This window comes from Vanellus vanellus, assembly GCF_965231255.1.
Source record: "Vanellus vanellus genome assembly, chromosome: 3".
Lineage (NCBI taxonomy): Eukaryota > Metazoa > Chordata > Aves > Charadriiformes > Charadriidae > Vanellus > Vanellus vanellus.
Window position 1 is genome coordinate 117,549,248 of NC_138907.1, and position 72,089 is coordinate 117,621,336.

Here is a 72,089-nt window from a genome sequence, read left to right on the forward strand (position 1 = left end):
AAAACATGTTAGGAAGGAGACAGTTTGTTTGCCTGAGTGTGACTTTCTTGGCAGCAGGATTTCTCCCTAATTTATAACCATTATGTAAACTTCTGACTTCCAGATTCACACTGTGAAAATATTCAAGATGAACTAATCAGGGTGGAAATCTGAAATTGTTTCTGCATGGTTTATATCCCCCATCTGGCAGCGCAGAACAAACAATACGACCCTGATGGTGTTTACATGAGTTACCTTGTTGGAGGAAATGATTGTACTTAGAAAATTGTCCTTGCTCGAGAAATTTAACAACTTGTTGGCCTAAACAGGGCTTTATATCTTTTTAATCTCTCTTTCCCCCTCTCTCCCCCCTCCCTTTTTTTTCCCCCCTTGTGGATGTTTGAGGAGGGGGGAGTTATTAACTGTGAATTAGAGCTTTCACACGACATCTGCCTTTTAATTACAAGCCAAACTTAGGTTAAATGTTCAAAAGTTACAGTTGGTCCCTCTGCTTACTTTCTATCAAGAGCTGTACTGGTGATCGTCCTCAGAAATCCCTATTATTATGCTTATTACCTATTAAGACATTCAGTGTGGCTGTTTCCCTCCGCTAAAAACCTTGGCTGCCAGCAGTTTCAAGTGGCTCTGTAAATGTAGTGTGCACATTCAAAAAGCATAAACGTGCCCCGTGATTTTCATTTTGCTGCGCCCTAAGTGGAGTTTCACTATAGCAAAGTTTATTACGGCCAGTGTTCACGGTATTTGATTGGATTTGCAGTTCTGTCACTCGCCAAGGTTTTCTTTTAGGAAGAGTTAGAGAACAGAACAAATATCTTGACAAATGCTACTACTAATAATAAGACAAATTTGGCTCTGGGAACTCTGGAGTTTTCAGCAACTTTAGAAGAGAAGTTTTGTTTCAGTCATTGCCTTGCAGTGCAGAATATTGTACGTGTTTGTAGCAGAGTCTGAATCTGCATCCAGAAGTGTTCCAGAAAAAATATAAACACATAACGTTATACCGTGAGAATTCATAACCCTAAAACGTAATTGTTTTTATAAAATACGGTCATTTAAATTAGAGTTATTACACAAAGTTAACAAGGGGAAGACAATATGTCTTTTTTTTTTTTTAAACCTAAAATAAGTGAGGTCTTGTGTAGTGAACCGTTTAAATTTTTTGGCTCTAGCTTGTATTATTCTGTAGTTTTCAGTTGGCCTTCTAGTGATCACTGTGAATTAATGGGATATGACTGTGTCATGTGAGCTTTCCAAAAAAATGATGGAATTATATTAAATTTATTTTACTATGAATTCCATCTATGTTCTCCCAGAAAAATTCCTGGACACAAATAATTTTAAAAACAACAAAACTGGCTTGTCTTTCAGGCTGAAGTTTAAAATTATTTTCCAAACACTTAAAATCATAATTAAAAAGTGGGTTTTCTTTCATCCTAATGTAAGGAGCCAAGATAACGCATACTTTGCATTAAAATTTTGGCCATTTTTATACCGTTATTTTTTAGTCAAAATCAAATTTATATGCTAAATGATTTACATTAAAGTTGTTTTATGTTTCTTAGCTTGAAGGTTTAAGATGATTTGAAGCAAAACAACATATCCAATATCCCAAAGTGACTCTGCATTAAGACCTGGCTTGTAAATAGAGTATATATTTAATTTGGATTTTTTTCTTTATTTTTTTTTTTTTTAATGAAAGAAATGTTCTCTTTTGGAAGGAGCTGCAGCTATATAAAACAGTAAATGGATCAGATACTTCAGCAAAGCAAAAGTACCATTGGCTCTCAAGGAAACAGAATTAGGGTGAAATTATATAAAGAAAAAACGGGAGATTTTAGACATGTGAAAGAAAAGCTTATATCCTGAACACAGTGTAGTGTTAGAGAGATCCTAAGGGTGTTTGAATATGACAGAGCTTTAGCAACTGGGAGACGTGCAAGAACGTTGTGAACATTTCAAAAAACATATCCAGTTAATTTAAAAGATTGAATTACGTATTACTCAATAGAATGCAAGGAAATAAAAAGAAAAGATTTCTTTTTGGAAGTACTTTTTGCCTTGTTTATCGGTCTAACGTGGAGAATGCAGATTTTTCTTTTTAATCACAAAATTATTTTTTTCTGACAGCTGAACAGCAATTAATTGTGAAGGTTTTAAGGGCTATTTTAAAGTGTATAGTTACTAAACAGATTTTAAATTTGTTGACATGAATGCTCTTATCATTACTTACAGGAAACATAAATTCTAGGGGAAAAGAAAACTTGGGGAATGTTGAGTAATAACTAAAATAATATGGTAGAATGAGTGTTAATTTCAAATCCTTTACATGATGAAAAAAAAAAAAAAAGAAAAAAGTGAAGGTAAACTGCTGTTTAACAGCTTCCCACTGTTATATAAACTTTCAAACAACCATGAAATGTAGGTCTCTGGACATCACTTAAAAGAACCACAAATAAACAGAGGGTCGTACCACACTTCTGTTCCCTAATGTGTAACTAAAAGGTTTAGCTAAGAACAGAAAGTGTCTAAACCTCCTTTTTGTTTATCTACCGCCTTGTGTACCATAAACACAAATAAGCAAAGCGGGGCTGGAGTGGGGAGGTAGGATGCTGGTGGGCTGTGAATAAGGCACAGAGGAGGTAAAAAGCCTGTTAACGTCTCCGGAGGGTCATCTTACCTTTGTGCGTGCAGCGGGCCGGGACATTTATGTAGCAAAGAATCACCTACTTAAAAAATAAGGATGCTGCACTTAACACTCCTGCGCCAGAACATCTCTGGGGACTTGTATATCTTTCATGGAAGTTTGCTGAAGTGTAACGGTTTAGCAATTACTGGGGACTTAGTATAATGGTGTCCTTTTAACGGAGTAAAACGCAAGCAGAGTTATTATACCTAATGCACCTTCAGGCTGCAAGACTGCATCCTCTTCGGACTTACTGTGATCATGACCAGAAATTTGTAGTGGTCCTAAATCATACAAAATTCCTCTGAGATTGAGGGCGGCCCCATATTAAGCCAGAATTTCCTCCTGGGAGGAAGCGTCGGTACCTGCGCTGGTACTGGGGCTGCGTGGGCCAACCCAGGGAGGAAGGTCTGCTCCTGGGGAGACACACAGCTCTTGGTGATGGCGCAAACCCCCTACCAGCAAAAAATCATCAGCAGGTCTTAGTTATACTGGTGTAAACTAAGAGTTATGCAAGTTATCCAGAAGTATACCTGGGCAGAAGGATTTTTTTTTGCTCCGAAGATAATACCTGCAATACTTTTATCCCTTGACACCAAAACAATATAAAGGAAACAATACAATTTAAACCTGCAGAGGTAATTTTCTTTGTGTCTTACTCCAAAACTATCCCACCTTTCCCACCCTCCTGCCCAGGAAAAAAAAAAAAAAAGATAAAATCTTTTCTTTTGGGGATTCCATTCTTTGTTTTGATTTAACAAATGAAGTGTTTAGGCACCACGGTGACAAGCAGCAGCATAAATCCGATAGGCCACTGAATGTAGCATGTTTAGGAGAAAAGTGGGGCCTCTGGTTCAGACACGGTAATTAATATCTATTGGGGAATAGGCTTCCTTGAAGTATTCATTATGTGAAATCAGGTACTTACATGTGCAGCAATTAAGTTGATATATATGTGTGTATTATTTATTTATTTGTGTAATGTGTGTGTGATAAATTACGAGTACGTGGACATCTTTTAAAACCTGTTACTAATCTCCGTGTTGGTCATGTAACCTAAGAAGGAATGAAGACGTAAGCTGTAGCGATGATGGTTATACAATACCGCAACGAGAGCAGAACATAATACGAATGTCACTACAGCACAGAGCCGCACGAAAGGATTTTGACTGCTTGCAGATTTCATTCGGATGATAAAACAAGGTGTTTGTGTGCGTAGCAAGGACTAATCAAAGGATCCGTTTTCTCGTTTTGTTCCCGTCTACAGGAACGTTTCATGGCAGGAATTCACTGGTAGCGTTTCTAGAGCGATGTGGTAGGCGGGAGACTATGTAAAGGGTTACAGGCTGTAGAATGAAGTCAATAGCATGCGAGCTACCCAATAATAATGCAAATTGCAGAAGGAATATGTGCAGGAACAGAAAGGAAAAAAAATATTCCCCATCTGGGCAGTTATTGAACATTTTGGACCATGGAACACGCAAAATGGGGTGGAGCAGAGATTTTCCTGGCTTGCCTTCCACATCAATCAGTTTGTTGGGAATTGTGCACAGCAAACACAGTTGTGCCACTCTGAAAAAGACAATGGATCAGAGAAACAGCAACAACATATTTCCAAAATGACTGGTGGTTCTGGGGTCTCATTGGACATACTTTGAAGCTGTCACACTTTCAGGAAGCGCTGAAGCCCTATTCTCTGAAACTCAGGCCCTCTCAGTCAACTGAGGGCAAAACACATTGTGTTAGGAAGGCTCCGAGTGAGGGACATGAAAATCCTCATCCAAGATAATTGCGTTCAGGGGATTTCTGCCACTGGAGTAAACAACTGTGGGAATTCAAATTCACTGTTCTTATTATTGATGTAAGTGATTTTCAACCAAAATGAAGAAATAACACATTATTGTGAAACAGCAAAAAATTTTAAATTATAGATGTCCTCTACAATGGAAAGTATTTCAGGGAATGTGCTGAGCCCACACCTTTGCTGTACGAAGTACTAACACATAAAGCCACTTTTCAAGTCATGCACATATTTCTCATATAACATATACAGGTTAGGCAATATTGGCATTTTATCACCGAAACATCTATGTGTTGTCTGTTGAATGGGATGTGAAAGGCTTAGGGCCCAAAATGGTGCTTTTCACTTCTCAGATGCCCTAAAAAATTTTTTGTGGGTTCTTAAAAGTATAATGGGCTTTCACTTCCTTGAAATTCAAGCTATTTTTCTGATTAAAAAAAAACAAAAAACAAACACAACAGTGTGAGAAAGTTCACGTGTCATTTAGAAGAAAGAGAGAAGAACATCTTTGTCCAGGATTAGCACTAAAGGTTGCTGAATTTTTTAGTAGGAGATTTTTTCAAGGAAAAATCACTTTCATCAACATTTTTTAATTGTTCAAAAAGAAGCCAGGAAATAAATAATATTTCTAGATACCAAAGTTTATTTTCAAAACAAAAACCCCTAATTGTCTGTTTTTGTTTTTCTTTTTTTTTTTTTTTTGAAAATGAAAGCAGTCAAAACCTAGTTTTATGTTCAATTGGAAAACTGAGAAAAAGGGAGAAGTAGTTTCTCTTTCAAAAATGCTGTCACTACATTTAATTGTCACTGGAAGCTAAAGGCTTTAAGTACTAGAATATTTTTCTTTTTCTTTTCCTTTCTTCTTATATACTTTTTTTTTGTTGTTTTTATATCTGCCTTTACAAGGCTGTAAATTGTGATTAATCTACCAACCTATCACCAGGATTGAATTACATTTTGTACTGTGCTGCAAGATTAATTAATCTAATAGTTTTATGTAAGTGCAGCCTCACTGTGGCATTTTGAGCCTCCTCACACATGGTGGTTTTGAGACTACGAGCTGAATCCCAAACCTTTCAGGTTCGTGTTCTGGGCAAGGCTGACAAAGTGCCAGCTCTGGCTGCTGTGGACTCTGTGTGCTTAGCTCCGCCAGACGTGATTCAGATTAGTCGAGCACAAGATGGACAAGCACACGTGTTCTTTCCACACCCATCCTCTCAACGCCGTGTTTGCAAGAATGCCCCATTCCTGAGAAATTTCTTTCTCAAATATCTTCCTGTGTGAGTACCCGAAATAGAGTTCCCAGCTAGCTGTCTTCTCCTCGTGGTCCAGACACCTTCAGTTCTCCTTTGAGCTCTGAGAATGGCTGGACCAAAAGCAACAACAGCTCTTGTGGTCTATAATATCCCTGCCGTTGTTTGATGCCACAGAACGCAAAGGAGCTTAGAATGGTAGAAGAACTTGTGAAAGGTTCTTCCCCATCAACTCAGAGACACAGAAGTAGGAAGGAATTGAGCCACGAGTATACTTTTATCTTCATATTCCTATGCAAGCAATGAAAAAATTGCTTGCAATTGCAAAAATCATCATACTGGAAACAGAAGAATAAAGTTCTTTACTCAGGGAAGGAATGAAATGCCTCTTTCCATGCAGGAACATGCACATACACATCTGACCTTACTTTTTGTCAGACAGACACGGATTTTCTCCATGTTCCGATATGCATTTCCACAAGAACATAACTGGTTTTGTACATATTCTGTTCTGTATTTTATAACATTGCTGTTGGCTTCCTGCCCATGGCAGATGTATTTTTGAACTGCTGGTTTGGGCTGAGCAATTTCTTTTCCCTTTTTTTTTTTTTTTCTTTTCTTCTTCTGATTTGCCTAGAATGCACTTTTACTCAGCTAGAAATCGTGGCCTTGTTTTTTCCACAGCCCTGAAACTCGTGAAGTAAAGAGCAAAGTCATGAAATGAAGACAAAAGCAGAGCTTCTAGATCAGGCTGGTAGATTCCTTCACCCCCTCTGCATACATTCTTCTTGAAACTCAAGAGCTACCCAAGACATGGGGAGCTGGATCATGAAGTTATCCTAATCCAACTTGGAAGGAATCCTAATTTTTCTTAAAGCTAAATTAGCTCCCTAGCAGTGTCACAGGGAGACCACTGTCACCTAAAGCAGTGGGATTTCATTGCCCAGGTTATCTCAGCTGCATCAGTCAACAACTTTACAATTTTGACATTTGGGAGAAACAGTTGTAAGATTTTAATGAGAGCAGACACTTACCACCCCCAAGTAGCTCAATAGGCTAAAAATATCTCTTGTTTTGGTATTTCTAGGTTCCCTGAGGTTAGTGATATGTTTAATTTTCTGTCTGTTTGAATACAGGAACTCCTTTGATGGGTTTTTGACAGTGGAGAGTTTTGTTAACAGCAAGGTTCAAATCAAGTAACCTACCCACTCAGACCCTTTCTTTAGCTGCCCTCAACAGTATATTGCTTCATTTTTGTTCATAAAATAAGAGATAACAAAGATTGCAGAGTTCTGACAGGTTCTCTATTCTTATTTATTTTCAAAACAGGACCATTCCCCACCACATTTTTCTAGTAATTTATTTTGCCTCAATAAAAGAATAAAAAAGAAAAGATGCATTGAAGAACACTCTACAGCTCTTGCTGTGGTGAAGTTCTCTTTCTGAGGTTCTCCACTTGAATTTTCTCACATTCCGTCCTTACTGATCATGACCTTATGCCTTTTGCTTACTAAAGTGTTCAGGATCCCATAACTGAACTACAGTGGGTTGAGTGTGGTTAAGTTTATGGTGGAGTACAGGGCCTTTCTTGCTTGTTCCATGTTAGGACTTGTAGTGGCAGTAGCCACCCTCCTGAAGAAGTAATCGGTCCTGAGACCAGCCACTTTTGGGAAGTAACTGTAGGAGATCTGCATAACAACTTTTTTCTAGTAGGTTACATGTTGAATGGTCTAGAGAAAGGGTTACATGGAGAAGGAAAACTGCTGTGCAGATATTAAATTTGCTTCCCTTGCATGAGATGCATCTCAACTTCTGTATGGAAAATGCATAGTCCAAAAATTTTTTGCTCATTCCTGCCTGGGGAACTCCAGACCCACATTTGCTACAAAAAGTCCAGCGGAATAACTTTATGGGTTAGTTAAAACGTCTGTGTTTCCTTTGGCGAAACAATAAAGCTTACTTCTTCAGTGGAATAAGGTTCCAGGTGCATGCCTTCAGCATTGGTCTACAGCTACAGTTTCTCTTGGGGAAGGTTGAACAACAGAGGTGGGTGGAGACCAGCCCTCAAAGACACACTAACCTGAGAGGAAATACGGAAATGGCTAGAGGGAGGACAACTTTTTATTAGTCCTTATTGTGGTTGTAGGGATGCTTTAGAAATATCTGCTGTGCTCAGCATTGCCAGTGAGGTAGGCAGAGGAGTCCAGCATGGGCATATGGCGTGTGTACCCAGAGAAGAATTAGTGCTGAGCAGGGAAGACCTGGAAAGCAAAGGCGTCAGTAGTCCCTGAACTGAAATCAAGGTTGAACAGCCTGACGAATGCCATCATGGCTTTGCTGCTTGCTTTCCCCAGCACTGCCCTATGCAGTGTGCGTGTACCTCGCAGGGGTTTCTGCTCTGCTTTCACAGCCAATGTGTGAACTAGAGAGAGGGTCTGCATGTGGTTTGGAAACTCTCGGAGGCATCTTGAGTTGAAATGAGGTACCTAAAATAATTAAGCAGCACTGAAGGATATTTGTGAAGAAGCCATATGATGACTACAGATCAGCTATTATTTACAGTCAGGGATACATGCACAAAGTCTTGGTATTCCCAGTGTTACCATTATCTCCCAGTCAGTTACAAAATATGAAGCTTAATTGGGCGGAAAACCCTTCTGGGCATTTCTGTTACTGTTATCTTTCATGGATTTCCTTTCTCTTGGTGGGATCTCTAGGATGAGGCATCCAGAAATACAGCGTTCCTGCCCTGAGGTGGCTTAATTGTACAGGCTGGGTTTATACCAACAGAGCAAACAGCGCCAGTGCCTGCTCTCTGGCCGTGGGGCCAGCTGGCATTAGCTCGACACTTACGTATTATTAAGTTTTCTTTGTTTCCAAAACGGGGACTATTTCAAACTGCCTGTACCCAGTGGTCATTCTCCCATACTAATTTCTGCACTGTGCCAGGGAGTTGTTTGGGAAATGCTAGGTGATTTGAACAAAACCATGCCAGGGGCCATTCTTACAATTTAACCATGTAAGCGATCAAGTTGCAGTGCCCAGAGTATTCCCTGGCACTGGTTAATTTATTAGCATAGGTATAGTCATAGAAAGGAACTATTGTGTCCATAACTGGCAATATGATGCCTTCTTGCTTGCAAGCCAGAACTTATTTTTGGCAGCCAAATTACTCCACAAACTCATGTCTGTTCTGCTCCTGCGTATTAGAATCACATTTGAGATAAAGATTAAAACAAGAGGGCAAATTAACAGGCTGTTTATTCCTCTTCAGTGTTCACAAATTCTGGGTAAGAAATTAGAGGCTGCCCGTCCCATTATTTGAGGTTTGATTTATGTTCTGAAGTTTAGCTGATCTGCACTACTTCATTTTTCATTTTAAAATAGACCCGAGGACCCTGACCCTCTTAAAAAGAAAGAGCATTAGCTTTGTGGTATTGCTGTACAAAAAGTAAACAGCCAGTTTTATGAGGAAAATGTCTTCGGGATGCATAACTCTCGCATGCCAAAGCCTGACTGTGGGATGCAGTGTGTGACAAAGACGCAAAATGAGGGACACACAAAAACTATTCATCCAGTAAATTTAAAATGCGGTGGGACCCAGTCCTGTAGTATAAATAAGTCTTGCTGTAACCTCAAAATTATGATTCTTTATTTCTGATGTAAATGGTTGTCAACAATAAAAGTGTGGTACAGCCACATTTGTGTGGAATGCAGGAATCTAAAACTGGATGTTGGAAAGGAATGTCTAAATATATGTTATATACCTATTTAGTTCTTGTTATTGTTCATGAAAGTCTTAGTTTAGAAATGACAACTGATTCTTTTACTTACTGTATCACATATTTTGGACTGACTCCTCATTAATATAAACTGGATATCAACCTGAAATCAACCTGCCAAAGTGCAAATGAGGGACATGTGGGGCTGTTTTGATTTCCACCAGCTGAGGGTTTGGTGGACTTCTTTCTTTTTTCTTTTTTCTTTTATCTCTTCTTCTTTTTTCTTTCTTCTTTTTTCTTTTTTCTTCTTTTCTTTTTTCTTTTTCCTTTTTTGTCTTTTCTTTCTTCTCTTTTCTTTCTTCTTTTCTCTCTTTTCTTTTTTCTTCTCTTTTTAATACAAGAAGATGACTTCAATTCTCATCAGCAAGATGCAAATAAAAATGGTAATCAAAACATTACTTTATGCAAAGCTTATTTAACAGTGTTTACTCAATGCGATGAATACTACTGTACTTAGCTGCTTGACTAAAGCAAACCAATCAACTGGAATACTAATTTATGTGTTTGAAACCTTGCTGTAAATTGGAACTTGTAAGGAAGTGCTAAAGCAGCCTCTGCTGTGAGACAAGAGTGAAAGTGTGGTTAGTCATGTAGCTAACAAGCAATTTCTGTTGCTTTCTTTACTAAGTATATGGATTAAAATCCATTAGATGTGATAGTGATGACCTGCTTCTAATCCAGACAGAATTTATAGTCGAGTAACACCTTTGACTTCAGTGAAAAAATTCCTGGATTAAGCTGATGCAAATGAGAAAAGAATCAGGCCCCAAATGCTGTGGCTCTAATGAAACCCTTCTCCCTGATCCTGTCTCTGACCTCCCATACTTTATCTTCCAAAGATCAGCTTTGTGGTGTTAATTATGGGGTAAGTAAGCAGTTACTTCCTAGAGCAAATCAGCAAAAGTCCAGGTTTGCTCTAGAGGTCCCAAAGATCAGAGCTCTGTGTTTCTTCAGGTTTCAATTTACCAGGCTCAAAACACTTAAAAGCACAAGGAGGAGAGGCTGGGGAGTGATCGGTTTACAAGTGACCTGGGAGTTCACAGTCTCCATCCCGTGAAATTACAGCCCATATAATAGGTCTTGGGCAGACAAAACCGCAACAAATTAACTCTAGCATCTTTGTTTGGAGGAGAAAAACACCTCTGCTTTATCAGCAATTCCCAGGTTGTCCTTCACTGTAGTGCCAATTTCTTTTTTTTCCAGGAGGAACGTTTTGGACATGACACACGCTTCGCTGTTCTGCCAAGCAGGCGTACAGCGTTTAGCAGTAGTAGGACCAGGTTTGAGTCAAAACTGATACCCCAGCCCTTCAAAAGCTCATGTGCGCCAAGGACATCTCTCGCATGTGTACATTCAGTTACACTGAATCTCATCACTCGCTGGCTGTTACCACTCAAATGAGTACCTAAGCAAGTTTTCATGCTCACAAAATTCTTCTGTGACCAGTATGAATTGAATGGCATGTAGAAGTGTTTGAAAGGCTTAGTATATAGTGAGCAGCGTGTTTTATCATCACATGCCATCCAACGTGCTTGATGCCATCTTTTAGGTGGGTCTGGGCATGTATACATGTCTATATTCTGTTGACCTCCACCAAAACCATGAACATAATGAGTGACTGTATCTAGTGGAAATTAACAAAGACAGATCAGAAACATTGGTCTGTAACAATAAGAATGTGCTTAAAGAGGAGTGAGTGTTATCTGCAAAAGTGGCAAAATTTTTGTTAAGATGTTGTGAGAAAATATTTTCCCAAGTCATGTTCAATTTTTCTACCACTCCGTGAAAGGTTATTTTTTTTTTTTTTTGCAAATGTCAAGACTGAAAAAAAAACCTTAGAGATTTCATTGTGAAAGCTGCCAACTTTGCAAAACCAGGAAATTTTAATTCCAGGGTTGGAAAATTTACTCTTACTTCCAGCACTGAAACCCATCACTCCTTTTAAAAAAACTTGTATTTGTAGCTAGGGTGTACTGCAGCAGTCCTGAAGTTAGACTGCAAGCCTGGATTCGTGGTGGTTAAATTCATCTGTGCAAGAAGAATACATTCAGTGGTGTATATAATCTGCAGCAAAGAATTTAAACAAAGACCCTGGAGATGGAAGCACATTGCCTTCCTGAGATTAGCAGTTATTTCTAGGCCCTCACCTCCTTGTCCAATTTCCTTGGCAGGGGTCCAGAGGATAACTTCTGTCCATATAAAAATACTGTATAAATAACATAAGGAATATGTTTTGGTGGGGTTCTGTGCTTAAGACGAAATGTTGCCTGATCCTTCTGTGTATTTGGGGAATTAAAAAGAAAATAGCTTCTATTTAGAAAATCATTAGGGCCCAAAAGGACCCAGAGGGGTATAAATGTTGCTGCAGTTGTGTTCTCCAGAGGTACACTGGTCTGCAAAAGCAGGGAGGTGAGCAGAAAACAGAGGTGCACAAAGGAGAAATAAGCTGCCCTTTATACGCAGGCACTGAGGTCCAGAAATATCTAAGAAATACTGACCACTACCGTGTAGGTGCAGTGCACGTGTTTAGCTCAAACCAACCCATTATTACAACTGTATGATACTTTGCACTCCAGACGTTTGGGCAGAATAGCTGGACAGTCACTTATGTGGTTTTCATGACTTCTCAGTATCTGCACGTGTGGAGACTGAAGAGTATGCATGTTCCCAAAAGTCCCACAGCCACTGGGGGAGTGCTTAAGGTTGTGCTTGGGCATGCACAGCAACCGGATGCAAAGCTGTGCAGAGGGCTTCTGAAAAGGCAGCCCTTGCTTGCCTATGGGAGATGTTTAGAGCTGAGGTAGGAGAGGGAAACTTCGGGAAGGAAACTAGGACAGGTGATCTGATATGATAGTTATGCAGTGCCTGGGCCAGTTCGGGATAGGGCATGGATGGCAGAGGTTACTTGTGGGCAGAGAGGAAGCATGGAGCAAGATTGCTTGGGAAATCGAACAGCGATCAGGCCGGCAGGTGACACGTACGCTGTGTTGGAGACAAACGGAACAAAGCCAGAAAACTTTACATATAACAGGATCAGAATAACGGTAGACTCCATGGTGGAACAACACAAGGAGAAGGTTATGTTCTCACTCTGCAATATTTGCAACATAGTCTTAATCCTATGGACTAGTTGCTACTGTGTGGGGCTCAGCTGGCAGGCAATAGCGAATAGCCCTCCCACCACCTGAGCACAGCACTGCAGACCTGCCTCATGCTCCTTGGTGCCTCAAGAGGCCATTTCTGCAAACAACTTACTGGTGCCCAGCTGCTGGGAAATGGTCCGAAGTACTTTCTCAAACTGTCCTTATTCATTTCAGCCGGCAAAAGAGACCTGAGCATCATATGCTGTCTCACCTTGGACCTTAGCAGCCCAAAGAACTTAAAAACCTGCCATCGAGGGAATTGCAACCTTGTTTTAGGGTTGTAAATTTTTGCACTGTCAGTAAGTTAGAGTTCAGATCCAGAATGCTGACCTGAGCTTGACATGCAATATAAATGTAAATGAGTTTATTACATCCTGAAGTCTGTTGTTGTTGTGGATCCAGACTGCAGACTCTTTAGCTGTATCCTGAGGTTTCATCTTTACCAGCAAGGCACAGACACTAAAACTCCATTATCTGTAATGTTAAATGGTGCCTTGCCTGATTTTGACTCAAGATATCTGGCACTCTCCCTGATGATTCCCAGGTGTGGTTTGGGGATGATGTATGGGATGAAGATATTCCCAGTGTTGTATCTGAATGTGGCCACCTTATTTTAGAGGTGAAGAGAGTTTAGTACTGTGGAGATAACCATATCAAGTTATGCTAGCTTCAGGGCCACTACGTCGTTTATTTTACTAGCATAGATGCAGTCTCGGAGATGATCCGACGAGCTACCATTCCTACCTGGCCTAGACCCCCACCTGATGGAGGGGCTGTCTTGTCACTTGGGAGAAAATAGAAAGCATCTCTGTGGAAAGGGTGCAAGGAGTGTTTCTGTACATACCCGCCCTAAGGCAAACCCTACACTGCAAATGTACAGAATATCTATATATGATGAGAATGCTGGCATGGAAAAATCTAGACTGAGTTACTGCCTAGTAGCTGCTCAAGACAGATTCTCTGCAGCATCCCAAAAGCTGATTGCAAGTGCGGGTGTGTATTAAATGCTATTTCCTAGTAGGTTGCACAGCACATGCTCTTGGTGTAACACTTTTCCTTGTAAAATCCTGAAAAGGCTGAGCTGTGGAAATTCACCAAGGAGCCTGAAGAGAAAGAGTGAATGATGGTGAGTACATCATACTCCATTATAAAATGTCATATTTCTGCCTAGTATGGCCTGCAGTTATCAGCTTTGGATACTCTGGTGGTTATTGCTAGAAACTCACCTCTCAAATCATTAAAATTGGTGTTGCCTAAATTATCTTTTCAGTATCTCACTCCAGTCACAGCAATATATAGAGCTGAAAGAGACAACCTGGATCATTGAGTCTGGTCCTGGGAAACAGCATCGTACAGTCCCCTTTATAAAACTGCAAGACCCTTCTCAACAGTAGGCAGGTTTCAGTTTTCATCCTTGCCAGGATAACACTGTTTCAAATCTTTGTTCCTCTGTTGGTTCCAAAATTCCCACCTCCAGACTGCATTTATTCCCAGCAAGTTTCCACCCATTCATTCCATCATCCTTAGCTCTTCTGTTTGCTGCTAATCTCCCTAAATTGTTTGCAATCCACAGACATATCCCTTCACAACAGCATCATTTCCACATGCTCTTTGAAGTCTTTCAGCTGCCTCTGATTCTGTTCTGAATCCAAAACAAAGTGCTGGTGCATACATTCAAGACCCTTTCTCGGTTACCTCCTCTTGGCTTATCCACAATATTTTGGTTCTTACAGTTAACTAGTGCAATCAATGAATACCACTGCCTTTTTCTCAAACGAGTGTTATATCTTTACGCACCACTGGCCCTAATAAGAAGGAAGAACAGATACCTGAAGCCACAAGTTGGCTTCTCAGTCGAATAACCAACATCTCTCAGAAGAGACATGCATCTCTGTGGGTTAGAAATTTAATAAGCTGTACCAGCCCAGGAAGAAGTCACCAAAGAGAATGCAGTGCAGCCTGTCCTTTCAAAAATGCTGGCAGCAAAAGAACAAAAATAATCTCTGCCTTCTTCAGAGAAATGATTATAATCAGAAAAACAGACAGAGAATGAAGTCTTCTGCTACTGGTACAGTTTATTCTCTAACACCTCTGATTCTGTGCAAGAGCTTGACTCATAACCAGCACAGAAAATCTACTCAAATCTGAATGTGCACTTAGGCTGAGTATTGACACTGCAAAGACAAGCCCACTTTTTTTTTTTTTTTTTTTTTAAAATACCACCATGGCTTCAGTTGTCATCAGTTTTAACAGATCAATGCTATAATTATTTATGCAATGAGTTTGGAGAGTTTTCTAGCCGCTTGGCAGCTCTTCTCAACCTGTCCTTGCTTGCAGTGTAGTCATGACATTCTTTGTCACAAACATGCAGAAAACAAAGCTAAGGCATCCTTTGTAAAATGTTCTTGCATCAATTTAGTGGTTTTAGTTTTTATTTAAAATACATGAACACTCGCATTTTGCTGCAGAAAAAAAATCTTAGATGTCTTTATTTTGACATGCAAATATTTGAAATAAAAACGTTTCAATGCAGCTGTCAGATACTTACTAAAAATATTAGTTCAGGTTACACATATTTAGAGCACTGAAAACATGGGATATGAGAACTGAGTTGAGAAAGAACATTTTAATTGTAAACTAGTGGTATAGAAATTTTAAACAATAGTAATGAGACCCAGGATATAGACATCTTGAATTCTGCAACCCCTATTAAACAAAGTACAGCCAGACGCAACAGTTAAAAATACGTAACCACACAAGTTCCCCATTTGCCCTCTTTTATTTGCTCTGTGTTTTCAATTTGTAATGACAATTTTGTATCAGAACAATAAACCGAGAGGATCATCTTTCTTTTGCCAGCTGTGACCCAAATGACTCGATTTGACTGTCCCATGAATGGAAACTGACAAATGAGACTTCAAAAGACTTCCCATTGCCAAGTTTAACAAAATTCTGCTATCTTTTAACCAAATATTTATGTATTACATGACTGTGTTTTATTATATTTATGTATTACATGGCTGTGTCCTATTAAATTTAAGTCTCCTCTGATCAGCGATACTCTCTTTCAGTGTCGTTTGTAATATTTGGTTTCAATTAATATACGTGGAACTGAAAGAAACGCACAAAACCTTGTTTATTTTCTAGCAGTTGATGGTAACTGATTAAATCATTGCACATGGCATGCTCTCCATCCCCTGTTTACTGTACAAAGCAGCTGGCAGGCCGCACCTGTCAGCCGAAGAGGGAACCTCATAAAGCTGCCAGTAAAACAGCGTAGCTGAATACACATCTGCTAATAAATTCTTTTCATCATATCCTAATCAAACAGCATACGTAGTTTATGGCCCTGCTAATAAAGGGTTTGAAATATCTGCTTGTGGGCTTGATTTTATCAATGCCAACCCGTATGACCAGTTTTTATTTACTCCTCTGCTCAGTGGAAAAGTGTGTGGTGAAACGGCTGAAGGACAGGAAAAGGGGAATAAAAGTTGGTCGTTAACATAGACAAAAAAGTAACCCCGTTCTTTTATTAATCTTCCTTGTCCATTTACAGGACTGCTTCACTGCTCTGCTTGCCGGCCATTCTGTTCCCGACTCCAACCACTGTGCGCAAATACTTCCCAAGTGGTTCAGATGGGCAATTTTCTAATAGCATCTACTGGAACACATAGAGTGTGATTCACGACTTGAATTTCGAGCTGGTCATGTCCAACTGCCTGTTGGATGACTGGAGCTTAAAATATGAGGCAAATAATGACGGAGGATACTTTTTAGCTAGGGTATAAAAAAAAAAAAAAAGGATGCAACCTGATTTGGCTGAAGATGTCTCTGCTCATTCCGGGCTCAGTTGGACTAGATGATTTCTAAAGGTCCCTTCCAACCCAAGTATTCTGCGATTCTATGATTCTATGAACACGGTACTGGCTTGAAGACTTGATGTTGAATAACATAATGTCTTTTCACGGGACTATCCACTGATAGTAATCAAGAATAGCTATAACTAAAACAACGATATTTAAAGTTGAAATGATCACTTGTGAGAGAGATTTTGCTGTTCAGATTGGAATAGATCTTGTCCAGGATGACTCTTCTTCTGACTGATCTTCCTTCTGGAACAATGCTCTTTCCTCTACATAAACCAGCGTTGCTTTAATGTGTCAGCACGGTTTGTCACGTAACATACTCTTCCTCCTTGATATTTCAGTTAGGTACATAGAATAAGTATACTGCACAGGCTCTCTGTGGAGTTGCTGACCCCCCCGCATTAATTTCTGGAGTGCTGTAGTCCTCAGTAGCTGGAAAAAACTTTTCCTTTCCAGTCCCAAAGACTCTAGCAAGTGTCCAGCACAGTTGTTTTTTTCCTCTGGTTGTTTAGGCTGTCTTACGTCTCAGCAAAGTGTTTCATCAAAAGATAATATCTTTCACACTGCTCTGGCAAAATGTCACCCTTACCATAGCTCCATGCCTTTTCAGGTTTTCTAAAGATGTATAGTACCATTTTGTAGCCGTCTTGCATTTCTAGATCATTAACTACAGGCTAACTACTATCGTTAACTACTGTAAACTACAGTTTTAGCCTTACTCTTTAACTCTTGTGCTACTATACCATTGCGTTGTATGGGAACAGTACTACATTTATGTATTCAAACTGAAGTCCATCTTCAGTATCTTCTTAATAGGATTATTAAGAATTATTAATCTTTCTCTCTCAAAGACCTCCCAAAACGCGTTGTGAGTTTTGAAGTCAGGATCTGGATGCAAGTGCAACTTCTGCATCACTTTGCTGCTCCAGGACCCCCTGCCCACAGCTCCTTCTGACTATAGCCCGCTCATACCTGACATCTAATTCATTTGTTACCTGTTATTTGGCACCAGTGAGTTGCACAACATGACTATGCCAAGCCTAGCTTACTTTCTTTTCCTAGGTGTCCACCACGGTCCTTCTAGTCTGCATATCTCCCTTCACTTATGTGGAATGGGGATCCATGTGAATGACAATAAGTGGAAATTCCTCAGTATTCTTCAGGATATCCTTTGCTCATTTAGTCACACAAATATTTTGAAAAATTTTGCATATGAAAGACGATCACACAGATGATTCAACTATAACTGTAAATTTTTTGCACCACCTTCATTCAATGTCTTTTTGGGTTTTTTTCCCTCCTTTTTTTTTGTTTCTTTCTCTTTATGCTACATTGTCATCAGCAGGAAGTTTCACTCACCTTGCTTCATTGTTTTCATGTCTCTGGACTGTCGATAATCCATAGGACTGTTATCTTCTGTGTATCTAGCTCCAAAAAGCCTAAAGAGGAAGGAAAGAAAAACAAAGTCAAGACACTGGCAATGTCACATCACTTCCTCTCTGAATTAGAACACACCATTTTCCTGCCTTTGGAAAAAACTTTGCATAGAGAAAAAAATCGGGAAATTCAAAATTCATAAATGTTATTGCTATTTCAAAGGAAAAGACACCATCACCCCCCCACCCCCCCCCCCCCCCCCGGTATTACATCTTGACTGCGCATATTTTAAATACAATTTCTACATGAAGGATTTTGAAATATTTTAAAAATAAAGTTATTTAGTATCTTCAATATCTGTTCATCCTTCAAAACCTGGAGTGCTTTACATGTCTGGGCTATTAACAATCCCATTTACCATTATATTAAGACTGACAGAGGATGTCAGTGGAGAGTTAGTTTCTGTAGCCTCAGCAAATTTCCCCCCAAAATCAACCTGTATCAATAAGAATAATTCAGTTGCTCATAATTGTGCTTTGTAGATCCTAAGAAATATTTTTACTTTATCTGTGGTGTTTATAACACAATTTTTATTTTCACAGTTCTTTGAGCAAGGAAAGTGCTATTTCCTGAGGTAATTGGCAGTGCTGTGGAAGGACACATGGCTGAGGCACCTGATAGAAGAGAGCTGCCGTGAATAGAAAAAAGATGGATTTTGGCACAGAAGCAGCTGACTTAGCCAGAGAGACCTAGAAATATCCTTGAAGAAATGTAACTGCCCCATGGCTCTCTCTCTTCCCCATTACCTTTCTCCCAATGCTGTTTCTTAAGCTCAGGCAGATGTTTAATGTACGATTTCCCTGCTCTGTTTGGAAAACCAAAGCTGCGGGAAAAGTGTCCAGCTGCCAGTTTAGAAGTCAAGACTAAATCTAGGATGTGGGAGGTGTCCTGCATTCCTGGCTCTGAGAAAGAGAATTGTATCAATTCCTCAGCTGAGTGTCCCATTCAGGCAGATGTGCATCCCATAATCATCTCTCACGTTCAAAGTAGGCTGTCCCTTCACCTTTTGGTAGCTGATATTAGATATGCTTTGTAGATACCTACAGGGTGAAGCTTGACTAACTGTGGAATGATTACTAAAAATGTCATGATCAATAATACAGCATTGGTCACACATTAAGGAAAGGTATAAAATCAAAAGGCTCCGAGGGTAAAAAACAGCCGCAGTTGGTATGTGAAGAATCTGCTACATCTGTGATTCCCTGTACAATATTGCTTGCAAAGCAACACGGGGAGTGGAGTGGGGTGGAGACGCCAAGGCCAAACCCTGTGATAATCCAGAAAACATGGGAACGAGATGGCACCACGGAAGAAAAACAGTGCGAAGAATGGAGCAGAGTGGAGACACCGCGGCTAAAACTCTGTGATAAACTGGGAACTTGGGGACCAAATGGAGCCCTCAAAGGTCTTATGGAACTGGTAAACTGCCCACTTGTTACCCTGAGCCAACAATCTGTCATTTTTTTTGATGAAACGCTGTCCTTTAGTGAACTTTGCTCATTATACTGTCATTATAATACCAAAACACACCTCCATCCCAAAAGCTACCCGCCTCCAAGGTGATACCACTCCTCCTTGAGTCTGTGCCCTGAATTTTTCGTAAAGTATACCTTTCAATGCGAGGCGAGAAAATTTTACACCAATCATAATGAAAGTATTTATGACTAGAGTCACTCAAACTCCACCTTGAAGATAAAAAATAGTATAAAAATAGCCCAAGAAAAGGGGGATGTGAGGGAAGACACCATCGTGGACTTCTGGGACCAGTCGACGGGCTGAGCCTCTTTCTCCCCCCCCATAAGGACGCTTGTGGGTAAGATTTGAACACTTGGCTATAGTGAGTGCTTCCCCGGGAAACTTAGAAACCTCTCTATAGAGTGGTTTTATAACTTAGCGCTTTTGTAACCGAGCTCTATTGCTAGCACCTTTAGTATTCGCACGTGCTTTGCAGACAGTCGCTATCACCAGCAATCCAAAAGAACACGTGTGTCTGTTGTTTAAATAAACTTCACTGTGTAGGCAGTGAGTCCTTTGGGTTTCTCATTGAATGCGACCGAAGTGAGGCTGTGTTAGTTCATGAGCACGACTGGGCTGAAGGTGCAGTCCGCTATTAGTGTATCCAGAACCGTAACAGTTTAATATATTAAACGTGCCTGGGCTGATAGTGGTGAATTGGGCATCACTCAGAATTTAAACCCAGCCGCACCTGGCCTCCCACCTCGGTGAGGAGTGTTAGAACGCAAAGGGGTTTATTTTCTGCCAAAACTACTTTGCCCCTTAACGCAACACTAACGAGACAGTTTCCCAGCAAAGTTTGAAAATAAACTGTCAAGCCTTTTGCTGTAGCCTCAGCATGACCTCTAAGCAGTTCGTGACATGTAGAACGTGCTCATGGCTGAGGGGAACTTGAACATACTGACTGGCAGAGACCTAGGTATTTATAGAGAAGATGACATCTGAGAAACAATTCTGGGAATGACTCTACCTAGATGGTACAGTAGGTGTCTAAAGAGGCAGACAGGTGCTGAACCAATCTTGAACGCATGGTTCCTCTGAAAGCCACAAATTAAGACTGAATTCAGGGATTGTAACATTGGTGATTTCCAATCAGCAACCTAAGGATTTCCACACAGGTTATAAGCAGTCAACGAAGAACTGAAGAAAATATTGAGTAGGGATTTTTTGGACAGAACAAGAAGGAATAAGATTCGGCAATAATCCCTCTGAATGGGGAAAAGTTCTACTGGATAGCTATAGCTTATTTCTTTTATACACCCTTGTAGAATCATAAAACAGATCCCAGGATGCCTAGATTATCCAGGAGAAATTCTCATTTTAGTGCTACATTTTGGTGCAGAGACCATTTCTGGGCAGCAAAACATTGTAAAAAAAGACTCAATGGATACGGGATTGAAGCAGACCTTTTTAATTATTTAGGTTGTCACATAAAACGGCCAGTGGCCACTATTTAGAATGTTTTTAAATTTCATTACCAGGGTCTGTACAATGCATTAATCTCAAAAGTGGGAATATAATCCCTCCTGGGCCTGTATTTGGCTGTAATACTTTAAGCAGATATCTGTAATTTTGTAATCAAAGCCAAACCAAGATGAACTCTGACCAGAGGTATTCTGAGGTGGTTTCTATTTGCAACTTCTGAAAAGAGGCTTTCTGCCACAGCACTCATTTTACTTTTCAGCTTGTGGAAGAATCAACAGATAAAAGGCAAAGACTGCCAAAGAAATGGGGTAAATATATTTACTGAGTAAATATTGTATTTTTAAATGAAATGTGTCATACTTAGTTTTAGCACACGAAACAAAACTGGCAGAACTGGACAGGGATCCTTTGATTTAACTGTGGATTTTTTTCACTTTTACAAGCACAGAATGTGGTTTTGTGTCAGTCAGGATTTTTAGATGGATATAACAAGCTATTCTTTGCAGTAGTGGGAAACACGGAAAAAAACCCCATTTTTATCTTTAACAATCTGGGATGAAAAATTATAATATTCTAGCAGGTGAGTCCGGGAAGAACAGAAGAAGTGATTTTATCTCTCAATTTGACCCAAGAAAAGATCAAGTAGACCAAAACCATTCCTGGCATGTTTGTCTAACCCGTTCTTACAACCTGTCAGCAAGAGAAACTGCACCAGTTGCCAGGCGAGCTATTCCAGGGCTCAACTCTCCTTACTGTCAGAAAGTTCTTTCCACTGTCTAACCTAATTCTCCCTTCCTGCAATTTAAACATACTGTTTTTCTTCCTGTCCTCAGGGGATATGGAGAACAGACTATTCTGTTCCTCTTTGCAGCAACCTTTTAATTGCTTCACGCCACAGTCCTCCTCCCTAGGCTGTCTATATCGTGTATTGGGTCACATCCAGGATCCATTCTGGAGCTGAGCAATTAGGTGTCTCCTCAAACAACCTGTGGTTCATTTTTTAGATAGGCCAAGGGCTTCTCCAGTGAATCACTCAGCACGCAACATCTCTTTCTTTCCACTAAACCCGGCTCTTCAGCTTATACTCACCCCATCGGACCTTGGTCCTTTCTGTGTCCTCACACTCTGTCCTTCTGCCCAAAATCTGTACCTGTATCGTCACTGTGTAGAAAAGTATAAATGTGACAATTGTAAAGCAGCCTCTCCGTATCTAAAGCAAGCTGAAAATGTATTCCCTCTTAAAGACTACCAAAAGCTTCAGGCCTAAAGATAGACCACTTGGGGGCAGGAGGAGATCTAGGCCTTGTGGTAGGGTCTGTCAGGCTACCCCAGTCTGAGGTGAGAAAGGGCATGCGAGGGAAGGAGAGGACTGTGAGAATATCCCCAGCTGCTGCCAGGGATGCGGCAGGGCAGCCACAGCTGTGAGCCTCAAGTGGGAAGAGCGCGGTAGACAACCTTTGGGCAGATCATGAGAGGCCAGTGAATTCGTTTGTGCAGAAGTCCATGGGGTAAGTAGCAAGCCAGGCTTTACTCCAAGCGCTGCCGTGTGTGGACACAATCAGTTCCCATTACAAGGAGGGAACAAAAACATAAGCCAATTGTTAGAAATTAGTAACGGAATAGAGAAATTAAAAAAGAGAGTGTGATGTGCTACTGTATAAATTCACAAAAACTAGAAAAGTTGCGCGCAATACTGCAGTCACCCAAATACAACAGCAGGACTGAAAAAGATTCAGACAAAGGGAGAGGTATGGAAGGGCTTCTTTGTGAAGAATGACTAAAGAAATAGGGGGTCTCAGGTCTGGGAAAGCAGTGACTGAGGGGAATATGGGAAAGGGCTATATAGCCTCAAGTGAAGTTAAGGCCATAAGGATTGATTGTTTAGCTGGAGCTAGAAGAAGAGGGGGACAAAACCAAGTAAGAAGCTCATTCGCTTGGGGTGCAGTTAAGCAGTGGAGTCCCTTGGCATAGGATGCTGTATGTGCCAAAATTCAAGAGGAGAAACAGACAAATTCAAGAAAGAGAAATCCACTAAACTCAGGAATTCCCTTAATGACGAGTAGTTGGAGGTAGGTGCAGTTTTACTAGCTGCTTACTCTGTTCTTATGTTCTTGTCTTGGCATCTGCTTTTCATATCTGTCTTTGGGCTACGTGGTCTTTTTGTTGGATGTAGTACAACCAGTCCAATGTAGGAACGCGACGGATGTGAGCCATTCTGGGTCAGCTGACCTTTCACAGAAGATCAGAAAGAGATCAGAAGGGCTATAGGGACGCTGCCACGAGGTTCCTGCTCCAACCTTTGGCCCTTCCTACCACCCACCCAATCCTTCCATCCTGCAGCCCTCAACCTCACCAGCTGTGCCGTCAGCAGCACACTGCTGCTAGCGGTTGACATGTTGTGCTGCTATTTCTTCTTGCTCAGTAAAAGCAGTATTCATCTGTAGGTTCCTCCATGCTTTTGACTAGCAAGTTTTTGTGGTCCCTCATCATTTTCAGAGGTATTCTTAGGATTTCTCATGCCTGAAAAAAGGTGTTTTCTTGCATCTTCCTAAGAACAGAGGACAGGATTTCCTTATCGCTGTGTTATTTCTTGTACACAAAGACTAAACCTAAGCAGTTAGTAGAATGGTGCAGGGCCTGCTTTTAGGACCTGAGGGTAGATGGCACAGCATGGCTCACATCCATACATCTAATCTCTTTCCCTGTGAAACAGGTTAGCCACATCCAAAGTGTCTATTGGGAACTATTCCTGACCTATATAGTCACCTTGAAGTGTGCTCAGCTGCTGCCTGAGGGAATGCTAGTTGGCATAGACCAAAGGTGTGTTAACAATTTAACCATATGGACAATTGCAAGCCGGAGCTTGGGCCTTCTCTGTGGCACTACCGTGGCAGTATTTTAAAGTTGGAACTGGGTTTCAGAAAATAAAAGTGTTCTTAAGTCTGATAATGATCACCAGGGAGTGCTCTATACTTATGAGAAAACTGCAGAGATTTCCCATTATGGACAATTTGGTCACTCCAGTGAGAATTTTCACCTTGACCGAGGCTAGTCAAAAGTTCACATCTGTTCTGTATAGGACCCTAGTTCATGTTCAATCTTGTACCGTAAGGCCATCTTCTAGTAATGTAAGGATTTAGCTACTGCTTGGTCCGTTCTCCACCTCATCCTTCTTTCAGGGGAAAAAAATGTATCTGCTCAGTAAGACTTCAATTATGGCTTTATACTTTAGTGTAATTTTTTTATGCCTTTGCTGATTTATATAAATAATAGAAATGGCAGCACAGAGAACTGTATTTTGAACTCCAAGAAGATGGTAAAGTGTGTGCTAGCTCATTAATTAAATAGTTAACTAATGAATTTCCAAGTCTCCATGTGCCTATTTTACAATTGTAATCTGAGCAATCTTAAAAATGTGATCTAAATAAAAGACATGCTGAGATTTTTTTTTTTCTGATCATCTTGTAGCAAGGAGTTCCACAAATGGAGTGATTTTTAGGGAGAAAAGATTTCTATTATTATTTTAAGTGTATTAATCTTTTCACTATCTTCAGTAAGGATAAATTAATGTTCGAAGTTACATATATCTATAACATTAATTATTGCACACAGTTAACATATAATGTCCAAGCAGAATCCTGCCTTTTTTAGATGCTCCACAAGTGCTTCTTTTAAGTTCTTAAACATTTTCATTGCTTGTATAATGTTCTCATTTAAGTAATTAGTCTATCTAGAAGAGGCATTCTACACTTTAAAATATATATAGCCGAAATGTACTTTGGTATTAAAAGGTTTCTTAACAAAAATAAAGATTTCAGTAATAACTGTTTAATGAGAAAGTTTGGTCCAAGCATCATACATGTTAGCTGTTCTTAAATCACTGCAGAAAAGGGTTTGGACTGCAGCTTTTCCTTTCAATTTAAGTTGGTGAGCAACCAAATTATAATCAGCATCAATAAAGCATACAGGCTAGAACAGTAAAAAATAATGCTAAAACAAAATAGTTCATGTCAGTTGAAACAGGGAGATAGATTCCCAGGTGGCTCGTAAAGAAAAGGAAAATAGCCATAATGAACAGTACATTGAATCCAATCCTCTAGTCCTTCCCGAGGCAAATCTTCCCTTGACTTCAAGCCACGTTGTTTGTGTAAAAAGTTGACCAGGGCTCTGGTGTGGGAGATCTTGCTTATTTCCAAACACAAAAACCCTCAAACTTCACAAGCCCTTTAACTCTGTGTGTGTTCGTGTGCCTGCTCCCAGTGACTGAGGCTTGTTGTCCATTAAGAGCTGTGACTTATTTCATTCTCAAGTTTTCTTCTGTTGTTGGGAATATTTATTCTGCCTTGTTTTAATGCAGAGTTCAAAGCAGACAGGAAAACATCCCCAAATTCAGAATCACAGCGAGATCCTATTTCACGCTGGATATCATTTTGTTCTGTGTCCTCCCACTGGGCTGGATTACTGGGTGGCGATGAAAAGTTGGGCCCTTAGCGAATAAAGACATTCAACTCCTCATCTTTAATTCCCTTTTGAAAATCTCTTTTCAAAACATAGGGAAAGCATAAAGTTTTTATTATTAAGTTTTCAAATATGTTTGAGCCTGAAACAGATGGAAGGCAACATCTAAGTAAATGTGTGTAAACAGCTACGCATTAGGCACAGAAGAAATATTGTAAACCTCACCTAACGCTAGCAGAAATCCAGGTATTGCCTCTCCGGCTGAACTAGATTGACTGCTCAGAAACGTTTGTCAGAATGCCTTCCTGACACTCAGACACAAACCCCGGGAAGGGTTCATCTGGCTGAATGCAGGCATTTTCAGTGGAATTCTCTACATCAGAGCTGGTTATTCAAATTCCCTTTATAGCCTCTTTTTTTTCCCTTTATAGCATCTCCTTTACAGTAGAGAGAAACAGGCAGATTTCAGGATTAATCGCATACTAATGTGGGTTTCTAAAATGGGTGGGATGAATCCAGTCCCCAAAGTGTCTGTTGACTCTAAAGCAATCTTGGGCTTCCCTGAGGTTCAGATGTCTACGCTGGGGGCAACTGCAGTTAAGTGAGTTGTATCCTACATGAAATGTTTAAGTTCAGAAGGAATGATTGGGCAATTTAATATATTAAATCGAGTAAAAATCTCTGACTAAAGAATAGCTTTTGTTTGGCTAAAGCACATCTTTCTGAAACACAGCCAATATTAGTATGAAGAGGAGAATTCGCTACTTTCCTTTGTAGTTGCTTTTTTCTCACTAATCTCCCTTACTGCTGACAAATGTGCCTCATTTCCAAACTAAACTTGTCTGGTTTAAGCTTGTACCCACTGATTTTCTTTAGTTTTTTTTTTTCTTTGGTTTAAAGGTCCTTTCAGTGTTCAGTGTTTTTCGTAATGAATGTACACACGTACATAATCAAGCCACCCTTAAATCTACTATAATCTAAACAGATTGAGTATTTCCAGTGCCCCACTGTAAGGCATTTTCTCCATCCTGAAATGATTTTTAAGGTCCTTTCTGTATCCTTTCCAATTTTTCAACTATTTTTTCCCCCAAATATGGACACCAGATGTGTATGCAATATTCTAGTATCAATCTCATCAATATTGCATACAGAGGTAAAATCATCACCCTGCTTGTGTTTGTTACTCGGTTTATACAATAAAAGGTTCATGTATGGTGGTTTGGTTTTTTTTTTTTACAGAATTACATGAGGAACTTCTGCTCTGTTGTTTTTCTCTGAAGATCAGAACAGCTGCAGAAGTTCAGCTGTATTAAACTGGTAAGTTGAAATTGTCTCACCTGACTATATAAGTCAGCTAATTTTGCGTATCACTATATGCTCTACCACCATTCACAACTGTCTTCTGCCAATATTTTAAGAATATTTTACATTGGGTGTGGTCACCTGTCAGGAAATCCTTGAGAGCTGACACTAGAGGTGTAAGTGTGCCCCGCGGCTGGTTTCCTTCGGGAACTATCAGTCAGTTCTTAATCATATCAATTTATTACTTTATCAGCTTTACCATTATTTTGGTTGGGATTGATATCCATTAATTTGCCTAATTTAACCTTTTTGGATATTGGCAGAGCATTTGTACTCTTATAGTCTTCTGGAATTTCTCCAGTATTTCAAGAGTTATTAAAAAATAACATTAGAGATTCAGCTGCCTCCTCGGGAAGCTGCTGAGAACCCTTGGGTTCAAGCTATCTGGCCTACTGATTTAAAAAAATATTAACAGGTTTTGTCTAAAATATTTCTTGGTAACTGGTAACTTGGTAACATCTTAATTATCCTCACATGCAGTGATTAAATGATCCTGTTTTTCAGTATTAAAAGGCAATATTTACTGAACATTTATCTTTGTTCTCTACCATTATTAACAGATTTTACATTCTTATGTAATGACAAAATTATATCACTTCTAACCTATTTTTCTCTTTTCAATAAAAATTTTAAAAGTTCTTTCTCTTTTTTCCCAAAGACAGCAATTATTTTCCCATGCTTTTAGTTTCTCATATATTCCTTGTCTTTTGTTCAGAGTTTCTCATTCATAGTGCTAACTAAATTTGCCATTTCTGTCTATTTTCACGTGTTATACGTTGCTTTTATATTCCCAGTTTCCACAAAACGAGGTCGGGCTTTTAGCCAAAGTTTGTTCTTTCTTGATTGTGAAATCGTGGGGGTTTAGCCATCTAATAAACTCCTCTGAAAGAATGCCTAAGTTTCATTCAAAGTTCTCTGCTTACATTTCACTTTCCAGGAATTTTGCTCACAACATTCCTTACCTTTTGGAAATTATGTCTTTTTAAAGGACAAACTATGTGAGTAACTGGGAATTTTCTTTGTTTATCTTCTTAGAAGAGGGTGGATCATGGTTGCTTGTCTCCAGGCTGCCGCCATCCTTTCGTCTTAGAGAGACCATCTTTGGTCTAGAGAGTAATTCACCTGTATCTAACATTAAAAAGTGGTATTTAACAAAGAACAAAATGGTCATAGGTAACACCTTCTGATGAATGACTATGTATTTAAAGATTCTGGTATTTTATTGCTGTTTGGACTGAACTTCTGACTTTCTTCTTCCAAGCTGAAGCTTCCACATAGCAAGAAAAAGAATTTATTTTGTTGGGATGTGCAAGGTATTTTAGAAACAACAACTAAAATGATTGGGTTTTTTTGCCACCTGTATTTTAATAGATCCTGTCCTGAAGAGATATTGCACAAACCGAACTGTTTTGTTCATTTAACCACATATATTTAGGCATACAGAATTATAACAATCCTTTATGCCTGATAAAGTGATAAGCTCTCTTAAAAACAACTAGAGCTGCAGTGAACTCTGGAAAACAAGCCCCCTAAAGCTTGTAAGTTTTATTGCCATTTTCCAGGTGGGCTCATAAGGAAAAGGGGGGCCTTAAAATGATGGAAATAGCTAAAGCGCACTCAAGGGTAATTCAGAAATTTGAAAGTCAATACAGATGTCATGCTATGGTGAACATACAAGTCAGAAAAACAGTCTTGCATCTCTTTGAAATATGAAATGTTTACTTTCAGTAGGTACATCTTGGAGGAGACATGTCAAGCAGGGCAAGTGCATAAGAAACAGAGGTAGAGAATGCTAAAGAGGAAAGAAAGTGTATTATTATTCTAAATTCAGGCCAGATTGTGGATCTGCTATCAGTTGTGTAAGACAAGATGTGTTAATAAAAGGCACTTTTTTGATTTATGTAATGAACCAATGATTTTCCCTTCCTCCCCTTCATCTGAGAAGGAAGATAGTGGCTAAGAGAAACTGCTAAGAGGTTATTACAGCAAGATACTCAAGCATTCTCCTGCAGCTGCTAGATAACTTGCTGGGTACTGACTCATGTTTCCACCTCTTCCTGAGTGTGAATTGCTGTGGATAACCAGAATCCAGACAGTGCTTAAAACCCAAACCCCAAGTGTAAGCGTCCCATGTAGGAACTGAAGCCCAGGTGTGCCTTACTGTTCCGTGTGCACTTTATCCACTGGTAGTCCAGAAAACAAACTGGAGAGTGTGCCATCTTCTTTCTGCTGAACTGCTTGTGCAAGCCTTATTTTTATAATGTCTGACTGTGATTAACGTGACATTAACGTCAGGTACTTATTTCCTATTAAAGGTCCCAAAGTTATAGGCAAAGACCCAAGTTGTGGAGAGGTGGGGCAATTTATTCCGGTCTGCATAGGAATTCTGTGGTTGAAGAGAAATTGAGCCTCCCGAGCCCTGATTTCTTCTGTTCAAGTGGTAGTGCACAGGGCAGGTTTTAGCATGCATGTTAATTGTCCTGTCCTGTCCCAATTTTGTGACTAAACATACACAGTTGGGTCCAAAGCTTTCTGGCCATGGCAGGTCCCATAGGCAGATAATCCTAGGACATTTCTGAAGGACTGCACCTACTGTAGGTGCTTGGTAGTTCTGCAAACAGCCTTACTCCCTGCTCAGGAGAGGAGCACACTGGAAAGATGGTGATTTAGATTAGTTTGATGTTTCCAGAGCATAAGCCCCACAAAGCACAGGGCCATCACCATGTGCATATTTGTATACATCTCCTAGGGGAGTCCCTTGCAGAGCAAGAAGAGAGAGGGCTGAAAGATTCTATAAAAATATGCAGAAAACTCAACAAAGAAGAAACAATTTGTAAAAGAAAATATTTAACAACATTTTTCCTGAAGAGTTTCAGTTTTCGTGTACTCTGTTTTATTAAAAGATCTGGAAGAGACTGACCAGGAAGAGAAGATAAACTGCAAAATCTGTTGTAGAGCTTGGGAGGGAGTGGCACAAGAAAGTCGCTGCACTTTGATGTGTTTTTATGGTTCCCTCTAAGAGATTTTTGTGTGTAAATAATGTAGCTGAGATCACCCAGAGTAAAGTAAACCTTTTCCTTCAGATGCTCTGATTTCCTTCAAGAGCTATTTGTGTATGCGTGTGTGTGTGTTCCTGTATAGCTGAGAATAGTCAGTGAACTCAAACACTTTCAAACACATTGAAACAATAGTTGAGAATTATTCCTGAGCCCCCCAGAGTGTTTGGTGCTTTACAAAACAGAGGAAATCCTAACTGCTACTTCTAGAGCATTTTGTCATATTGTCTAAATTACAGAAATGGAGACATCCAGCTGCTTTACGGCCTGGAGTAAAGAGGTACAACTTCGTTATCATCATAGGGATATTCCCCATCTATATCAGATGAAGATCAGATACACAGATGTCACTTTTTAAATTGACAGGTTTTAAATTTGCTCCAGAGTCTTAGTCTGACTTTTTCAACTATAATGAAAGAGGAAAACCACAGATATGATATTCAGAAGAAATGTTATTGCTGTTCCACGATCAAATTGGGCAGGACTGTTTCAGCACGCAGCCTCAGTTGTATCAATGACCGCAAAATTCAGAAGGTATTTGGCGTCTCTCAATGAGTGGCAAAGAGATATTGCTTCGTTGTGATCACTTCAGTTGACCAGACAGCACAGACATTTAAAAGCATCGAGAGTTCTACATAGCTCTTCCCTGACCTCTGTGGAATATTTGACACCACTAAGGGTTTGGCAATAAATAGCCAAGGGGTGATTCTTATGAAATTGTTATGTTCCCCCCAACCCAACCTATCTTTAATGTGAGAGTGAACTGCCATTTCCATTAACATCAGCCACAAACTCTGAGGGTAGACCTGCATATTATATTTCCACAACTGACTTTCCTGAGTCAGCTTCCAAAATAATGCAGTCTACGTTTGTTTGCAATGAGGCTGAGCACTTGCTTGGATTAGTGTTGATTAGGTCTGTTGATCTGAGGTTAGACCACAATTCTTTCACAAATGGTCATCTTCCCCCACCCACAGAGGGCATGTGTTTGAAGAGGGATTTGCTGGGTGGGTAGAGAACCTGCCATTCACTATTCTCAGTCAGAACTGTTTGCCATCATCCCTTCTTCAAGTCAGCGCTGTCAGTTACATTAGTTATTTCTCGAACACTACTTTTATCCAATAAAGAAAAACAAATAAACAAATGAGAAGCATGTTAAGCAATCTCTCTCTGTTCCCTTCAGTAAGGCATAATGGAACAACTGTGTAAATAAAACTGTCATTTTTATAGACCTCAAGCCGACATAGCTCTCAAGTGCACCAGATTCTGTGGGATGTGGTTCCACATTGTAGTGGCTGCAGCCTGTCTTATTGCGTGACCAACACAATGTATGATTTCCTGACCAAAGAAGGAGACACCCAACAGCATTAACACCTGCTCTGTGAAGTAGATGGCACGAGTTTCTAGTCTCTGTCAGTTGTGGTGACTGCTGATTGTATTTCTGTGTACTCCAAAGACTTATTATTGACCAAGGTCTTGCACTGTACCTTAGAACAACATTTTTTCCTTTTTTCCAATATATCATAGGTTTCACAAGCTCATTTGCAGTGGGCAGGGAACTTCCTCACCCAGCGGTAAGGCAGACCATAGCCACTGAATATCTTTGATATCAAGGATAAGTATGGCATGGTTTTGGCTTTGGCTCATCTTCTTTCTAAAGTGGTTATTAAAGGGCAGTTTCTGTCATGTACCACACATAGGACTGAAAAGTTTGAGCTTGGTGCATCAGCAAACATTCATATGAAACAAGTAATGGACAAATTGTCATCTCCTCTAATGACTGACTAACCTATCACAAGTGTATTTGAAATATGATGAAAAATACATGTATGGAGTATTTTTGGTTGGATGTGACAGAGCCTTTTGAAATGTTTGTTTCCTTTCTGACTCAGACAGTATCCTTTGAATATGTTTTATAGGTAAAAGCTATACTGACTTCATTATGGAAGCACTGATAGTCTGCAGCTGGATGCTTTTGGTGAAAAAAACACTAACTGCTTTGGCATGTATTAGCTGGATTGGGAGCTGTGAGATACATTATCCAATCAATCACTTGCATCTGGTCTATTTACATCTTGTCCAACAGTGCTATAGGTGATCTAATAAGCAAAGTATTATCTTTATACTTGTCATTCGCTGCTATTAACAATAATGAATTAATTGATTGATCCCTGATTAGCTGATTTGTGATTACTTTGTGGTAGGCAATGAAGGTAAAAATCAGAACTTAAATGGTTACCACGTCATTTCATGCTTATTTTTGTATTATCATTTGGCAGAATGTTATGTACCGATTTAAAACAGCTGGTCCAAGTGAGTTAAACCAGTTTAATATCCGGAATATATCACCAAGGGGGTTACTTATTAAATTATAGGAAGTGATTTTAGATTTCAATAGTGGTTTATTATTCAAAATTGTTTTGCCTTACAACAAATTGTAGTTTTTGACCTCAGAGTTTGTATCTTTCATTTTAATATTGTGGTAGTTTATTAAAATCATAAATATTAAGATATAAAAGTTTATTTTCCCAAAATTTCAACAGAGACTCATTGGAAACTATTATTCCCAAATGCTTTTTTGATGACAGTAAAATGTACTGTAAGTTAAGTGAAAACTTTTATTCAACAGTTCAGCTACAATGCTATTTCTTTCTGTTACATAAAAAAGACCACACCATTTCATTAGAACCAAATTACCTCTTTCTATCATTCATGCAATGTAAGCTTTGCTGCTATTTTAAAACAGTAGGCCCAGATTCTCACTTCCCAGTTTGTTATCTCCATCAGTTTTGATGTAATTACTCCTGATTTACACTGGTTTGAGTGAGATTACTAACACATTCCAATCTTGCTCAGTCACAAGGAGAAAATATGGTTTCTGGTTTCCTCACAGAACTTGCATAACTTTTTTTCTGAACGTGTCTTTGGACAGATAGAAAGGTAAGGCATAATGCAGACCTGAATGAGTAGACTCTGACAAGGCAAGCTAGAAGGAAAGGTTTTGTCTACACCCGAGATACAAGTAAACTTTTGTGGACCTCATCATTCCTGTATCCAGTCCCATATTTCAGTGTTCACTCTTGGAGAGCAGCTGTAATGTATTCGTTTGCTTTGTGCTGAGTGGACCACAGAACAGTTTCTCAGTGGATCGGGGTAAAAAATATTGAATAGATTTGGCTTAAGTCTTTCTTGACTGCTCTGTGACTTGTTAGTCTCCCTGCACAGGATACAGGATTCATCCGAGTGGCTGGAGATATCTATAACATAGGGGATTTTTTTTTTTCTTTCTCAAGTAGTCACCCTAAGCTCCCTTTTCATCAATGAGAAAAACAGACGTTTCTGGGATATGAGTCAGCTCACAGACGTTTAAAATAGGCCAGATGAATTGTGTTCCAAAATTGCTGACTTATTTTCATGGACGATGAAGGCAATCTATGGTGACTAACTCACATATAGTTATCTACAGTGTCAACATTAAAATTATGTAAGCTGTATCCCACCGCAGGACCATAGTCTATCCCGTTAGGTGGGAAAATTGCAAACTAACTCCTTTCTCAACTGTCAGGATACGATATCAAGACTGAAAGCGATTTAGCACTTTAGCACAGAATTTAATTGAATGCGATAAGCTCGGCCAAGATGCAACCTAAAAGAACCTTTTCCAAAACCCAAACAAATGAAAACAAAACACCTCTAGGACTGAGTTATGACCATGTCACATGGTACTATCATCTCACCAGTTCCCATAAGTTTTAATTGAAGTAGGTTAAAATCTGAATCTTGAAGAGGATCTGTCTATATTGACTGATAAAGCATGGTGCAAGATCCCCAAGTCAGCAGTAACTGAGTTGGCTTCAGACTAGAAAGCAGCACGGGTATTTCAGTGCAGCTGTCTACCTATTTTAATTGGCAGATTAAAAGAACGGAGCTTATTAACTCATACACAGCACCATTTTATCACAGCTATTCTCTTCCCAGAACCTGTGGTGTTCCTTTACGTTGTGCACATGCATGGGCTGCTCAGCAATATATGGCTTGCTCAGCAATATGACTCATGGCACTGTGGGCCACTGCTCAGTGGGCCCACACCGGTAATATGTATGCAGCAGCAGGCCTATCCCAAAAGTCGACCTATAGCATTTGGTGGATGGAGATGTCACATTCCAGAGAGAAAATAACGCAACTATCCTGAGACTGTATAGACAGTAAGGTTGGGTTGTGGCTTCCTCTGCAATGAATAAACACGTAACGTTAAGATGTCGAGTTCCTGGAGACAACTCCAGTCCCTTACTGTAAAAAAAGTTATAGTGATTCATAGTGCATGTTTTGGCACAAAGTGTGATGAGTGATGCAGCTGGACACAAAGTTATCGTTTCTTTTCCAGTGTCCCTCTACCTCCTTGGTGAAGAGATGCAAGCACGTAGATGCATCTTCATACTGACTCTTTTGCGAGTGGAATTTCTCTTCCTTTTTGGTAGACATAGCAAAACTCAGTCTGGCTTTTCCTATTCTGCTTTGAGTACAAGACAGCTCCACTGAGCGCTGTTTTATGTATGCTGAAACTATGATTTTGATGCCTTTCTGGTAAGGGCAGACTGAAGGTTTTTCTTGCCTTTTCAGCCAAGTATCACAGCCATAACTGTGATATTAATAAGGGCAAGAAGTTGGGAGTGATTGTGCATTTTATCTGTGAAGCTGTACAGAGCACAGCAAGTGGAACAGCTCCTTTGCTTATATTTTTAAAAGGTCAGATTCCAGCTCTGTTATTCATGGTTTATACTACTGAACAGAATCATCTTCTGTATGAAATCTGAGAGATATTTGCATATAACATAGCATGCTAGCTGGGGCCCAAACCTCCTTTTGCGTCCACAGACTTTTCTGTTTCAAATGGTTTGTGCTTTAGACTTGGGCTAACTGGCTAGAACTATGGGGATAATATTGGGATTTCTTTTCCAGGTGGAAAAGAGCTAACTGCTCACTCCCAAAGAATGTTAAGGACAAGCCTTAAAAGGCGGGATGTCTTCTAGTACCCACCCATAAGTCCCCAAACTGGCTTGGTACAGGCAAATTCTCTGGTCATTCACCAGGAAAGCATCACAGAGTTGCCCGGTTCACTGCAGAAAGGAGAATGATGGGATGTATGGCCTTAGCTGTCTGTAATAACACTTAAGTAACTACAGTGCTTGGGAGGACACTGTCATTGTTCCTTACACCTTTATGGCTAGAGAAAGATGACCCGTATGCACCAATACTGGTGTCAGTCTCCTATAATTCTGTCATGAAAACATGAGAAACCGTGCACATGAAAACTGTGCGAATTTAGCTAAGAATCCTTTTTTTTTTCTAACAAATAAGAAACTTCTGGCTTTTCTACTTGCTTCAGTGCATTGTTTTAAGCATGATTTCCTTTCTTTTATCCTCATGGTAACCCTCATAAAGTATTTCTATTTCTGCTTGTCCATATCTTCCGATTCCTCAACCTGTGATTCATTGTCTGGGAGATCTGCGGGGAATACTGAGTCAGGTTTTCTTCTCCTTTAAGCCAGGATGACTTGCACTGCTACTGGATGTACTACTAGCACATATGGTAATAACACCTGCTCCAAATTCTGAAGTTCCCTGAGACAGCTCTGGCTTGCACTTTGAACTGCCTCTCAACTAATCCCTTCCTTTAAAGAGGTAGGGAAGAAGACGGCAGTGGTTCTTTGATGTTTTTAAACAGTACCACTGCTAGTTTTTTTCTGGTGATTACAGAAGCAGTCTTTTTTGTAGTGGATACATAGCTTTAAAATATTTTGAGCATGGCTTTGTAGTGAATTTGAGTTCTGGATGTGTATTTCCGTCATCAAACTATCAAATGTAAATGGTCTTTATTGTGATGTTTTTCTTTTTTTCCCCTGATTTTCATAATGTATTAATAAAAAACCTGATCTATGTTATTACCAAAATATAAGTAAATTTGAGAATGTTAGAAGAAAAAGCAGCACAGAACATACAATGAATGTGAGGCAATGTGAAAAATTATCAGATATGTTTTCCATTAGTTAAATGGCAATTACACTTTTATGCGTGAATGTGCATAGATGACAGTAAGAACTTCAAAAGATGATATTTCTGACAGCCAGCACTGCAAACTCAAGCTGAAACATGAGAGACAAGCTTTGTTCTTTCTCCTCACCCTTTCATCATAAGAATTAATAGAAAAGTAATCAGAATATAACTGGCATCTTTGATGACACATGAAGCAGAATGGAATCCATCTTGCTCCCCCATAGATGCATTGTCTTTCTGCTGCTGACAACAGAAAATAGTTTATTTTGGTGAAAGAAGCAGATGTGATCTGAAGATATGGCTGAGGCAGGATAAGTCACATATCAGATTTGTGTTACTATTTTTCTGATGGCAAATGTATTGTGAAAAGTGAGGGTTTTCCCCCTAAAACCAAGAAATTAAATCACCAAAATTTTGGTCTAGCCATTCATTTCAGAATAGTCCAAGTGCTTAAGTCTCTATGTAAAGGAAGCTAAAGAAGATTACAGTATAATTTGTCAATCCTCTTTCACTTTTAATAGCTGTTAAAATTGCAAAAAGCATCTATCTTTTGTTATGTATTGTATTTGGAAATTTACAACATGAGAGTCTCAAGCCATACATACTGCAAATGACTGAAAAAAATACTACAGAATCTAATAAGCAGAAGAAAACCATCCATACAGGTATTCCCAGAACAGTCTTATTGGCTGTGGATGGCTTTCACAGGGAACAACATGGCAGAAACCTCACAGGAAAAAAAAAAAAGAGAATTATATGGAATCTGGAAGTTTTTCCCAAGTTAGAAATTGTCAAAACATCAGGCAGAGGGTTCGACCAAATAATCATGGAAACAGATCATAGAATTGTAGAATCGTAGAATGGTTTTGGTTGGAAAAGACCTTGAAGATCATCGAGTTCCAACCCTCCTGCCATAGGCAGGGACACCTCCCACTAGACCAGGTTGCCCAAGGCCACGTACAACCTGGCCTTGAACACCTCCAGGGATGGGGCCTCAACAACCTCTCTGGGCAACCTGTTCCAGTGCCTTACCACCCTCAAAGGGAAAAACTTCTTCCTAATGTTCAATCTGAACCTGCCCTCTTCCAGTTTAAAGCCATTCCCCCTCATCCTATCGCTACATGCCCTAGTAAAAAGTCCTTCCCCAGCTCTCCTGTAGGCCCCCTTGAGGTACTGGAAGGCCGCAATAAGATCTCCCCGGAGCCTTCTCTTCTCCAGGCTGAGATGATGATATCTTCATATAAAAAGTAAGAGTGACACCTGCTTCTTTGCTATATAACTTCTGCAAAGAGGAATGCAACTGGACGGGCACATTGGCTGCAGTCTGTGTGACAAAAGCCATTTCATCCATCATCAGATTGCGAAGCAGGGCAAAAAGTAGGAACCCTTGCTGTCTAAAGAGCCAGCTGAGATCTGAAACAGATTCATAGCCGTTGAAGAGCAGCCACAGATGGAATCACATCTCACATGCTTACCAGTGAGAGCAGCCTGATAATTTTGTGCAGGCTTTCCCATCCTCCCTACTACTTGGCTTGCAAGATGCAGTGAACTCTTTCTCCTTGTCAAGTGTGCAATTGCCTCCTTTGCAAAGGACATGAAATAAAGCATTGCTATGTTGTTTGAACTTCTTAAAGTAGTAAAAAGATAGCAAACTTCACAATAACTAAGGTTGGGCGTTCTGGCCTTGATTCAACTGTGCACTTAAATATGTGCTCAAGATCATCTCCATTAAGCAAAGCACTTAAGCACATTCTTAATTTTTAACATATGTATAAGTGCTTTTCTGAGTAACGATAGATTTAAGCACATGCTTGTGTGTCATACTGGATTGGGGCTAAAATCAGCACATATTAGTTCTTTCCAACAAATCAAAGCATCTGTTTCAAAAATAACAATGGGTCCTTCATAGCAAACAGCTGTCCTCATCTAGAAAGTGTTTCAACCTAAGGCATGACTTGATGACTTGATGTGCATAATAAGAGAGATACTATTTAAGATGGACTCAAGTTTGCAGAAAATGTATCGGTTCTTTCTGAAGATGAAAGCTGACAAAAAGAGCTGCTACATCTTCTTTTGTGTCTGTAAATCTTTCTTCATAATAAGAATAGAAATATATGGTGCACGCTTAGGGAGAAAAAGAGGAAAATTTCACAGTTTGGATTTCACATCTCTTCAGTGCTGTATTTAGAACAGCTAGAATTTCAGTTTGCTAAAACGTTTCCAAAACTATGGCTATTTTCATTTTTCCATGGGCAAAGTTTTTCATATTTTTAGTGTTAATTCACTTTAATAAATAGGCACCCTTTAAAAAGCTGTAAAATAGAGAGAATAAGACTTGTAATGCAAATCATCTAGGGATTAAGGACTAATAATATAACACTACTCATCCCAAAGGATCTCTAAACACTGGAATGACTTTATAAAAAGATATCAGTCCTCAATCACTCACTCTTTCCCTTTTGGGGTAAACCACAGTAATGATTTATCAAGGCATAGCATTACATTTAAGAACAGAAGGAGAAGGATATTGTCTTTGACTACAACAAAAGAGAGAATTTTACGTACTGTAGACAGAATAATTACCCAAATTGGAATTGGCCAGGGCAGAGGAAAAAAATGGAGAAGGTGAACAGAAGGTCAAAACGAAGAGATGGGTGACTTCTAGAGAGCCATCTGTCACCTAAAGGGGAGGGGAGGAGGGGAGAGAGAGGCAGAGAAGAATTATGATTCTCTGTGGAAATCAAAGCAAAAGTATGCATTCCTGCCTTCAACATTGTTGTTTGGTAATATAAGGTTGTGGGGAGCTTGACAGAGAGCCAGAAATAAGTTTCTTTTACCCAGAGAGACAAGACAGATATATCTGGGAAAGAGGCTTGGGAGCCCTGTAACATGCTGAACTTGAGCCAAATATTATTGGAAAGGACCTGGGAGAAAAGAGAAACTCCAGGCACTGCACTGGCTTTCTTTGTTGGAAAGATCAGATCTTTTTGTATGTGATCTGAGATGTTATTATATGTGTGCGTGTGGGGGGGTGGGGGATGGAGAGGGTGGGGAAGGGGTGTATTTTACTCTTGCAGGAGCAGCACTTTACCAGAAGTAAGTTCGTCTGGCTCTTTGGCTACCTCCAGACTTTGGGGTCAGCATAAATTGCTCTGTAAGCAGTTCTGGCCATCCGTTTGTTTGGCGTCTCAGAGCACGATGGCATCACAACGTCGATTGAAGACTATTGCTGCTACTGAATGATTATTTACTATCCATAATCATGTCTGGTTTTGAAATCTCTTTCATCCTACCTAAAGGGGTATTGCAGAGCAAAGATAATTCTGTTGAAATACAAAGATCACAGTTATAATGTGAGAAGGTTAAGCAGAAGGACTGCTCTGGACAGAAAGTTGTGAGTTAAAGTCTCTACTAAGGTCCCCAGGCACGATTCCGAAAGCAAAAGGCCTGTAACAATTATTCTGTGGATTCAGTGGTACTGCACAAACCAAAAAGGGAGAGGTGGAAAATCTGAGTGTTATGCAAATTGCATATCTTGCAATCATGGCTATGTAGATCATCTATGAGTTCCTATTTACTGAAGATGGACCATTTCTCACTCTAAGTAGAGTAGTAATTTGGAAATCTAAGTTTTACAAATTCTTTCATTCCAAAATATGCTTTCATTTCAATCCGGTTCAAAGCAGCCATAACAAAAATGGTTCGAGCCAGTTGAAATGTTGTGTTTTGATAACACAGAGATATTTTGCTTCAACTTTTTTATTACATCAGATAACATTCATTTAGAAATGAAAAATCATTTAAAATGAAACATTCCTTTCTGTTTGTAATCCAAATTCTTCCTATTTTTTTTTCTCTACGCATAAATGAACCAGCTAGATAGGCGCAAAACTGAAGTCAGATTTTAATGAAACTTCACATTCTGACACAAAAATGGGACTTTGGTACAAGAAACAGAACATCCCTTTTACTAAGCATGAGTAAACCTTGTTTCCTTCGTGTCCTTGGAAGGACAGAAGGAAAGTAAACCCTACTAGTACTCTGGGGTCTCTGTGCAAGTCTGTGGACATGAGTACTGAAGAAGCTTGCAATTAAATTCTCTATCCTCAGAAGAGTTATTTTACTTCCTTAGCTGACAAGGTCATTTAAACAAAACCAACAAAAAACCGACAGTTTTTTCTTGACTGCTTTAGCCTTAAGCATAAGTAGATGCAAACATATAATAGATGCTCTGGTTATTGTCACCTACTTTTAATTTTCATCACAGGATTGTGTATCTATGACTTCTTTGGCTTCTTTGCTTCTTGTTTTGTGTGCCATCTGTTTTGCACACAGTAGTGATCACGTCTTCTAATCTCTGTCCTTATGCATGCTACTAATTCAAAGTGAACCCCTTTTACTTCCAGTATGGCATTGTGTGTGCGTATTATTGTTTCAGCTGTTTGGCTCCGTTGATGCGCTTCTGAATAAAGGGCTGTTCTTACACCTACCAGCTTTGATGGGGTTTCTCCTGACCTCCAGAATAGCTTTATAAATAGCTATACCTATGCAAGCTTTATAAATAGCTATACCTATCTATCTTACACCTAAAATGCAGGAAAAGAATGTTGCATTAAAGAAATAAAGAGACCACTGCATTGGACAGTTCGGTTGTAAAAATATTTTTAAATTATTTCAGTGAAGATAACTCCTTAATGTGATTATCTTCAAGCTAAAGAAATATTTTTTAAGGCTACAGCTATTCCCACTAAAGCATTTTACAGGCCTCCTATAGACACGTGTATTCAGAAGCTTGACATGCTTATTCTGCAGGATTGTGCAGCATGCCGTGATGCATCCTGGGCGCTTATGTGAGTTTCATTCCCTGCTTGTCTCTGGCATTCTTTTCTCTTTAGGAAAAGGAATGTAAATAAGCCAGCCTCTGTGAAATGATTTTTTTTCAGAGACTGAAAGGTATTTCTCTTGCCAAGTGGTTTCTCCACCACCCCTGTTGCTGTCTGCAGGAGACCCTGTAAAGGAGCACTTTGCTTAAGGCGATCAAATGCGCAGGGCCAAACATTCCTTAGCAAAATGACAGCTAAGAACATACATCCCATACCATAAGTCATACTCAGTTGCTATGCTGACTTTTGTCAGGTTTATTTGCTATACATTATAAAAAATAATTACATCAGCTAGAGCTTAATTTTCATTGTGATAACATTAACCTGGAGGTTTAGACTCATGCCTGCATTGCACACAGAGAAATGATGTCCCTGCCCTTGGTGGGGATGGGAGGAGGTTGGGAGGGGGGGGTTGGAACTACATGATCTTTAAGGTACCTTCCAACTCTAACCAGTCTATGATTCTACGATGTGGTGACAGGGAGAAATCCAGACATACTGAATTTGTACCAAGACTAGTACAAGCCGGCTTTGCAGTTCCCTGACGGTGCATTAACTCTAACACAAATTGACTGGACTGTAGTTACATCTTTGCCAGCTAGGCCTCTAACTGGTAATTTAACAGTGCTAATCTTTTTTCTCTCGTGTGGAGGCCAACTTGCACAGCTTAGCTAGTCCATGCTGTAAAAATCTCTTATTCAAAACAAAGTGGTTATACTAAAACTGACCGTTGTGAATGGTTTGATTCCCAAAGTGTGCTGGGAATTTTTGGGGGAGAATGCTAGGTAAACTGACAAAACCTGTGTCAAAATTTGCCCTAGCAATCAAGAAAATCTAGTTCTGGCACCTGGGTCTGGTCCCTAGCAGTGTTTAACTTGTCACTATAGACATAATCTCAAGGTCTACCTGAGCTCTTTGCTCTTCAATCTACGCTGGCACATTAGAACAATTGCAGCCTGGCAATTAGCATTCCCAAGTCAGCCAGGCATCTTTCTGCATCACGAATTTAGTGATACAACTGCTACTGTTTCAGCAGAGTTCTGCCTGTAATGTGTTAGTTGCTGTATATGTGACAATGAATAGTCTCTGCATTAACACAAAATTGAAATGGAATTCAAAACAAGAAATAGGGAAAAGACTACTAAGGCAAGAAATGAAAACAGTACTGTAAGAAACACCCCATTATTTAGCTGAGATTTCTTATAGAATAAGTTTCAGATGATCAATATTACCAAGATGCCACCTGCCTAGCTCCTGTTAGATGGTAATTTTCATCATGGCAATAATAAACATCTTCAGATCAGTGGGCTGTTTTTCCTATGAGGTTCTACCGAATCGTTTTCTCAAGCATGAGATGCACAAATTGGGTTTGGACAGGAATATAAAGCAGTTTTGGAGGGAGCAGTTGACAAAGGAAATCAGAGTCTCACCTCCTCCTAAGCTGGTGGCAGGTAGGTTGCATGAGTTTACAGTGAGAAAGACTTCAACATAGCTCTGATAGAACATTAGGAAAAAAAACCCCAAGAGAATATCCTACTTTACTGGCGGCTAATGACTTCTTTACAGGCATCTTTATACATAATGATGGCTTTCTCACAAATCAGCAAAGACTAGATGCACAACTAATGTAAACTGGTACTCCCTTGATTTATGTTAGAGAACTGATCCAAAGCTGGTGCACAGAGTCAACCCTTCCCCTGTTAGCTAGATTGCTGATACATTTCAAAAACCTTGCCAAGCTCATCACAGGCCCAGTACAGGAGTAGTGCTTACATGTGCCCCTGTGACCCTTTAGCCCATGAATTCTTGAGCACACTTTCTGAACCTAAGAAGAAAAACTCACATGTAAGAGGTCCCACAAATTTTACGTGAAAAAAATGAGACTTGCCAAGCTTCTTTCTTCTTTCCTTTCAACAGCAATGAGCACCAATGTTCAGCAAGTTCCTAACATGCCTTTCTCACTGAAATGTCCTTGCTTTCTTGGGTTTCTTTGTGCCTCTGGATCTTGCCTGTTTTGCTCCGTATGGCAGGTTGAACTTCCTGGACTAACCCATGGGCTTCCAGTCAGTCTTAACCAAGGCACGAGGCTTGTAAGAAGACACATTTCAACAAGAACTAGCTCAGCTGTAAATAATGAGAGAAACTAGTGAACCGCTCCTTAGCAAGTCAAACAGTTGACAGGAAGATTCACTGGTATTTTAGCGAGGTGCACAACAGACTTTCATAAAAGGCTGCAAAATCCTGACTTATTAAGACAAACCCTGAAAGAGGCTGGGAAGTGGAATGCCCAGATATTTCCCCAGTAAATTCTTCAGCAGACGTACAGATTGTGTTTTGACACAATCTGAACTGTAAGACTTGGAAGTAAACTTGGCACTGCTGTGCAAAAAATGAAATCCTTTTATGTTCACCTAACATTTCACTGTGATATATGGATAAATAGTGTTGTGAGTAAAAAATATTTTTACACATTATTTTTACAACTCTGGAGAAGATTTTTGTCACTTTGGCATTGACATTGACTTCAAAGCAGAGGGAAGAAAACCAATAAGAAATTACATGAATGATATGAGATAAAGATATATAAGGAAATATTTAGAGAGACCTAAAAGATCTGATTTTGGTCTAAAAGCTTGTTTTTTAATAATTCAGTTAATGATTCAGGTAACAGTTTTGGTTATTTACCTCATAAATTGTCATTCATTGAAGACAGGATTTATTCTCTAGACATTCAAAACTAGTCACTATGCCTAAATTAGACATACAGTTCATCTGACAAGTCTTGGATACCTTTATTAGGAAAGATGAATTCCACCATTGAGTTTATTTTCTACACTAAAAACACAATTATGATTTTATTCTATGAATACTGATATTTTATGTTCTACTATTAATATAATACAATTAGTATTATAATTATAGGTAGAACTTTTAATGTTGCAGATTTTTTGAACTCTCGGTTGTAGCATCTCAACATGTTCACAAACATAAGATCAAGAATTTTTAGAGCATTAGTCCTATTTTAATAAGTAATTTGGGTACTTAAGTGACAATTGGACTTTTTTACCTGTGTGCATATATCACATATCTTTTTAAAAGTCTCATTAATTTAGCAAATCCAAAGAATTTAAAAAGGAAAAAAAAAGAAAGTTGTAGAGAAAGTCTTCCCACTGAAAAAAAGTCAAGCCTTTAAACAAAACAAAATGAAATAAATTATAGAAAGAACTTGGCATTTTCCCTGATGGATAACAACAGCAACATTTTTTGTCAGTCAGTATCTCAAGGTTCTGTGCATCAGTTCTTACAAATGCAGACTCTGAGGTACCTAAGATAGCTAAGTAATGTAAGTAGCTGAGTGAGACGAAAAGGCAAAAAACAACAACAAACAAATCTATTTGGCTTTGTTTCAGAAGGAAAGAATTTTTCCTGAATGGCTCATTCCAGAAGCTGAAATATTTGAACTAAACCCTGTTAGCAGTGATTGTGGTTCTAGCATCTTTTCTGCATTTTATTATAAATTCTTTTTGGGAAAGGAAAAGTTTTGTGTATTTTTAAAAGTCAAAACATGGCTTTAAATATTCATATTTTCTGAAAGAAAGCATATTGCTTTTCTATTGAGTCATGCTATGGGAATAGAACCCAGACCATGCTGCTGGGATTCCTACAAGAACTTTCAGTTGCTTGTGCATATTGTATAATCTGAGAATCAAGGGACTCAGCTGCAGTTAATTTTCATTTGCTGTTTGTATATAAATGCTTTTAGTACTTAAACTAAATTCAGATCAATTAAACTAATGTTGTTTGACATAATATTCCTTGTTCCAAAATCAATATCCCTTCATTTGACAGACTTATTCTTGAATTCAGGATGTTTATTATTCTTAAAGCTTACCTATAGACCTGGTTTTTGTCTTTGATGATGTAAACCAGTTCTTCCTTATGTACCATGAGCCAGAGTATAATGGGGTTCAAATTTCTCTGGTAAATATCTTTAATTGTAAGATCATGTCCGTTAACCTCTTACCGGAGTGCTAACTTCCTATCCTTTCCTTTTGTCTTCGCTATTTTCTCTTTGAGACCATATTCTCCCAAAGAAGATACTTTTTTTGTTGTTTTTCTGCTAATGAAGACATCTTTTTCTGAGATTGCAGTATTTGATGATGAAAGGTCCTCCACCAGGTTTTGGAGGACGAAGTCTTCCAATTTAATTTCAATCAACAGATTCCATAAAGGTCCCTGGCCCAAAAATCTTTCTCCAAACTGGTCTTGATAATGTTTATGCCACTGTCTAGAGAGGAAGGAGGAAGGGGAACTGCAGGGAAGCACTAACTCTTTCAGAGTTAATTGTTTACACATCAGGGGGATGCACGACGTTTGTCCCCTGTGTTTCATGGTGATCCAGAGTTGAAGTGAGTCATGGAGCCATGGCAATACTTGCTTTCTACTCCTAGTTTCACAAGCCCGTTCATACATAAGGAAAACTGTTCTGGGGAAATGTTGTACCACCAAGGCTGGGACTCCCTTGTTCTTCAACAAAAAGCATGAATCACAATTTGACCCTCAATTGTGTATTTCTTCAGTCATAGCCATACTAATGGCTGCAAGAGTTTGCCTGAATGATGGCTGGTTAAGGATTGAGTGGAGTCCTTAGGATTTGTCCACCAGGAGTATTTTTCTTGAGCTTTTGTTCTAAGAAGACAGAGCAGGGCTCATGCCCTTCAGATCCTCTTTACCCTCCCACTGCGGTACTTATAAATCTTGTGATTTTGTTATGTCTGGCTGTTGTCCAAAAACAGACCTGTCGAATGAAAGGCAGCTTTGGGATCATTTATCAATGTAACGGTGGGAATAGTGGGCTGAACAGTAGTTTTGTGCTGTTACCAAGTGAAACCACCATGAGCAGTTACCTAATTGGAATAATATGGCACATGTTCCCATAATTGCTCTCCTTTGATAACTTTGCTTAGGTCATGTTTTCTCAGTTAATTATCATTAGAAAAATATCTAATGAAGGTAACAAGGACTAAGGGATGCAAGAAAAAAAAAGGGTATAGGCTGCAATGTGACTTATTTTCAGACACAAATATTTTCTTTACATTAATGCTAATAGAAATGATATAACTTGGCATCAACTGCAAATGTAATCAACAGCTGTGGTTCCCAGGTATTTATTATGACTGTAGGTCAGAGTGGAAGAGGGGTTATTAATGAAACTTAAGCCAAACTGTCTCAATTATGCTGCTGGAGGGCAGAGTACTGACCTTGTCCTCCTCTGCAGCTGCTCGGACTTCTCCAGACAGACGAGAAATGAAATCCTACAGCTTCAGGTAGATCCTCCCCGCCACTCAAGCCTTGCTCCCACTTGAGGAAAAAAATATGAATAAAAAGTGTATTATTCCATGATTAAAACAAGAATGAAGGCAGCATGGCTTCTGATAAATTACATCATTCTTCTGGGAGAGATGTGAGAGAATATTACAGCTCTGGACAACTGCTCCAGAAAAAAAACTTTCCACCCTTCCACACCCTGTTCTGTTCTGTGGAGAATAGTTCAGGTCTTCTGACAGGGAAACATCTTGGTAAGTATTTCCAATGTTTTTCTTGTGTAAAAACCTATAATTTATTCTACATTTTCCTTAAAACTGTATCTTAAACTCAGAGATATGCTGATAAACTTATTAGTATGTATTAGGCTGGTATCTGTCTCACCTTATCTCAGGTGCCTAATAGATAGAGGTCTAAGTCTGACCTGGTGACCTCAGACTCACTTTATAGTCAGAAGAAAAAATGGTCGTTCCCAGATTGCAATCCATCTTATTTGAGCTAAGTACACCAGACAGGTCAGATGAATTGTGTCCTGGATTTGCTTCCACTGAGTATAACAGGAAGCCAGGGTAACTAGCGGAGCTTTAAATGTTGAACTTTCAGATGTCTGCATTAAGGCCAATGAATTGCACCCTGAAGTTATGCACACTAATAAATTAAACAGTAGAAGGGAACAAGCCAAGCCACTTTGTTGCCTACAATGCAAACAAGTTTGGATGGTACCTGCCTGGTTTTGATCCAGGCGAGCTATTGCCGTCCAACCCAGTTCTGGAGTGAGCCGAGGCCAGAGACTGTTGTTAACAGGCAGTTTGGACGTGGCTGCTCAGTGTCTGAGGGCACAAGGATTCCATCAGACGGACACAGGCCTTTCTGTGCTGGTTAGCTGCAGTGCCAGAGCGCCTGTGAGCGCATTGAATTTTCTAGTATGGACATAGTCTTAGTGGCAACAAGAAATAATTCGTATCAAAGCCATTCTAAAGCTACAGAAGTCAAGTCAGGCTTTCCCACAGATTTCAGTGGAAGCAGTCTCTAGACAGGCATACAGATAGAAATCCCTTCCTCCGGCCTCCAAGGGCCTGCAGAAACCAACAGCAATCTCTTTTCAGAAAGTATGAAACACTAATCTTACTGATAGAAAATAATAAAGATGTGAGCAACTGTGTGACAGCATCTAGCCAAAACATTGTGTTTTAAGACTATGATTCTGTTCCCACTGACTTCAAAGCTACAGGATCAGGCCTGAAAAGTTTCTTGAGCTTTTTTTTTGCTGGAATGATAATGGCCAGAAGTGGAGTTATTTTTATTCTTTATGAGAAACAACGAATAAGAGACCATGCTTACTTTTCGCTGGAAATTCTGAAACAACCAGTTCACTTCAGGGGAAAAAAAAAAAAGAAGCCCTCTGCACTGAATTATTCTTTTTCCACTATGGTAATGAACACTTTCAAAGAAGCCTGACTCAGGACAGCCAATGCAGGATAAAGCCAAGCTACTAAAACATCTTTCCTTTCCTTAGACATTTGGGGCCTGTATTCTCTTTGTATATTTTGTCACTGGGAAATAAACCAGCTGTGTTCTTGAAATCCTTGTTTCTCTTTCTTGTTAGGTCAATTCACTTTTATGCATTGTGTTTGGCTGTGCTAATATCTGTGAGTGAACCTGTGCTTTGATTAATAGTATTTCGCCTTTTTTTTTTTTTTTTTTTGTAACTTGCTTATTGGCAGGGTGGTTTTCATTAACCAAGACGGTAACTAGAATCAATTGCATTAACTAAATAAAGCACAGTGTAAAACTGTGGAAAGTTGAAGATAACAATAAGAACTAAAGCCCTTCACACACAAAATTCTCCAGCAGAAATACCTAAAACCAACCTACGCCACCATCACTTTTTCTTCATAAATTATATGAAAAGGCAATACACAACTCTCTGTTGCAACTCTACTTATAGAATACTAGAATAATTCAGGTGGGAAGGGACCTCTAGAGGCTTCTAGTACAACCGCCTGACAAAAGCAGGGTCAGATATGGGGTCAGACCAGGTCTTTATCTAGTCAGGTTTTGATGATTTCCAAGGACAGAGGTTGCACTACCTCTCTTGGCAGCCTGGTCCACTGCTTCACTGTCTTCGTGGGGAAAAGGCATTTCATTATATCTGGTCTGAGTTGCTTTTGTTTCAATTTATCTTTATTGTTCATCCTCCCACCGTGTGCTGCGCTCTTCACAGTGGTGAAGAGCTTGGCTCCATCATCTCTCAGCGCCCATCATCTCTCGGTGCCAACTGCACACTAAATGGGACTGCCCTCCAACACCTCCTCCAGGTCACCGGTAAAATGTTAAACAGGACAGGCACTATGACAGATCCCTGCAGTTACCAGCCTCCAGACAGAATATGACCCATTAACCACTATCCTCTAAGCCCAACCATCAAATCAGATTTTACACATCTAGTTCCCCAAAGCATATCATCCTAGCTTGAATGCTAGGGAGACAGTGCTAAAAGCCCACCTAAAATCCAGGTAAATGACATCCACTGCTCTCACCTCATCCACAAATCTAGTTACTTTTCACAGAAGACAATCAGGCTATCAAGCATGAGTTATTCTTGGTAAACCTGTGCTGATTGTTCCAAACAAACCTTTTCCTCCTTTACATACCCAGTAATATCTTCCAAGAGGACTCACTTGATGATCTTCCTAGGGACCAAAATGAGGGTCATCAGTTTGTAGTTCCTTGGATCATCTTTTTGGGTTTTTCTTTAAAAATACGCACAGCCTTTACTTTCCTCTAGTCTTTCTGGTCCTCTCCTTACCTCCATGACCTTTCAGAGATAGTAGAGAGTGCTCTTGCTATGACATTGGCTGGCATTCTTAGAAACAGCCTATATGATCCCAAAGACTCACGTGCTTTGAGCTCTCTCATGCAGTCTCTGACTTGGTCCTCATCCACTGTTCACACTTCTCTGAGCACTTTCTGTAATCACAGAAACCTGGGAGACCCTCTTGGTGAAGACTGAGGCAAAGAAGGTATTGAGTACCTTATTCTTAACTGTCTGTTGTCACTAAGCCACCTGCCTCATTCAGCAGCAGTTCCTTATTTTCTTCATTCAGCCTTTTACTACTAAAATAACATAAAAAGTTCTTGCTGATTTTTGTGTCCCTTGCAAGCTTCAACTCCAAGTGCGCTTTGGCTTACCTGACACCATTGCTGCATTCCTGGGCAACACTTTGAAATTTTTCCTTTGTAGCACGTCCCTTCTTCCATGCTTCCCCTCCAGAAGATGTCAGGCAGATTAATGTTTCCCATTAGAACCGGAGTTTGTGATCTAGAGACTTGATTTACTTAGAAATTATGGAATTTCACAAAACAAGCTCTGATGGAAAAGTTTTGCCAAGAAATGTCATTGCTAAACCCACAACTAACATGGATATTTAACTATGGTGCTAAGAGCTATGAAAATTACTTATTTACCCTGACATTTTTTGATGGACCCAAAACCACATAAGGTACAGGAATTTTTCAAGATAATTATGAGTCATTTTGCTACAGAGGACTCAGGAAAGTTTTATATTTTATTGATGGTCCATAAAACAGTTCTTAAATGCTGACAGTTTTGGTTGGAACAAACGATAGGATTTTGTTCGGATTCATTGTTAAGGACCAGACTGCAGTACTTACTATGACAGTGAATAGTACCTTCTCAAATGGTCTTGTCTCATTTAAGTCAACATGACTCTTCAAAAAGTAGTGTATAACTCAATATGAGCAAAGTCGTAAATATAGTTTAGAACAAGGCATCTATTTCCCCTTCTATCACTAGAAGGAAGAAAATTAGAAAAGACAAAAGTAGGACATGTTTTGCAGATAAGTCTGGCTCAGCAGCATGATTGTCCTTTTCTCCAGACACCAACACAAATACCTTGCATTTAATCAACGTTTGAATCCTCACATATTTTTCAAGAGCTTTTCAAGAATGTAAAAACACTGTATCCCATCTAAGTCCAAACTTGCGTCATTGAAGGTCTCTCTGAAAATTGGGAATTATCTGGAACAAACTGTTAAGATTTCTAAAGCAATGTCTTTTCCCTGCTTGACAGAAACAATAATATGACACTTTAAATTTCATCAAATGTACTTATGATACTTTTTTTTCTTTTGTAAATGAAAGGGGAAATCTCACAATAGAAATATGGTTACAGCCTCTCTGCAAATTCAGGCTAGTACCATTGTACTTGTTACAACTGGGACATATTTGGATGCTTTTACTATAAGCAAAATAGAAAGAGACTTATAACAAAATTCATGAAAGTGCTAAAGTGTCATTTAAATGTTGCCTACAGTGTTATTCATGTTCTAAGGTCCCAGCATTATATTCCCTGGTTATCTTGTTACTTATACATATTGCCTGTATGCATGCCCAGATGGGTTTAAGTTCCTATTTAGAGAGTTATAGTTTAAGTATTCTGCTGCACAAAAGAAGATTTTTTTCCTGTCTTTTCACAGTCAGTGTTATTATTCCTTGCAGGATTAAATCTGGTTATGGTCTGAGTGCTTTCTAGCACTTTTTTTGATGGTGCCACAGTACTGCACAGAAATATTACTCAGTAGGCAGTGCGGATACAGCCATTCTTGATCTTCACTGACAAGTGCTCTAGACACACTGCCCGAGTCGCAGCAGGCAAAGGCAGGGACTGGGAGAATGAGACCGCACTGTAAGTGAAGATCACTTTCAAGACCAGCTGAGGAATCTGAAGTTGCACAAGTCCATAGGACCTGATGACATTCATCCGCGGGTCCTGAAGGCATTGTGGATTAAGTTGCTTAGCCACTATCCATCATATTTGAGAAGTCATAGCAGTCTGGTGAAGTTTCCACTGACTGGAAAAGGGGAAACATAACACCCATTTTTAAAAAGGGAAAAAGGCCAGTCAGTCTCACCTGTGTACCAAGCAAGATCATGGAGCAGATCCTCCCGGAAACTCTGCTAAGGCAAATGGGAAATAAGGAGGTGATTGGTAACAGCCAACATGGCTACACTAAAGGGAAATCGTGCCTGAAAAATTTTGTGGTCTTCTATGACAGCGTTACAGTGTTGGTAAGGGGAGAGCAACAGATGTCATCTACCCAGCCTTGTGCAAAGCATTTGACACTGTCCCACATGTCACCCATGTCAATTGGAGAGACATGGATTCAACAGATGGACCACTTGGTGGATAAGGAACTGGCTGGACAGTTGCACTCAAAGAGTTGCAGTCAAAAGCTCAATGTGCAAGTGGCAAGCAATGACAAGTGCTGTTCCTCAGGTATCAGTACTGGGACCAGAGCTACTTAACATCTTTGTGGGGGACATTGACAGCAGGATTGAGTGCACCCTCCGCAAGTTTGCCGATGACACCAAGCTGTGTGGTGCAGTCAACACGCTAGAGGGAAAGGATGCCATGCAGGGGGACCTGGATGGAGGACAGGCTGGAGAGGTCGGCCTATGGAAACCTCATGAAGTTTAACCAGGCTGAGTGCAAGGTCCTGTACCTGGGTCGCAGCACTCCCAAGCACAAACACAGGCTCGGTGGAGAATGGATTGAGAGCAGCCCTGAGAAGAAGGACTTGGGGGTGTTCATGGATAAGAAGCTCAACATGAGCCGGCAATATGTGCTCACAGCCCAGAAAGCCAATCACATCCTGGGCTGCAACAGAAGCGTGGCCAGCAGGGCGAGCGAGATGATTCTGCCCCTCTACTCTGCTCTTGTGAGACCCCACCTGGAGACCTGAGTCCAGCTCTGGAGTCCCCAAAATAAGAAGGACATGGACCAGTTGGAGCACGTGCAGAGGAGGGCCACAAAGATGATCAGAGGGCTGGAGCATCTGTGCTATGAAGACAGGCTGAGAGAGTTGGGGTTGTTCAGCCTGGAGAAGAGAAGGCTCCAGGGAGACCTTGTAGTGGCATTCCAGTACTTAAAGGGGGCATACCGGAAAGATGGGGGGGGACCCTTTGTCAGGGAGTGTAGTGATAGGATGAGGGGTAATGGCATCAAACTGGAAGAGGGTTGGGTTAGATTAGATATTAGAAAGAAATTCTGTACTGTGAGGGTGGTGAGGCACTGAAACAGATCACCCAGAGAAGTTGTTCAAGGCCAGGCTGGATGGGGTTTTGAGCAACCTGGTACAGTGGGCACGGCAGGATGGTTGGAACTAGATGATCTTTAAGGTCCCTTCCAATCCAAATCATTCTATGATTCAATGATATTACCTTTAGTCATACAATTCTTTATGTTTACTGATGGAAAAAAGGAGGTATTATTACATAACATTTAATGTTATCAATATTTAATATTAGTATTAAAATTAGTATTTTACGTGGGTCCAAGACTCAGCAATCCTAGGATCATTTACTGAATGTGGCAAAGTATTTCCTTTGTGACTGGAAAAGCCATAATTTTCTTGGTGCTTCTTGTTTTATTCAAAATGTTGAGACAATCTTCCCTTACCCTCTTCTTTTTATTGATTTAGATTGTAAGCTTTTTTTATGAAAGTATTTTTCCTAACTATATATTTATACAGTACTTATGAGCCACTGTAAATAAGTACATACAGAAATGTTTTATGTGGACTACATGAGGTCAGATTCCTCATAGATTTTTTTTGCAAACTTTTGTGCTTTTTTCTCATTTGGCCTTCAGCACTGGGCTAGCATTAATCCTCCCCTCTTCTCCTTCAGTTGAACAACATCTCATCTCCCAAACCAACTTCTCCAAAACTGCCTGTGCATTTTTGGCCCTCCTGCTCTCTTCAAATAACTTATAGATATATTTGTTTCAATTGTAGCATTTGTCCATCTCAAGTCTCTTCTGCTTTGCCTTTATTATGGCTTGTGATTGCTCTGCTCTAGCAAGACAGAGATTTCCTGGTACAGGCATGCTTTGAGATAGAAAAGTCTCTTCAAGGTAAGAAATAAAATCCAATTGTAGTATCAGTATGAATGTGTTTATAACAGAAGAAATGTGATTCAAATTACAATATGCTGGAAAAGCATCCTGTCTGTAGTTCAAAGAAGCAGGCTCTCTTTTGTTTGCTGTTGTCTAATCAGATTATTTTTAGACTTGTGCCACCAAGAAATCCAACTTCAATGAAAAGACTAAAGGGTATTCCTGTCCTTCTGTCTATGCCATTCATATTTTCTGTAGTTTGATGACCAGAGTAGGAGTATCCTTAAAGAGATGCTATATTTTTTTCCCCTTCAAAAAGAAAGGCAGCAAGATCACAGTTATCATCCTTTGTCTTGCTTTAGCAAACTAGAAAAATGGAAAAGCAATTATTTCATAAAACCAAATATGGTTTCACTTCAACAAATGGAGGCATCCACCACTTTTCATTATGCCGGTAGCAAAGCAACTGACATGGTTACTCTGGCAGTAAACCAGAATGAAAAGGGCAGACTGTACCTCAGAAGTCTGAAGAAAAATGCACTGATATCTTGGTTACTTTTCAAAAGAGACAAGGAGGAGCAAATTCTCTTTTATTACCCTTTTAACAATGCTGTCTTTGAATTCTCAGATAGTTGGGCTGCATGGACTTGCATCAGCCTGACTTTAAGTCCCCAGTCTAAAAATGAAAAACAAAAGCCCCTTAAACAGATCTGGAACTTATCCAGGCATCCAGGAGCTGTTTATTTCTTTTGGATGACATAAGCCCTCATTTTTACTTATATCATATTTACTGGTTCTAATCAGTCAAAAAGGCTGGAGAAAAATGGAGGGAAATGACTGCCAAGAAGGCATTTACACTGAGTTCCTCAAACTATTTAGTGAAAGGGTCATTTATATTTTTGCCCCTGCCTCCACGTATAGGATAGTGCACAGCTTCTCTTCTCCAGGAGCAGACTAGAAAACAGCAACTCTTTGCCTTTGGGTTCCCACCTCTCCAGAGAAGCGGTGATTTACCCGGTATTAACCTCTCAATTCTCCCGTGTCCCATGGCATGAGTTACTCCCCAGCAGCCACTCGTGTGGCCATGGCACATGTACTTTTCAGATTATATGACCCAGCCAAGCAGTGCACTCGAGAAAGGAGTATCCCCAGACAAGTGCAGTGGAATTGAGATCCAGGAATTTGAATGCCTAAATTTAACTTAGAGAGAGTTTCATCTTATGTTGAATTAGACACCTGTATTTGATCAGGGCTGTACCATAGAGTGGTTTTGACCAGAGATTCTCACTAAATGGTATGAAGAGCTACAGTTTCTGTCCTCCAGAGCCCTGTGCTTCATTTGGTACCAAGTCGATCGATGAAAGATTGACCAGTTAGCTCAGTCTGGTACACAGGAACCCCCGAAGGGTTGGCCAACCGCATTTCATGATTGGAAATGCACAAGTTACGAATATCGTGTGGGGGCTACACTGGACAAATCCCACTTGAAACTTGTAGCTACATAAACACCAGTAAATAAAACAAAGCCAAGACACAGGTTTCAATACTGGTACTTCATTATGTGCTCCTTCACATGGCCTTTGCCTACTGACATGCTCAGTTAGTACAAGGAAGACATGGACCTGTTGGAGCACATCCAGAAGAGGGCCACAAAGATGATCAGGGGGCTGGACCAACTCTCCTATGAGGACAGGCTGAGAGAGTTGGGGTTGTTCAGCTTGGAGAAGAGAAGGCTACGGGGAGACCTTATAGCATCTTTCAATACTTAAAGAGGGATTATGAGAAAGATGAGGACAGACTTTTTAGTAGCGATAGGAGAAGGGGTAATGGTTTTAACCTGAAAGAGGGAAGATTCAAACTAGATATAAGGAAGATACTTTTTATGGTGAGTGTGGTGAAACACTGGCCCAGGTTGCCCAGAGAGGTGGTAGATGCCCCATCCCTGGAAACATTCCAGGTCAGGTTGGATGGGGGTCTGAGCAACCTGATCTAGTTGAAGATGTCCCTGCTCATTGCAGGGGGGTTGGACTACATGATCTTTAAGGATCCCTTCCAACCCAAACCATTCCATGATTCTATGATTCCAGGATGTTGTTCCCAATACAGTCTCTAGGCTTAGTCACCTGTGCTAGGTAAAAAGAGAGTTCAGGTGGATGGACACAATCTACAGAGACTTTCAGTATCATGGGCAGAGGATGAACCTGACACCTTACCAGCATGTATGTAACCTGTGAGACCTGCCAGCAGCGGTGATGTACAAAGTCTAGGTTTGTTTGAGCCCTGTTCCTAAGCAGCTTAATTAAACCCGAATTCCTCTTTCTCATGCTCTCCATGGGATTAGTAGCCAATGTGAAGCAATCAAAATATGCTCTAACCCTCGCTACTCCTCTATGTATGTACAGGTCAGGCTACAATCTGGTTTTGATAGAGTCAAATGTAATCGAAGTCTTGAGCAGAAGGGAAACACCTTAACCCTTTTTTTTTTTTTTTTTGGTACAAAGCAGACACGAATATTGGTTTAAAAACAACGAAGATACAGGATTTTCACAAACCAGTAATATTTCAGTAACCAGTCCTAATAAGCACACAATTTGTTGTCCTGACCATGCTGGAACCCTTGAGTTCCTATGTGTATACTGTGTATTTTACTCACTGTTAAGCTGCAAGGGATTTGTCGCCTACATCATGTTACTCAGGTAACAGTGCAGACATAAGCCAGCCTTATTGATATCCTTAAGTTGTTAAACACTCTCACTCTCTTTGTTCTCCCTCTACCATTTTTTCCAGTGCTTTGGGGTAAACTTCTGGAAGAGCTCAATAGGATTGCTAGAAGACCAAGAGTTCTGAGCTTTGAGTCAGTGTTTGAGTGGGACTGATTTTGCCATTTCAGCCTCTTAGGGATGCTGATACAGACTGAATCCGGTAGGTGGTAGGTGCACGTTCAAAGCCTGATGGGATCATTTGCACACAGCAGCAGCATTTTAGCCATGGTGGTGTATTTACAGCAAGATTTATATGCAGGGGTAAAACTTTTAAAACTTGCTGGTTAATAAAAGTCACTACATCACTACCTCTAACAGAAACCTTGGTGTTCGATAGACGCTTGTTACTTTGACAAGTGACAGGAGCCCTCTCCAGACAGTAAGCTCCTCCTGCAGTCCTACCTGTGTTGACTTGATTTTAGGGAGCTTTTGCATGTGTAGTGAAATCAGAACTTTAGAAGGAGAAACCCTCTGTAAACATAATCTTTCATGTATTTAATTTAGACCAACATATGTATTAACATTGCAGCAACCTTTGTTTAAAGAGAGACATACAGAAACTTTAGTTTCACATAGGTCACAGCAGCCATACTTCAGGGGAAAATAAAAAGGTTCTTGACATTTTCAAAGTGTTTTTCTTTTGTATTTATTTGTTTGTTTAGGCTGGTTAGTTAGTGGGAATATGGCACTTTTGCTACAGCTCCCTGCCTCAGTGGGTTTCTGTTATCTGAAGGGCTTACATTTGCACAAAGCATTCTGTAAATGGCAATTTGTCATCAATTGAGGAGGATTAAAGAGGGATCAGTTACAAGACAGTCTGCTGCTTATATTTGCTCTATCTACATCAACACTTCTTCCTACCTTAGTGAAATCACAGCCTAGCACATGAGTAATTTGTGTGTCTGTAACAAGTTTACCTGATATTAAGAGCTGATTGAATACAAACCACAGGCTGGAGCCTTTTGTCTCAATATTTGCTCTTTTCTTGTTGTCACGAATCATCCATTGATTTCAAGAGTACAAACATTTCTTGATGGTGAGAGTTAATCTCTCTTTCATGCCTGTTTACACACTGTTCAGTCCAAGAAGCAGGTTGCACTTTTCACCTTGGTCTACAAGTAGTCATGCAAACAAATGTCCCAAACCTGAGCAACGCCCTTTTGTGTCCACCCCTGTTTGTTTAACTCGTGCTTCTGCTCACTGTTCCTAACCTGGTTATATATTCATTTTAGTGCTAAGTTCCTGAGATCAAAGAGTCTGAAGGTACACTGTGAAAACACGAGCGAGCAAAGGGCTGGACTGAATTTTGTGCAAATCCTTTAGTTTCAAAACTGTGTCTGCTGATATACTCAAATATTGTGTGTGCATATATATGCGTGTATGCATATATATGCGGGCACCATTCTACAATTCTATGATTCTATATGTACACATATAGTAAATAGTGAGTATAATATAGTATAGTATAGTATAATATAGTAAATACAAAGTCATTCCACGTCTCTACAAAGAAAAAGATGCAGAAACATTACCATGAAGAAAAACTAAGCACGTGTTTAATTTAAGTCTGAGAGATTTAAATTAATCAATTCAATGGGACAAGGCTGTATGTTGTCTTCAAATATGTAAGCAACAAGAATAGCTGGAAAAAATAGCCTTGTTTTGATGCATCTGTTAATTGAACTGCTCAAATACATATTTTTTTTTCTTCTTGTGCTTGTTCAAAGCTCATAAATTCTTTGCTCCATGATGTGCACATAAGTAATGTTCTCGGAAGAGCTGAGCTAATGTGAAAATAGTGATGGACAGGAGCAAGACCCAAATGACCATGGGTGACTTTTACAGAGCGCTAAGCGCTCTGGCCCCAATTCAGCAATGCATTTAAGTGAGAGCGTATGTCTATTGAAGTCATTATCTGCAGAGCAATTGGTAACAATACAATCTCACACAGCAAAACCGTTTTTCTTCAACTGAGTCACTCTTCTGGTTTCTTGTGCTTTATCCTTTGATGAACAGTATGGAAGGAAGATTAGCTACAATGTATAACCATAATGCTGTTTTAACTCCAATTTACATATGCAGATAAATTTCCAAATAATCCACTTTTTCCAAGAAATGGTAAAGTTTCTGCATTTTCAAAGACTATTTCTTAAAGATTGCTGAATATAATACACTTAGAAGCCACAATGTCAGTTCAGACCACAGGTCTTCTTTTCACAGCTCCGCTGCTCCGTTACTTCAGAAGAATGAACCCATGATGGTGCCCCAACACAGCATCCATGAGAACACTGGTTTTCACCAAACTATCCCAGTTATGCTGACATTGGCTATCAGACAGACATTGAGGCTACAAATCTTTATATCCCACCCTTCTAGGGCCCACCACAACTCTGTTTGTCTGCTCCATCTGGTACCACATAATTCCTCAATATGAGACTACCTAATTCACAGTATTATCTACCTGTACTTCACAGGAAAAGAAAGAGGGAGAGGGACAGGAAAAGTTCTACCAGGGCCTGAATCCACTAATGACTATTTTCTATTTGTACCTAGCCGATCACATAGGACAAGGTGATCTTAACTACCATCCCAGGGACTCCTCAGACTCCTTAGTTCCGACAAAGAAAGATGGCCTTTTTTGGCTTGACTTGTAAGCCAGCATACATCATTGCCCTGACAATTGCCTTCATCTCACTGGCACGTGGCTGAGGGCTTTAATATTTTATTTTTTGGAAGGAGCTCATAAGCCCAGTCCAGCATTAAAAGAGTTCACAGGATCCAGGAGCACAGAATGATCTATTGGTAACAGTTGTTAATGTGCTGTTAATGTGTTGTTAATGTTGTTAATACGTGCATGTGCGTGTTTGTATGATAGTTTTTGGAAATTTTTCATATAAAGCTTTTTTCCCTGTGCACAAAGTCAGCAGATGACATGCAGTCCACCTACATATTTTGTTCCCAGAAAGAACAAAACTATATTAAAATCGCCACAACAGTTTTTCTCTCCTCTGGTGTGTAAACCTTCATAGCAAGATCCCAAGCACATTACCAAGATTCAGTAACCATCAGCTACCCAGAAGCTATGTAAGACAGTAGACACATGAGTCTCTATCTCCTTAGAAAAAGGGCATTCAGCAAGGAGTCAGCTTCAACCCTGAGTTTAAGACTCCACAAAAGCCAGGCAATATGAGGAGACTTGAAAGAGTCTCCTAAGCAGCCATAGCTGGAGGGAAATGGGACTCAGCAGTGACATACTATGCAAGCAGCTAAAAAGCAGTTATGCTTGCGTAACCTATTCTGTGTGAGGTGGCGCTCTGTCACCATAGCAGATGCTTGGAAGATGACCCCAAGGTGTCCATAGCTTTTCAGTCTTTTTTGGAATTTCATACCTAAAGATACCAGTAAAAATTCAGACAGGTACCGATGGGCTGAATCTTTGACAGTGGTATGACATGCCCTTTCCTCCTAAGTCAAATCCATTCCCACTAGGATAATTTCTACCTGTGTGCTTTGTTTTCTTGCATAATGAATCCATTGTGTGTTCAGAAATAGCATGTCTGTCTGGGCTGGCCTCGGCAGCGTAGCATGCCTGAGCACACACTGGACATAGCTACTTACAGGAGCTGGCAAGAGAGTCGAAGGCTTAGGTTACGTGCACATGTTTGGAGTTGGCATCAAATTGTATTGATGTTATCCTGAACTCTGGTGTGCCTTGCTGCTAGAGAGATTTGGCTTGTCTGACAAACTTGGTCTTGGCACTCCAATACCAGAAAAGAGACCCCCAATCAGGGCAGCACAAGGTTTGAGAAAGCCTGAGAAGTGATGGGAAGAAAGGGAAAAATGTGATTGTCTTCATGGGCCTTTTCCCATTTGTCAGTGCAGGACTGACATCTTGTAAGGAGCCAAATTTGATACTTAGTCCTTACTAGTGAGAGACTGATACGGGATTTCTGTGAGGTATGAAGAAGCCTTCCTTTTAGGGGCGTTTTCTTGCTGGTGTAGTAACATTGTGTGCTACCTCTGCCACACGGCTTTTGAAGAGACATGCAGCACTGGAACATGCTCACAGCTGTGTTGCATTTCAGGTTGCTCCATGTCGTGAGGCACAGGGGTGTAAGTTTTCCTGGTGGCTTCAAAGGGTGGACTGAAAATGCTTCGTGACACCTGGGGCTTGTTAAGGTTTTCCTTCGGGCGTTCCAGATGGAACACTTCAGTGGTACTTTGGCGTATGGTCTGAGGCCAAGACTAGTGTGTCTACAGCAGCAATTTACTTCAGGTCAGGAACACGCTTCTGAAGCTAATCATCCAGTTAACCCCTCCAACTGCTTCTTGGATTACATCATGGAGTGCTCTTGTATCGCAGGAAATCTATACTTTTTGGGTAGACATAAACCAAAGGGTGCTCTTTGGCATTGCACCTAACGTGCAGCAAGTGATAATGGGCTGAAATTTACAGGACAAAACCAGAGCTAGTTCAAAACCAAGCTCCTGACATGTGTATAATGGCGTTATTGCATCCTCAACACTAACGGTTTAATAGGCACGCTCCCATCAAATCTTGCTGGTGTAAACATAGCTTGTGTAGATAGTTGGGAAATTGAACTTTAGGGTGCTGCTGGAGGCGTTTTGTAATGACTGGTATTTCAGAAAACAGTACAAGAAATCATCATTTGAGCTTCCCCACATATAGGGAAAGGTTTCTTTATGCCCTCATTAAAAATAACTATTGTTTCAATTATCAAATTTTGGTTTTGTGGTGGTTGTTGCTACAGCAGCGTAGTACTTCGGTAGGAACCTGGTGATCCCATTGTGTTAGGCAACGCACAGGCACTGAATAACAAGATTTAATCCTTTTAAGTTTTAGTCTGAGTGTAAAGCCTTTGTTGATCTATGCCCTGATACCCCGAAGCATGAGAGTTTATTTTGTTTCCATACTTTATTTATACCAGTGATATTTATGCTATGTTATTGCAAATGTATTGTTCAGAGGCCTTTCAGAGCATGTACTTTATGTTATGACTTATTCATAATGCTCCTGCTTGAGTGCTAACAGGACAAAGCATGCTCTGTCAATCTTGAGATCTTCACACCAGCTTTTGATGGCATGTCTAATTAAAAAAACTAAAATACAAGCAAATGTGATGCATGAATTCACACCCTCTATGTTGTTGTACCAAAGGCTGAAGGCCAAGAACCATCAATGCAAATAGGTATAAATTTATATAACATAATCTTCATGCTGAGCTATTTTTTTGAGATGATAAATAATTTTGAAATGTTAGTTTAAATGAAGAAAATGTCTGTGTCACTCACAAGTTCCAAACCCACTGAGTTTTGCATGATTACTATGACAGATCTTGGAATCCAGGCTAACTTTCCCGATCTTTCAATTATGCATAAGTGGGGAGTCTCATAAATTCTGAGCCTTTCTGAAATCTCGCTATGTTCCAGCGATTGCTATCTGAATCCCACCTACTAAGTGATGATAGAACCAGGCTTCAAGTTCCTAACAGCTACTTAGGTCTCAATTTCTATTACGCATTTGTGTAGTTGACTCTGCCTTTTTACTTACTAATCTGGCTATAACTTAGGTGATCTTTCTGCATGGTATCATCTGAAAAATTAGTGAAGGAGGAAGACCTGAGAGATACTGAGGTCTTTTGCATGGAATAATCACGAGGAACCCAGGAGAATGCTTCTAAAACATACTGACTGACTTGAGACAAGTCCCTTGGCCACGTGACCTCCTTTACTTGTTCTACCCTCTTTCTCTCGTTCTTCTTCTTCCTTTTTTCTTTCTACCTATTATCCCTTTCCTCACTGTTAGCAGTGCTTAGAATTTGCTGTTGACTGATTTATAATCTTTGCACCAAAAAAAGGTAATGCAAGCTACAAATGGTAGCTCTCCCCATGTTTTAACCCTCACTGGTTTTCACCTCAATAAAAATCTCAGGTGTCTCAGGCACCAGATTTGTACTTCCCCCCCCAACAGAACCAAACAATTCCCTGAGCTTTTATACAGGCCCGGCTTTGTGCTTCAGTCTTCTGGGCTAATTGGGATTACTTCAGAGTATTTGATTAGGTTTAAAATGTAATTCACTTCCTACTGGCAGCTATGGCCCATGGATAATAATCTAATGTCTATAAATAATCAAAGCATTTCAGGGGAAGTAAAGTGAGCCATAACAAGGCTATGTGCATGCTTAGCTTATGAGGTATCTATTACTCCTCATATCAGGTTTTCACGTTCATCTGATATACCTCATCTTAGTACCTCTAAAAACTTCTGTCATTATCTTCTAAATAAATGCTGGGATTCTCCATCATAGGAATTGTATTTTCTTAATATTACAATAAGAAAGAAAGCCAGATGAAGACAGTCATAACAGAAATGGATGCTTCTAGTTCTCTTGAACAGGAATGTTATTCAGGAATGATGGCAACCTGGAAATTATTATTTTTATGCTCATGTCATTAGTTTCATAAAAACATATGTACTTTTTCCGTCTTGAACTTGTGACCAGTATTTGCTGCTATGGTGTAGCCCTGGATTCTTGGAGTTAGGGGACCCCTGTTTTGATAAACTAGCTGAAGATCCTTCCCCTAGAGGCTGGGAAATAATGTGAATACAAATAAATGTTTTGGTATTTAAAAGAAAAAAGAAGAAAACTTGAAATGCACAGTATGGCAACGCTATGGTGTAATGGGAATGCTCTTGTTGAATAATAACTTATCTCAAAGAAAATTGCACTGAACTGAATGAGTCCTTATTATGTGTAACATTTTAGTCAGTGTGAGTTAAATAATTAGAACTAAGCCCAGAAAAAGCAAGAGAAGATTTTGATATATGGCCTGAACTACCTCATCTATTATTAAAAGTATAATGAGGAGACAGAAGAGGGAGACAATAGAAATGTCTTTTATTATTATTGTGTTTTGCTTGTGTTATTCCATGTTAAATATTTCTCAGTGACATTGTTGCAGTTTGCTTTGGGAACTTTTAGACATGCTTGACCTATAATGTGCACACTATAAAATTAATTTAATGTTTTACTACATTTGCCTTTGAACACGGGTCCTCTTCATTTTTTATGGTTAAGTGAAATGTGGAATGTTAAATTCCAGAGTTGGCAGCCATGTGCTCTAGTAGTTATTCATTTCTACACCACAGATTTTGTTTCAAAGGCATCATTCCTGAGCTGGATTGCATCCATTTTTCTGGGTGTTGTTCTACAAACTACCCCCAAACATGAACAGTCTTTCTTACTGATTTCTTAGGAGTACCAGAATCTGTAATTTAATACATGGAAAACTAATTTTGAGAATTTTATAAACAAACTATATATAGATATGTGTAAAATCACGGAATCACAGAATTTTCAGAGTTGGAAGGGACCTCTAGAGATCATCTAGTCCAACTCCCCTGCTAAAGCAGGATTGACCAGAGCACATTACTCAGGACTGCATCCAGGCGGGTCTTGAAAATCTCCAGAGAAGGGGACTCCATCACCTCCCTGGGCAGCCTCTGACAGTGCTCTGTCACCCTCACCGTAAAGAACTGTTTCCGTGTATTTGAACGGAACTTCCTGTGTTCCATTGCCCATTGCCCCTCGTCCTGTCACTGGGAACCATTGAAAAGAGCCTGGCTCCATCCTCCTTCAACCCACCCTTGAGATACTTGTACACCATAATAAGGTCTCCCCTCAGCCTTCTCTTCTCCAGGCTAAAGAGTCCCAGCTCTCTCAGCCTTTCCTCATAAGGGAGATGCTCCAAGCCCTTAATCATCCTAATTGCTCTTCGCTGGACTCGCTCCAGCAGTTCCCTGTCCCTCTTGAACTGGGGAGCCCAAAACTGGACACAGTATTCCAGTTGTGGCCTCACCAGTGCAGAGTAGAGGGGGAGAATGACCTCCCTCGACCTACTGGCCACACTCTTCCCTATGCAGCCCAGGATTCCATTGGCCTTTTTGGCAACAAGGGCACATTGCTGGGCCATGGATAATTTACTGTGTACCACAATCCCCAGATCCTTCTCCTCAGAGCTACTTCCATAATCTTCCATTATTCTTCTGAATATATATGGACGTCCAATATTTTTCCCACAAAAAAAACTCCAAAACTTTTGTTTATGCTAATCCTGTAAAATTCTCCTGGAATTTTACCTGTCACTGAAGATAGAAAGAAGGTTTTATTGACAACAGAAAAAAAATAAATCTAAACTTATTCTAGATTATAAGGATATTCAAAATCTTGTGTAGCAGTACAGATTGTAGTAGACATAGAAGTTGTAGAAGTTAAAGTCTGCCCTTAAAATCTGAAAGAAATCTTTTTGTGACAAAACTAGTCAATAAGTATCACATTGAATCACATATCTGTGATCCCTGTGCAGTTAATAGGTGAAGTGGGAGTTCTTGTTAAACAGTTTTCCCAGAATGGAAACCCCAACTAAGTTTCACGAGAAAAACAAAACCAGTCAATAAAGAACATCTAAAATCATAATTATTTGCTGTGGCACAATAAAAAATTACATGGGTTTCTAATTATTGACTGAAGAACCTTTATTAGTTCAGATTTTCATTCCCGTGAACTAATTCCAACCTATCTTTTTCCAGTGATTTTACCTAGGCATAATTAACTTCCCTATTTCACACATGGAGGAGAAATTGAATAAACTGATAGAAGTCTTCAACATGCTAAGTAACGGATGCTGATGTCAAAGATTACATCATGCAATATAATTGTGGTAAAAATTATCTGGTGTAATGCAAGTAAATCATGGAGTGCAAGATGCCAAACATGTTGAAATTAGTATCGAGTGAGATCTTCACACAAAACATCAATCATTTCGGTCTGAACATTCTCCCCCCCTCCCCATGTCTCTCTGGAGACAACTAATTATGTCAAATGTTTAAGATAACAAATCATCTCAATTATCTCTAATGGCAACTAAACTGACCTGTGGTGAGTGGGTTTGCTTCTCTCAAGTTTGCTCTTCATGGAAACCAGAATAGGGAAGGAGACAGGTGAGCACCCAGTTTTCTTTTACAACGGAGTCAGGGCACAGCTGAGACACGTGCAGGCTTTTTTCCCAGATGACCTAGTTTGGGCAGAAAGTTAGATGTCTATCAAAGGTTGAAATGACTGTGCTCCTAGGAGCTATCTTTTTCTTTCTTTTGGCTATGATGAGCAAAGAACGACTAGTTTACATTTAGACAGAAAACTCTTAGATGTCTAAGTTAGGTAAAATGAGATCGCCCTTATGGATTTGTCTCTAGAAAAAAAAAACAAGTCAGACTATGGCACAACTAAATTTCCTTCCCAAGGTGGGGAGAAGATTAAAGCCAGAAAGGCCCATTGGGCTTTCAGTCCCGCCTTCTGAAATGCCACAGGATGGAGTGCAGTTTCAGTTTTGACCTTGAAAAATGAGTGTATTTGAAAGAGTTCTTTGACTCCCACTAGGTTTTAAAGGAAGCTTGTTAAAACGCAACATTCTGCAGAGCAAAGTTAGTGCTAGTCTCTCACATGTTGCAAAGGCAAATAGCTGATGTCCTGCAGTAAATATTTTGTTTTTTGTGAGTGTGTATATGTTTCTGATGTTACGGTTGGTTTAGCTGGTAAATATTTAAATTTCTGTTATCTTTTTTTTGTTTGGTTGGTTTTTTTTTTATTTTTTTTTCTGCTGCTGCTTGTTTCTAATTTCTGGAGAAATGGCTCATTCTTATATATTTTAAACCCTTCAGCCCTCACTGAAGGAATAACTCTTCTTCAGCTGGGGTCTATTTATTTAAACAAGAACTATTTAAAAAAATAAATTTAGCAGAGTAGTCTCTGACATTCTGCACAGAGAGATATTTTATTTTATTGATGGTCTCATTTAGGTTGAACTTTTGAAATAGCAGCTCTTTTCCTGTAGCAAATAAAATTGAAGTCCTCAGTTGTTCCAAGACAGAGAAATGGTGTCTTCTCTATTTCCTTCTCCTGCCCGTGAACTTCCGTTTCTAGTAACAAATTTTTCAGAATGAAGAAAAGTGATTGCCATTTTAGAACCTGTGTTTATCCTTCTGTCTTTTCCCTGTAAAGCAACACTGTTTATCTTAGCTGTATTGTGTTTTCAGAGAAGAACAACAGCTAGACATTTCAGAGATTGGTATCGTGCTGATAAATTGCTACAGAATGAAAAAAAGCTGTGGTAGAGCCATCATTTCTCTTTCACTCTGCAAGAAGTCTGCATGGAAACCACTCTGGCACTAGGACAAAATTCATGGCAAACACTAAGAAAACTTCGCATTTCCACCTCGTTCAAGAGCATTCTTTTGGCCTCTGTTCTGCTGTCATTTGTGCACAGCATAACACCAATTTTCATGCACTTTAAATAAGAGCTGAGTGAAACAGCTGACTGTTTTAAAAGTACCGGTGTTGGTATTCTGCCATCACACTACCTGTGAGATGGCAGGGTGTACTAGACTGGAGTAAGAAGTAGATAGCTAATACATGTCATGTTGACAGATCTTTAGTAGAAATTGCTAAACTTTCGAAAGGGACAAGTTTTGCTTCTAATAGTCTGGTCCTGCCACACTGAATCAATAATATGTTTCTATTACTGTAAACCTGAGGATGTATCCTAGTATGCATTTTTTCCCATTTACTTTACCTTGCTACATCAATATCACAGATCAGAATCTACTGCAGCTTGTATATGTTATTCTTCTAGATTCAAAATGATCTCTGCTTCTTTAGCAGTGTGGTTTAATCAGAGACTGAAACATAAAAATGGCGAGTCTCTGCTGCCAGCTTGATAGGTTACCTGTGAAAATAGCTTATTGCATCTTTCACTTTTTCAGCCTTTTGCCTTTCCTGTCTCTTTGGTTTGTAAATGTTTCTGAGCTGAAATGTCTCCTAGTGCACCAATACACAAAATGTACTGTAGCTAAACTCAGTTATCATGTCTACACATTAGAAAAAATAAATACTAATATAACTCCACCACTCAGAAGATCTGGAGAGCAGCCCTTATAGTAGCTTTACCTGAAAAGAGAGGTTTATTGCACATTTCAGGCAGCACCCATAAAGTTTTAAGCATAATCACAAAATCTTTTCTAAAATGTTATCTATGTGCTTATCATGTGACTAAATCATGTGCTTTTTCTCAGTGTTACCAATTCCTCTCTATAATGCTAAATCCCTCAGGTTATTCAAAGTAATCTAAATCTACTCATGATGAAAGCCCACTCCCAAAACCCCCACACAGTCCAGGAACAGTTACACTGATTAAAAGAAAATGAGGCAATGCCCTGGGAGAAATATCCTTTGGTGACCTTGTAACGAGTGTGTATATGAAATGACACTGGAGTTATGGGTTTGACATAAATCGTACAAGCTACACATACCTTTATCCCAAAAGGCATCCATACGGCTAGGAGCCTACATGTGCTGGTGCACATAAAAGACTGGCTTTTGCTGTAATTATACAGCAATATAAGTATCACAATCTGTCTGGATGGGAATGAGCTGAGTATGAAGGACTGAGCCCATGTAGAAGGGAGTCAGGAGACCTGAACTTCATTCTCAGCGCTGTCTTTGTCTGACTGCCACACCTCATCTCACCTTTTCTGAGGCCTTTGTTTCCCCATCGGCCACTGCCTGCTTTGCCCTTGGTGATGACAAACCCTGTGCAATGATGGCACCCTCCAATTGATTTAAGACCATTGTGGGGATCTAGGAATTTATTGGAAAATAGAAAAAAAAAAAAGAAAAGTACAAATAGTCACAGGGTGACACCTTAGGCAACAGAAATGCGTTTTCTGCAGTTGGTTTTCTTCTTATATCCACTGGAATGAGAAGCCAAGGCTCCAGGGCACAAGTGTATAAATATTGTGCAGGAAACTGTGTCATCATTCCCTTCTCCACAATAACAATGTGTAAGGCCGGGACCAGTTCTTTGCCAGGCATTTGTCTGGGGTTTTCCAGTAGCAGCAGCTAGGCCTAAGGCTTTTTCTTTGGCAGACTCTTCAGATGATCTTTGGCACTACCCTGTTGCTGGTTTGGTTGGCTTCTGTGCAATAGAAATAAGCTTAGTTAGGCAACTGCTGAGGATCTGGTTTGTCTTTATTTCTTTCTGACATTTTTTCTGGTTTGAACATAAAATGTAACACTAAATTGAGGTTGGATTTATAACATGGGCCTTGCATTGCAAGAAAAAAAAAAAAAAGTTGTACAGTAAAAAAAAAGGATCAGTTACTGTCCTTAATAAAACTATATTTTTTATGATTGATTTAAGAAGGTTGGAGTCTTCACTACAAATAAACATACAAAACACTGCTTACCAGCAATTAAATTTGAACTTGTAGGTGATTATAATCACAGAATAATCCAGGGTGGAAGGGACCTTGGGAGGCTCAGAGCAGGGTCTACTATAAGGTCAGACCAGGTTGCTCAGGGCTTTTTCCAGTTGGGTCTTGGAAAACTCCAAAGATGGCACTTGCACAACCTCTCCTCTAAGCACACCCAGGATGAACCCCTTTTGTTTCAACTCTCGCCAAGCCCTGCAGTAAGCAATCCACCTTCTTGCTGCTCTCCTGAGGCATGGGTTGGCTGTTCTGGGGTCCTCCAAAGCTGCCCCTTACCCAAGCTGAACAGGCCCAGCTCCTTCCTCCCCTCCTCACAGGGCAAGTGCTCCAGGTGCTGCCATGGCACTGTTGGCTCCTGTGGTTTCCCGCTGCCTGGATCTCCAGGGCATTTCTGCAGAGCTGTTCCCCAGCCATAGCCTTTGTACTTTTACTTGCAACATCTATCTAAAACCAGAAAAATTCAGATATGGAGCTTCGAACTTCAGCTGCCTCGTATGGTTAGGTCAGGAATACAACACTTTTGGTTCTGTAGAGCTTCAAACACCTCAGATTTTCACATGCTTGTATTTTTGTAACATCATTCATGACTCATTTCTGCATCTTTTTTCTGGTTTAACTCCCACCTCCTTTCCCATGGTCTGAGGCAAGGCTCTGCAAACTGGCTTAGCCTTGTTGACAAAGGCAAATGGTCTTTAAGTTTTACATCTGATTTAGTCCAAGTTTCTCTCAGGTACTGTTACATCTTCTACTCATACAGTTCTTCAGTAATAAATATTCTTTTGTCGTCACCCAGGAGGAAACTGAGGCAACGATCAGAAGCAGAAGGGACACCCAGGGGACTAAGCCCTGTGAATGTGGCAGTAAAACAAATGGTGCGAGGAAACTCAGCCACCTGTCCTGCATGGTCCTTGGCTCAGGGCTGGCTGGAATTGCAGGCACTCACTCAGACTGGGAGCTGGCATGGGGCAGGGTCCGTTGGCCACGGGTGGCTCGAATGCAGTGTTTTGCTTTGGAGGGTGGGAAGTTTGAGTAGGAGGGATAGGTCAACACGTGACACTGTCTCAGGGCTAGAGAAAGGGCCGGGAGTCATTCAGGTTGCTAAAATGATCTGGTCTGAGCCCGTACTCGGGCTGAGACTTTCAGTTTTATTAAAGACACATCAAGTCACAAGTGGTGACATTATTCTTTACCTGTTAGTGGTGCTCAGTGGATGCACCCATCTAATCCTGGCTCTGGAGTCAGGGATCTTGTTAACCTCCTTCCTTTTCATAATCTTTCTCTATGTAATGAGGATTTGTGAAGCAAACCTGAGGCATACCATGGGCAAGTATGAGGCTTGAAATGACTCCTGGTGGTTTACAGAGTTCCTGCCCCCACTTAGCCTGAAGCTTGGGGTCTTTCAACATGGAGATGGAAAAGCTTTAGTTGCTCAATGTCTCGATTCAATCACTGCCACTCACAGTTTATTCATGGATGTGGCATTCCGCTAATACTTCTATCTATTTTAATCCCCCTTCTTACATAAGAAGAAATTAAGCCACGGAAGACTGGCTTCACCTATGGTAAAGCGGGAAGTCTATAAAACCACATGGAATTCCCAGCTGAATATAGCTACCCTGAAGGGGGAGAAGAGATTTGGGGTTTTTTGTTTTGTTTTTTTTTCCCTTCTTCTTCTTTTTAATGTTTATCCATAACAGCAAGAAAATCTTCTGAAACGTGATTTAAAGCTGACAGACAAAACCAATACTTGCTGCATAACAGCAGCAAATTTGTCTTTGTAAAATACATCTAATAAAACTGAGATCTACTACTGTTTAAAAATGAGCAGGTCAAAGAATTTGACCTAACCCTGACGAATTCTGCTTAAAGTGTCTGTAGTTCAAAAGACTTCAAGTCGTACTGTTTAACTATTGATTTTCTGCATATATGGATGGCTGTATTTTCTGTGTATTCACAGAAAATGTATATGTGTATGGGCACATAAAAATAGATATACATATACACACTCATGCATGCACATGCACATTTTGAGAAATGCATATTAATTCTTTTGTTTTAGCATGGAAAAATACCAAAGAGATCTCATTTAAAATCACATAATTCATCTACCCAAGATCGCAGGAGACTGGTGTCAGGACAGGTTTCTTCAGTTGATAACCCCTTTCACCTTTAAATTCTTTTTTTACTTCAGGCTGTCATGTCTTCTAGAAGTGAATGCGTTTAACCTACTAATACAAGATCAATTTTAAACCCCTTGGGAAAAAAAAGAAACAAGCCACACTTTGCTGTATGCCCTATGTAATTTTCCAGTTAGAAAGGTGTTGTAGGCCACATACTCAAAACTGAAGGCTCCTCAAGAAGTGGTAATAATTTATATTCATCTTGAAAAGAAGCATACATTTTTCTTGCTGTTCAAAACGGAATCCCTCTCAAGTCTCTTAGCCAACAGTTACAAATCTTATTAGTTTTTATAACAGCCAAAGGAAAGTCATCTCTCCTGATCAAAATCCCCACAGCCCCTTGATAAGAATTTAACAACACCACATATCAGGTTCAGACAAATCAGTTTTCTTTGTGTATTAGTACTGGATATGGAAGTTCCAAAGACTTTACATATGGGACAATTCTTTCAGAACCAATAGCAAAAGCTATTTTTTTACATCTCAAATGTGTTTACAGATGTAGTTTGAGGAATATGACCACTGATACTTGTGCATAATGTGATTTGGGATGAGACTGCTTAATATTCACTTGCGTTGTGATGCTTTCAGATTTAAGAAGCCTGCCTTTCACTCCTTATACCATAACTTATGTGTGGAATATGCAAATGTATACTCCAGATAATGCCTGTGTTTTCTTCTCCTGACTTTTGCCAAAGAAACAAGTGCACACTGCAGTCAGTGTGCATTCTTGGAGCACAGTTTTTATATTCATGCACCTGAAAATGAGCTCATCTGGTATTTAATCTGGTTTCATGTTATAAATCAGGAAACAATATATATGGGAAAAACATAAGGTCTGATTGTGCAATTGCTGGCCAGTTAGCAGGCATCCAGCGTCCACCTGGATGGGAGCATCACTGCAATATAGGAGCATCACTTAAATCTTTGACCCTAGGAATACACATAAATTATTTCAATGTCTATTGGACTTACAAAAAATAACCATATATGTAAGTGTGTGCAGTAATAGGAGACACAATCCCTAGTGCTTTACAGCAGAGGTTCTGAACCTCGATATTTGCATGCCAGAAACAGAATCACAGAATCACAGAATTATCAGAGTTGGAAGGGACCTCTAGAGATCATCTAGTCCAACTCTCGTGCTAAAGCAGGATTGCCTAGAGCACATTACTCAGGACTGCATCCAGGCGGGTCTTGAAAATCTCCAGGGAAGGGGACTCCACAACCTCCCTGGGCAGCCTGTGCCAGTGCTCTGTCACCCTCACCGTAAAGAAGTGTTTCCGTGTATTTGAACGGAACTTCCTGTGTTCTAACTTGTGCCCATTGCCCCTCGTCCTGTCACTGGGAACCATTGAAAAGAGCCTGGCTCCATCCTCCTTCAACCCACCCTTGAGATACTTGTACGCCATAATAAGGTCTCCCCTCAGCCTTCTCTTCTCCAGGCTAAAGAGTCCCAGCGCTCTCAGCCTTTCCTCATAAGGGAGGTGCTCCAAGCCCTTAATCATCTTAGTTGCCCTTCGCTGGACTCGCTCCAGCAGTTCCCTGTCCCTCTTGAACTGGGGAGCCCAAAACTGGACACAGTATTCCAGTTGTGGCCTCACCAGTGCAGAGTAGAAGGGGAGAATGACCTCCCTCGACCTACTGGCCACACTCTTCCCTATGCAGCCCAGGATTCCATTGGCCTTTTTGGCGACAAGGGCACATTGCTGGGCCATGGATAATTTACTGTCTACCACAACCCCCAGATCCTTCTCCTCCAAGCTATCTCCCAGCAGGTCAGCCCCTAACCTGTACTGGTGCCTAGCATTCTTCCTCCCCAGGTGCAGGACCTTGCA